We start from the raw sequence: 72,089 nt of genomic DNA, 5'->3' as shown, positions 1-72,089 counted from the left end.
CGTGGAATTGATAGTGAGGAGGATGGCTGTGGACTTCAGAATGATATGAATGGATTAATTCAGTGGGCGGAAAAGTGGCAAATGGAATTCAATCTGGAGAAGTGTGAGGTAATGCATTTGGGGAGGGCAAACAAAGCAAGGGAATACACAATAAACGGGAAGATATTGAGATGGGTAGAAGAAGTGAGAGACTTTGGAGTGCATGTCCACAGGTCCCTGAAAGTGACAGGATAGGTAGATAGTGGTGAAGAAGGCATATGGAATGCTTTCCTTTCTTGGTCGACAAAAGCAGGGATGTAATGCGAGAACTGTTTAAAACGGTGGTTTGGCCACAGCTGGAGTATTGCGTACAGTTCTGGTCATCACATTACAGAAAGGACATAATTGCTGTGTAGAGAGTACAGAGGAGATTTACAAGAATGATACTGTGGGTGGCTCTGAAAAGAACCTTTGGGTATTTGATAAAATCCTGGCAGATTGCCTTGGTTTTTGTGCCCGGAGCGCTGGTTTTCTTGGGCAGCAGCATGGCCTAGATATTAGGCAGCACTCAGCCCTGAGTGATGGACACCCCTCCCAGCAGCTTGGTGAGCTCCTCGTCATTCTGGACAGCCAGCTGTCGGTGTCTGAGGATGTTGCGGGTCTTCCTGTTGTCCTGGGCCGCGTTACTGGCCAACTCGAGGATTTCAGCGGTCAGATACTCGAGCACAGCAGCCAGATAGACCGGGGCTCCGGCACCCACACGCTCAGCATAGTTGCCCTTTCTCAGGAGCCTGTGAACACGGCCCACCGGGAACTGCAGTCCAGCCCGTGAGGAGCGAGACTTGGCCTTGGACCGAGCTTTCCCGCCGGTCTTTCCTCTTCCAGACTTTTCTTTTCCAAAAATATACTTGAGGACATTCCGTGCAGACCACTGCCTGATGGATTGGTGGTCAAAGGTGTTTTTCCACACAAACATTTCCACGAACGCACAGTCCAACTGGATGGAGCGTTCCGTGGCAATGTGACCAGATCCATCCTTCGCAACACCGGGGTCAGATAGAACCTCAGCACATAGTGACAGTTGGTGTTTGCATACTGGGGCTCTACGCACAGCTTGATGCAGCCACATACTAAGGCGGCCATCAGGTTGAGGGCGATGTTGAGTACATTTTTTCGCCTTTATCCAGAGGTTTGAACATCGTGTCCCTCCGGACCCTGTCCATTTTGCGTCTTCAGATAAAGCGGGAAATGGCTCGGGTGATCGCCACAGCACAGGAGTGGGGTATGGGCCAGACCTGTGCCACTTACAGCAACAACGTGAGCACCTTGCACCTGATGACCAGGTTCTTACCCATAATAGAGAGAGATCGCTGCTCCCACTTGCTCAGTTTATGTTGTACCCTGGCTGCTTGCTCCTCCCAGGTTTTGGTGCACGTCCCGGCCCTGACAAAGCATATCCCCAGCACCTTCAGGTAGTCTGACCTGACGGTGAAGGGGACAAAGGATCGGTCAGCCCAGTTTCCAAGGAACATGGCCTCGCTTTTGCCATGGTTAACATTGGCTCCCGAATCCAGTTCGAACTGGTCGCAGATGCTCATCAGTCTGTGAATGGACAGCGGATCCGATCAGAATACTGCAACATCATCTATGTACAGGGAGGCTTTGACCTGAGTGAGTCCACTGCCTGGGATTGTCACCCCTCTTATGCCCGCATCCTTCCAAATAGACTCAGCAAAGGGTTCGATACATCAAACACACAAGGCAGGGGAAAGAGGACAGCCCTGTCTGACTCCAGATTTGATTGGAAACTTTCTGATTCCCACCCAATTGTTTGGACTGTACTACTGATGTTTGTGCAGAGCAGTTTTTCCAATTGCAGATTCCCTCCCCAAACCCCATTTTGGAGAGCACATTCATCATGTATGTGTGCGATATCCTGTCAAAAGCCTTCTCCTGGTCCAGGCTGATGAGGCAGGTGTCCACCCTCCTGACCCATACATAGGCGATCGTATCCCTGAGTAGCACGACACTATCAGAGATCTTCCTGCTGGGTACACTACAGGTCTGATCAGGGTGAATCACCAACTCCAGAGCAGTCTTGACTCGATTGGCGATGACTTTGAACAGAATTTTGTAGTCTACATTAAGCAGTGAGATGGGCCGCCAATTTCTGATTTCTGCCCTCTCCCCCTTCTGCTTGTAGATGAGGGTAATGATGCCTTTCCTCATGGATTCTGACATGCTGCCGGCCAGGAGCGTACTCTCGTACACTTCCAGCAGGTCTGGGCTGACCCAGTACCACAGGGCCGAATACAACTCAACTGGTAAGCCGTCGCTTCCGGGAGTTTTCTTCGTCTCAAATGACTTGATGGCCTTTGTCAGCTTGTCCAGAGTTAGCGGTTTGTCCAGATTCTCCTGCATGCTGTCATCTAAGTCCTCTGTGATAGATGACAGGAAGGACTGGGAGGACGTGCTGTCCATAGACTTCACGTCTTACAGCCCAGCATTCAAGGATTTGCTAATCCTTAGTATGTCGGAGTGTGAGGTTGTGACCGAGCCATCCTCTTCCTTCAGGCTGCTGATCACAGAGCTCTCTCTGTGTACCTTTTGGAAGAAGAAACGCAAGCACGTCTCATCCTGCTCAATGGAGCAGACTCTGGACCGGAAGATGATCTTGGAGGCCTCCGTGGCAAAGAGCGAGGCCTGCTGGCTCTTCACCTCTTGGAGCACCTCCTTGACCTCGACACCCATCGACTGCAGCCGGAGCAGATTTTGCATTCTTTTCTGGAGTGCGGACATTTCCCTCTGTCTCTCTTACCCTCTGAACACCTTTGGAGATAAAGAACCTCTTGATGTTCTCCTTGATCGCTTCCCACCAGTGCACCGGATACTCAAAGAGGTTCTCACTGTTCTCCAACTTTTTCAATCTCTTTTGAGTTCCACAATGTTCTCTGGGGTTAGCAGTGTAGCATTGAGCTTCCATGTCCCCCTGCGAACCCGCTGGTCATCCTGTAAGTGACAGTCAACCAGTAAGATGCAGTGGTCGGAGAAGAACACCGGCTTGACGTCGGTGGATCTGACCGTGAAAGCAGGGGACACATGCAGGAAGTCAATCCTGGAACGGGCAGACCCGTCCGATCTTGACCAGGTGTATCTACGCTGCGCTCCGTCTGCAGGTTTGCTGAAGACATTGTGCAGTTTGGCATTTTATACTGTTTCCTTTAAGAATCTGGGTGTAGCGTCCAGTTTTCTGTCGTCACTGCCAGATCGTCCAGCTGCATCAATGATGCAGTTGAAGTCACCTCCAAGAATGACCGGCCTGGATGTCGCCAGCAGCAGTGGGAGTTGCTGGAGGATGGTCAGCCTCTCGCTGCATTGGACCGGGGCATATACGTTGCTTAACTGGAGCGGAGCATTGTTGTACATTACATCTGCTACGAGAAGGCGACCGCCCACCAGCATCTTAACTTCAGAGATGGTTAAATTGCCTCCCCACAGCAGAATACCCAGGCCGGAGGAACAGGAATCATTTCCTCTGGACCAGATCGATGGCCCGTGAGACCATTGCCTGTAAGTGCTGCGGTGCAGGATTCCACACTCCTGACAAAACAGTACGCTGGCTTTGACCTTTGCGAAGTCATCCAAGGTTGAAACACATCACGTGGTGGATTTAACACAATGCATGTTAATCGAAGCATTCTTTATATCCACTATAAAGTTGGGTGTTGCTTACCACACCAGGTGTCCTTGCTAGTCCCAGTCCTTGAGTATGTTCCTGCATACCCATCGTGTCCGCAAGCTGTTTCACATTCGTTGAGCCCAGAAACCCCTCATGGTTATTCATGAGGCTTTTGTTCCACTGGGGTGACATCGGCAGGTGGGGGACGGGTCTTGTAGGCAGCAAGGCTTGGGTTGTCCTCTGCTGTTGGTGTCTTTCCCCTCGGTCCCTCCTCGAAGACATCACTGTTCCTGACTTCCCGGAGCTGGAGCTGGAGTGCGCAGGACACTTCGCTGCTCTCGGTCTCCCGGAGCTGGGGTGCACTGAGCATCTCCTTGGGTTCCATGCTTTTGGTTTCGGGTGCGCTGGGCGTGTCACAGCTTCCAGTGCCCCGGAGCTGGGGGGCTTTATCTTCCAGCTCCTTTGAGTTCTGCTGCTTCTTTTGGAGGTGCCATCGTTCCGGCCCTTCCTCGTGCAGTGAGGAGGAGCTGCTGTAGTCTGTCTCAGACGGTAGCCTCCTCTTGCCATTGGTTTGGGTGGTGACCTGTTCTTTTTTTGGAGCTTTTTTCTTTGTGTTCTTCCTTTGTACCACCTGCCACTGACCTGTTTGTCCATCTGCTGCCTCCCCCTCCATTAATTCTGTCTGTGGAGGAGGAGTTTCCAGGCACGGAGTAGGTGTTGGGTCACTGGTTGCAGCTGCCTCCCCTTTCTTCTCTTTCTCAGAAAGACTTTCATCGCTGTGGGGAGGATTGCTTGTTTCCCTCCCAGCACCAGACGTGTTCACCGTTCCTTAACCCAGCCTTTCCTTGGTCCTTGCTGCCTGAGCATAACTGAGGCAGCGTTTGGGCAGGTTTTGTCGAGGTGGCCTGCCCCACCTCACAGGTTGCAGCACTTACTCTGTTTACAGTCCTTGGTGTGATGGCCTTCCTTCTTGCAGTTCTTGCAGACGACTGTGCTGCAGTTAGCTGCCACAAGACCAGATTTGCCGCAGGTACGACAAACTCTGGGCTGCTCCGCATAGACCATGAAGCCTCGACTTCCCCCGAAAGTGAAGCTGGAGGGAGGATGGATGATGGCTCCGTTGGCATTGACCTTCAAGGTCACCTTGACCTGCCGCTAACTGGTCCAATTCCCAAATGGGTCCTTGACATCAGTGCTGCTGCCGGCCACCTCGACATACCTGGTGAGGAAGGTGAGTACATCCACGACAGGAACATGGGGGTTGTAGAAGTGGCTTCTCACCACACGGTCACGTGCGATGGCAGTGTGAAGAGCGGCTGCATTGTGAGGATCGACAGCGGCGCCTGGTTTCCCTTCTCCTTGAACACCTTCAGGAACTTGATGCATCCGCCATGTTCTTGGACGTCACGTCAAAATATCCACTGCTGGGGAAGTCCTGCAGGCAGAAGATGTTCGCAGCTTGGAATCCACAGCAATCAATAAGGATTTTCTTAATGAAGAAGGTACGATCAACCGGTGCATCTCCATCATTATCCTTCACTACCACCCGAACGGTGTTACACACTCCCTGGCCTGAAGTTACAGAATTGATTGCAGCCATTTTACTCAAAAACTTACCTGAGACAGGATCATGGTCTCTCCCCTGCTCCTCTTCCAGACATTTCCACAATCTCACAAATACTTTCACAAAGAGTGAAGAATTCCTCCTGCATTTCCCTGCTTTACCTTCTGGAGGAATGCAGTCCGGCTACTTCTGATTGATTACTGTCTGCTGAATCTCATTGGCTGGTTCATGTCACCAATCAGGTAGCTGCTATTTCGCCGATCATCAAAGGGCAATGAGAAAATGGGGTGGAGATTGACAGCGGCAAATTGTCAAAGCTGAAACCCATTCACAAATTTGAAAAGCCCGCCAAAATATTTGTGAAACAAGGAACAGCTGAAATATAATAAATAATATCGTCTGAAGAGTAAAATGTATTTCACTCTCTCCTGATATTGTGTTTCTCCTCATTGTCCGTCACAGATACCAGACTTACTTTCCTTCCGGGGGCGGAGCGGAGAGGAGTGGACCTGTGGGGAGAACACCGAGAGTGGAGCCGATAAATTGAGCCCAAGGATTGCGGCCCAGTCACTCACCTTCCAGGAGAGGAGCGGACCTGTGGGGAGAACACCGAGAGTGGAGCCGATAAATTGAGCCTGAGGATCGCGGCCCAGTCACTCACCTTCCGGGAGAGGAGCGGAGAGCAGTCCAGGCACGCCGGAGTTTGAAAACAAAGTGAGCAGTGATGTCACAGAAAGAATGCAAGGTGATTGGTTGGTGAGTGTCTGCTGTTAGGGAGTTACTCTAAATAGCTGGGTAAGTAACTAAAAGTAAAGGGAAAGGTCTACAGTTTTTTCAATAAAGGAGGTCGTGTTTTTTGGGGGAGAATCAAGGCCCCTAGTGTAAATAATTTAATTTTTGGGTAATTTATGGAGATAAATTAAGGGTAAGTCATGGCAGGGCAGCTCAGCAATGTGGAGTGATCCTCCTGTGCAATGTGGGAAGTCAGGGAGACTTCAAGTATCCAGGGCGAACACGTGTGCAGGATGTGTCTCCAGCTGCAGCTACTCGAAATCCACGTTTCGGATCTGGAGCGGCGGCTGGAAATACTGTGGAGCATCTGCGAGGCTGAGATCATCATGGATAGCACGTATAGGGAGGTGGTCACACCGCAGGTAAAGACTGCTCAGGTAGAAAGGGAATGGGTCACCACCAGGCAGAGTAGAAGAACTAGGCAGGTAGTGAAGGAGTCCCCTGGATCCATCTCCCTTTCTAACCGATTTTCCACTTTGAATACTGTTGGGGGAGATAGCTTCTCAGGGGAATGCAGCAAGAACCAAGTCTGTGGCACCACAGGTGGATCAGCTGCACAGGAGGGGCGGAAAAGGAGTAGAAGAGCTATAGTGATAGGGGATTCTATCGTAAGAGGTACAGATAGGCATTTCTGTGGCTGCAAACGTGACTCCAGGATGATATGTTGCCTCCCTGGTGCTAGGGTCAAGGATGTCACAAAGAGTGGCTGCAGGACAAGGGGGAGGGTGAACAGTCAGAGGTCATGGTACACATTGGCACAAATGATATAGGTAGAAAGAGGGATGAGGTCCTGCAACCAGAATTTAGGGAGCTAGATAGCAGATTAAAAAGCAGGACCTCAAAGGTTGTAATCTCTGGATTACTCCCAATGCCACATGCTAATGAGTATAGGAGTAAGAGGGTAGAGCAGATGAATGCTTGGCTGAGGATATGGTGCAGGAGGGAGGGCCTTAATTTCCTCGACCACTGGGTCTGTTTCTTATTCCTATCACAGAGACATGGTTGAGGGAGGGGCTGGACTGGCAGCTCAGTATTCCAGGGTACAGAATCTACAGGCAAGACAGGTGAAGGGGTAAAAGAGGAGGTGGCATTGCACGGTTGATCAAGGAGTCAATTACTGCAGTAAGGAAGGATGATATCTTAGAAATTCCTCAAATGAGGCCATATGGGTAGAACTTAAAAACAAAAAGGGGACAATCACTTGGCTGGGAGTGTACTACAGGCCTCTAAACAGACAGGAAGAGATAGAGGAGAAAATATGTCGGCAAATCTCAGAGAGGTGTAAGAATCTTCTTCTTTGGCCTCCTTGTCTCGAGAAACAATGGGTAAGCACCTGGAGGTGGTCAGTGGTTTGTGAAGCAGCGCCTGGAGTGGCTATAAAGGCCAATTCTAGAGTGATAGACTCTTCCACAGGTGCTGCAGATAAAATTGGTTGTCAGGGCTGTTACACAGTTGGCTCTACCCTTGCGCTTCTGTCTTTTTTCCTGCCAACTGCGAAGTCTCTTCGACTCGCCACACTTTAGCCCCACCTTTATGGCTGCCCGCCAGCTCTGGCGATCACTGGCAACTGACTCCCACGACTTGTGATCAATGTCACAGGACTTCATATTGCGTTTGCAGACTTCTTTTAAGCGGAGACATGGACTGCCGGTGGGTCTGATACCAGTGATGAGCTCGCTGTACAATGTGTCCTTGGGGATCCTGCCATCTTCCATGCGGCTCACATGGCCAAGCCATCTCAAGTGCCACTGGCTCAGTAGGGTGTATATGCTGGGGTTGTGTTGGAGATATGGTTCTGCCACCTGATGCCAAGGATTCTCCGGAGGCTGCGAAGATGGAACGAATTGAGACGTCGCTCTTGGCTGACATACGTTGTCCAGGCCTCGCTGCCGCAGAGCAAGGTACTGAGGACACAGGCTTGATACACTTGGACTTTTGTGTTCTGTGTCAGTGTGCCATTTTGCCACACTCTCTTGGCCAGTCTGGACATAGCAGTGGAAGCCTTTCCCATGCACTTGTTGATTTCTGCATCGAGAGACAGGTTACTGGTGATAGTTGAGCCTAGGTAGGTGAACTCTTGAACCACTTCCAGAGCGTGGTCACCGATATTAATGGATGGAGCATTTCTGGCATCCTGTCCCATGATGTTCTTTTTCTTGAGGCTGATGGTTAGGCCATATTCGTTGCAGGCAGCCGCAAACCTGTCGATGAGACTCTGCAGCCACTCTTCAGTGTGAGATATTAATGCAGCATCGTCAGCAAAGAGGAGTTCCCTGATGAGGACTTTCCGTACTTTGGTCTTCGCTCTTAGACGGGCAACCTGCCACCTGATCTTGTGTGGAGGAAAATTCCTTCTTCTGAAGGGTTGAATGTATGTGAGAGCAGCAGGGAGAAGAAGATCCCAAACAATGTAGGTGTGAGAACACAGCCCTGTTTCATGCCACTCAGGATAGGAAAGGGGTCTGATGAGGTGCCGTTATGCTAAATTGTGCCTTTCATATTGTCATGGAATGAGGTGATGATACTTAGTAGCTTTGGTGGACATCCAATCTTTTCTAGTAGTCTGAAGAGACCATGTCTGCTGACGAGGTCAAAGGCTTTGGTGAGATCTATGAAAGCAACGTAGAGGGGCATCTGTTGTTCACGGCATTTCTCCTGTAGCTGGTAAAGGGAGAACAGCATGTCAATGTTGGATCTCTCTGCTCGAAAGCTACACTGTGCCTCAGGGTAGACACGCTCAGCCAGCTTCTGGAGCCTGTTTAAAGCGACTCGAGTGAAGACTTTCCCCACTATCCTGAACAGGGAGATTCCACGGTAATTGTTGCAGTCACCACGGTCACCCTTGTTCTTATAGAGGGTGATGATATTGCCATCGCGCATGTCCTGTGGTACTGCTCCCTCGTCCCAGCACAGGCAAAACAGTCCGCAGAGTGCTGGAAGTATAGCAGGCTTGGTACTCTTGATTATTTCAGGGTAATGCTGTGCTTCCCAGGTGCTTTTCTGCTGGCGAGAGAATGAATGGCATCACTGAGTTCCGATTTTGTTGGCTGTACGTCCAGCTCATCCATGACTGGCAGAGACTGGGCTGCATTGAGGGCGGTCTCAGTGTCAACATTTTCCCTGGAGTACAGTTCTAGGTAGTGCTCCACCCAGCAGTCCATTTACTTCCGTTGGTCAGTGATTATGTCCCCTGATTTAGATTTGAGGGGGGCGATCTTATTGATGTTTGGCCCAAAAGCTCTCTTAATGCCATCATACATTCCTCTGATGTTTCCAGTGTCAGAGGCCAGCTGAATATGACTGCATAGGTGTTGCCAGTAGTCATTTGCACAGTGCCTGGCTGTTCTTTGTGCAGCGCTTCTGGCTGCTTTAAGAGCTACGGATGTTAACTCGCTGGGGGCTTTCTTGTATTTCAACAGTGCAATGCGCTTAGCGGCTATGAGAGGTTCCAGCTCTTCAAAGTGTGATTGAAACCAGTCTGCATTCTGCTTCACACGTTTGCCATAGGTGATCATAGCTGAGTCATAGATGGCATCTCTGATGTGGGCCCACTTGGTCTCTGCATCCCCTGTAGGAGTGTTTTGAAGGACTTCATCAAGTGAATTTAGAAACTTAAGTAACAGCTGTGGATAAGAAATTCTGCTAGTGTTGATGCGCAGGCGGCCCTTCCGCTTGGAGTGATGCAGCTTCTTTGGTTTGAGTCTAACCTTGCTGCATACCACACACTGCACACCACACACATCCTTGTCCACTCAACACAGTATTAGACTGGCAGTAAAGTAAGCTTGTATGCAGCTTGCTGTGAAATGGCATGAGACTGACATCTCTTGGTGTGAAATAGAACTGCAAGAGGGAAATCGATTGATAATAAAAAGCAAGGTGGGAGTGTAAGCTGTGAGGGGGATACAAAGGACCGGATTTTATTTGGTTCACTCCCCCCGAGACTCCGGCCCTGCTCCAATTCTGGTCTTTTGAGCATCGCTGATTTTTATCGCTCCACCGCTGGCAGCTGTGACATCAGCTGTCCAGGCCCGAAGCCTGAGATTTCCCTCCCTGAACTCTCTGCCTCTCGACCTCTCTTCCCTCCTTTAAAACACTCATGGAAGCTACTTCTGTGACCAAGCTTTTGGCCATCTGCTCCAATACGGTCTTGTGTGGCTTGGGGTCCAAATTTGCTTTCCGACACTCCTGTGAAGTGCCATGGGACGCTGTATTACGTTAAAGGTGCTCTATAAATTTACACACAAGTTGTTGTTGTTTTTGGTCTGGAATGTATTGCCTGAGAGAATGGTGGAAGGAGACTCAATCGTAAGGTTGAAAAGGGAATTTCGATAAATAGTTGAAAGGAAATGAAAGAGCTGCCACAGGCACGATGGGCCGCCCTGGTTGTAGATGTCGTCGTCGTCATCCTTCCTTCCACGTGAGATGATGGACTTGCAGCAAATCCATTGGTGATGGGATAGTTTCCCATGGTGCACTTTGTCTGATAGCTGAAGAGGTCAATCTGTGAGAGGCAGGTTCTTCCACAAGTGACACATATGAGGTGGGATTATCAGGTGTTGCTGTTTTCCATGTCGGCAACTGCTGTCGAACTGCTGTCGTCACTGATTGTCATGGTGACGCACACACCAGTCCAGGGGTAATATCACCATTTCCCTCTGTTGTTGGCCAGTGTCTCCCATGTGTGAAAATCGATGTTTCGGGCCTTCATGTCCTGCTTGCAGGCATCCTTGAAGTGGGGCTTTGGGCATCCAACTGGTCTTCTGTCTCCGGCTACCTCCCCATACAGAATACCCTTGGGAATGTGTCATCTTCCATCCTGCAAACGTGCCTGAGCCAGCAAAGTCACCTCTGCTTGACGAGTGTGAGCATACTCGGGAGATTTGCTTTTGAAAGCATTGTTACATTTGTGATTTTGTCCAGTGTTTATTTGCGCAGTGTCTCACTGTCTCTTGCACAACTGCATTGGCTAATTTCAAGTCATATAATTTTCTGGCTGCTGGTTTTATGTCGTGCGTCAGGTCGGTTCTGCTTTTTGCTTCAATAACAGATGTCATCTCTGCTGAGTAGGTGGGGAAGAGACAGTTGCCCACCTCCTTCTGGAATGTGTCTTTGCAAAGCAGGTGTGGAAAGAGATGCCGTAGTTTTTGTCGAGGTTCATCCCAAGCAGCTCTGTAACACAGGAGTCTGTGCTCTACGGGCTGTTCCCAGGGATGCACAACGAGATAAACATTAACTGCTGCTGGAGGACCATCAATTCGGTGATAGACACTCTTTGGTCTGCCCTAAACTTGCTGGTCTTCCAGCGCAAAGAGTTGTCCACGACCGAGTTTTGCAGACTGGCACATTCCAAGGTCCAGGGCTACGTGCTGAGGGACGCACTAATGCTTGGGGTAGCCACTGCAAAGGCTCAATGGGGAAAGACCACTGTGTAAGGTCCCCCCGCCATAGTGAACTGGGCAGCTGGACACATTGGAAACCCCTCGTGCTGAAGACACCAGATATGGGTTTGCTGTAAAATGTCCATGTCAGGTAAAATGGAGTGGAAGGGTTGTGAGGCAACTCACTCCTGTATTGAAGAAAACTGATTTCCTTTGCACTTTTTGGAATGTCAACTTGGTGCTGTTTTGAACTGTTGTATAATGCATTTTTTACAGATTTATATGAAGAAAGCATATTTTTAGGAATAAAATCCTGGGGATTCATATGCATAGTTCTTTGACGGTGGCAGGACACATTGAGAAAGTAGTTAGCAAAGGATATGGGATCTTGGGCTTCATAAATAGAGGTACTGAGTACAAAAGTAGGGAAGTTATGCTGAACCTGTATAAATTTCTCGTTGGGCCACAACCAGAGAATTGCATCCAGTTCTAGTCAACACACGTTTGGAGGGATGTGAGTGTCCTTGAGAGGGTGGAGAAGATTTATCAGAATGGTTCCAGACATGAGGGATTTTAGCTGTAAGGTTAGGTTGGAGAAGCTGGGGTTGTTCTCCTTGGAGCAAAGGAGATTGAGGGGAGATTTGATAGACATGTACAAGATTATAATAAATATGACAGGTTTAGATAACTTACAGGGCAATGGGGATAGAGCGGGGGAATGGGACTGAATGGATTGATTTACATGGGCTTGATGGGCAAAATGACTTCCTGTATTGTAGTGACTCCAGGACTCAATGACTCTCTCTCCTTCTCTCTCTCTCTCTCTCTGTCTATCGCTTTACCTCTCTCTGCCTCTCTCTCTCTATCTGTCTTTAGCTGGTCCTCTAACTTTCTATCGCACTCTCTCTCTCTCTTTTTTTCACTCTCTCTCTCTCTCCATTACACACATATTTGTCAATCACATGTCAAAGAAGGAAGCGTAATGAAGGAATGGCTGCGCTCTTGAAAATGTTTCCAGCAGAATAGTTAAATGTTTAAAGTTTCTGTAGGGAGTTTGACCTGAGATGGTGAGACACAAGGATGTGAGGTTATTAAAGTCTTCACCAAATGTAATAGGGAATAATTTTCTTCACTGGTGAACCCAAAGGAACAAATATGGCACAAGAATGAGAAAAGTCAGAGGATTGAGAATCATCCAATGGTTCTTCACATATACAAGTCAGCAGACCCACAGAAAAACACGAGGTTGAGAGTTCAGATCCAGTGATAGACTGGACAAATATCGAGCCAGTGCTTTTTTCTTTATAAACCCAACATCTGTCCACTTGGCTATTGCACCTCGTCTCGATGTATCTGATAATACTGATACTATTTGTATTCCACAGTTGCTTTGAAATCACAGGCAATATTAATGGATTGGGAATGTCAATGGTCAGGAACCATTAATGGATTGGGAAAGTCAATGGACTGGAAAATATCAGTGGATTGGGAAATTCAATAGACTGAGTTACATCAATGTATTGGGACAGTTCAGTACATTGTGAAACATCAATGGATTAGGAAACAGGAATTAAAGGGACAGATGGAGTTCAACCTGGAAAAGTGTGAAGTGATTCATTTTGGAAGGTCGAATTTGAATGCAGAATACAGGCTTAAAGACAGGATGCTTGGTAGTGTTGAGGAACAGAGGGATCTTGGGGTCCATGTCCATAGATCGCTCAAATTTGCCACCCAAGTTGATAGGGTTGTTAAGAAGGCATATGGTGTGTTGGCTTTCATTAACAGGGGGATTGAGTTCAAGAGCCGCGAGGTTATGCTGCAGCTCTGTAAAGCCCTGGTTGGACCACACTTGGAATATTGTGTTCAGTTCTGGTCGCCTCATTATAGGAAGGATGTGGAAGCTTTAGAGAAGGTGCAGAGGAGATTTACCAGGATGCTGCCTGGACTGGAGGGTATGTTTTACGAAGAAAGGTTGAGGGTGCTAGGGCTTTTCTCATTGGAACGAAGAAGGATGAGAGGTGACTTGATAGAGGGGTACAAGATGATGAGAGGCATAGATAGAGTGGATAGCCAGAGACTTTTTCCCAGGGCAGAAAGGGCTATCACCAGGGGACATAATTTTAAGGTGATGGAGGAAGGTTTCGGGGAGATGTCAGAGGTAGGTTCTTTACACAGAGAGTGGTGGGTGCGTGGAATGCACTGCCAGCGGTGGTAGTAGAGGCAGATACATTAGGGACATTTAAGCGACTCTTGGATAGGTACATGGATGATAGTAGAATGAAGGGTATGTAGGTAGTTTGATCTTAGAGTAGGTTAAAGGTTCGGCACAACATCGTGGGCCGAAGGGCCTGTACTGTGCTGTACTGTTCTATGTTCTATGTTCCAGATGAAAGGATTGCATTAATCAATGGATTAGAATGTGGAGAGGCAGGAGAAAATGATGCCATTTTAAGTAGGGGGCCGGGGGTTAGTAGAAACAGACCAGGGCTATTTTACTCTCTATCTCAGTCCTTTCTTCTATCTGGCTCATTATCACATCCTCTCTCTCTCAGAGCGGTGGGAATCACTGGAACCCACACTTGCTGCTCAGATTGTTTGGTTCCTGGAAAATACAACGTCCACATCAGATTGACAGGAAGGATAAATGTGATTCAGAGCCAATCATATTCCTTTTGGTGATGTGTGCTCAGCTTTGTTATTTCAGCAAAGGCAGCAGGAAATGCAAATCCTGAAGAGTTTTGACAGAGTGAAGAAGGAGAAAGTGTTGCCAGTGACAGAAGGGTCAGTAACCAGAGGAAACACATTTAAGTAATTGACAAAAGAATTCGAACTGTGATGAGGAAGTTGTTTTTTCAGCAGTGTGTTGTTCTGGTCTGGAATGCAATCCTGAAAGGTCAGTGGAAGCAGATTCAATGTTAACTCTGAATGGAATTGGATATTTACCTGACATGGAAAATCTAACAGGGCAATGGGGGAAAGGACAGGAGTGCGGGATGTGGGATTAATAGAATAGCTCTGTTAAATATCAAGCAAATGCACAGTAATAAGGTTCAGTGCTTGGACCTCAGTTATTTTCACTCTATCAATGGCAGAGAAGGCTCGAGGAATCATGTGGCTACTCCTCATGTTCTTCCCAGTGTCCAGGAAAAAGTGTAACATCACACTGATTTCCAGATGGCCGAAGCAAATGCAACTGACATCGTTTGTGGAAACATCACATTGACAGTGAGAAACTAATCATAAGGCACAGACGGGGATTGAACCCGTGATCTTCAGTTTACAAGACTGACGCCTTATCACTTGGCCACCATGCCTTTGCTTAGTGGACTCCTGCGGCTCCAGAGGAGGATTTGTGATTCTTTTTCAATTTGGTTGAAACAGCATCGAGAAACATGCACAGAAATAAAGAGGGATTGTGGAATGGGGAACAGATCAGCCTCATTTACATCATCAGCATCATGAAATCTTCATTCAGACGTTCCATTCCCATCCTCAGCTTTTCTCACATCTGTCCAATAATATCAGAGTGGACATTGGGTTGTTACTGGGCAGATTATATAAATAGACTATGTGCATCATCACAGGAAGTGATGTAATATAATCTGTACGGCACCTCATGGAGAGTTGTCGATGAAACCTTCAATGCAAGGTGTGTAGAGTAAACTCAGGTTATTTTAACCGTCAGATTCTTATAAATTCTGTACTAAGCCTTGACAGATATCAGAATATTATATGGGGGCCACAGTAAACCAAAGTGAAGATGGAGAAATCTTTGCCTGCACCTTTGAAAAGGTCACTGGACTGAACCAAGCCGAGGAGTGGCCGAGATGGTTCCAGAGGTTTGAAAGGTATCGTACTGCATCGTGTCTCGTGCAGAAGCCAGACATGGAGCAGGTCAGTATGCTATTGTCTGCAATGGAGGGAGTGTGCAGGCAACATCCTCATGAAGAACAGAAGGCTACATGTGAAGAAGTTATTAAGGCACTCAAGACCTATTTTAATTGAGGAAAAAAATGTCATCGTGGAGCCAAAGTTAAAACGCTGCATTTGCTGACAACGCAACCACCAGGTGACGCTGTACTAGCACATGCGCAAATGCAGCCTCTTCCACTGAAACGTCACTGTCTGTGACATTCAGGCAGCTGCCAGGATTAAAGATGGAGCTACTCAATTTCTCACAGAAAACAACTTCGACCCAAAAATCCCCTCAAAGGTTGCCATCACCGCCTCCGTCCCACCCCAACAGTCCCCCGCTACCTCTTGCGCATTCGCCAGTTATATAGTACCAAGTCATCTTAATTCACCTAAAGTGAATTACTTTAGGAGCAGTGACTGTCGTTTCATAAGCAAATATGGCACATATCTACACAATGGACATGTTTTGGTTGATACTCGGAGAACGTTGCGCTATTTGAAGTCTCATTGGAAGGACAGCATCTCTGACAGTGCTGCACACCCTCTGTAATTCAGTGAGGTTTCATAGAGTCAAAGAGTTATACAGCACAGAAACAGGCCCTTCGGCCATCATGTCCGTGCCGGCCATCAAGTACCTATCTATTCTAATTCCATTTTCCAGCACGTGGCCGTAGCCTTGTATTCTGTGGCGTTTTGAGTGCTCATCTAGATACTTCTTAAATGTTGTGAGGGTTCCTGCCTCCATCACTCCTTCAGGCAATGTGTTCCAGATTCCAACCACCCTCGAGGTGAAACATTTTTTCCTCAAATCCCCTCTAAACAGTGCCATCCCATTCTCCGGACGATCATTCCCCACTTCCCCCCATCCCACTCTCTGACTGCCCACTCTCCACTTCACCCACCACCACCCCCATCCTGCTCTCTGGCTGCTCACACTCCAGGCCATGGGCTCTGCCGCTTCCCTCCTCTCGGCCACTCGCTCCAACATTGCCCCATCACCCCTCGAGGCTCGCCTTGCTTTATCGGGTGGTGCGGTGAAGAATGATCGAATGTTGGAGCGAGAGGCCGAGAGGAGGGAAGCAGCATGGCTTAGAGCTAGTGTCTGGAGGGACGTGGGGGGGGAAGCGGGGCGTGAGTGGACGGAGAGAGGGCAGTGCGGGGGTGGGGGGGTAGCAAGCGGCCGGAGGGCGGGGGAGCGGGGTAGCGAGGAGCGGGCAGCGAGCGGCCTGGAGTGAGTGGCTGAGAGGGGGTAGAGCGTTTTCCTGCGCATGCGCCAGTTAGTCCTGGAAGACGTAGGCTGAGCATGCGCAGCATCTCAGAGCGCAGGAGACTGTTTGTGCATGTGCGAGCTTGCAGCGCTCTGATGACGTCGGCTGGCCGCTGCATTGTCAGGAATCACTTTGAATTTAATAAGCGTACAAAACAGAAAGGGGAGAGTATTCATTCATTTATCAATGACTTGTACAAACTCACGGAAGTTTGTGAATACGGCAACATAAGAGAAGAGCTGAATGGAGACAGGATTGTGTTCGGGGTATTGGACAACACCCTTTCAGATCATCTACAGTCCAGGGCTGATCTCACATTAACGAAAGAGTTTCAATTGAGCAGACAAGCAGAGGTTAGAAAGTTTAACCAATCCGTTGTCCAAGGGGACAGGGAGAGTCTGATCTCGAGAGTAGCAGACTCAATTGAATTTGTTCAGAAAACAAAAGGAAAAATTAGTGGTAAAAGACAAGAAAGACGGGAAGAGCATCTCGTGGTAGCTGCAACCAATTGCAGTAGGTGTGGCCGAGAGAGACACAAGTGGGAAAACTGCCTCGCCAAAGAAGCTGAGTGTTTTTCCTGCAGAAAGTTGGGACACTTTCAGTCAGTGTGTCTCAGTAAAATACCAGCACTGAATATAATTAAAGGGAAATCACCAGAGACCAAAAACATTAATGAAGTACAGGATATCCAAAGTGTGGAAATACATTTTTTAGGTGAAATCCAGGAAATAAAGTGAGAGTTGCTGGACGACAGAAATTCTGAAATATTTTAAGATAGAGGTAGATAGATTCTTGATAAACAAGGGGGTGAAAGGTTATTGGGGGCAGGTGGGAATGTGGAGTTGAGGTGACAATCAGATCAGCCATGATCTTATTGAATGGTGGAGCAGGCTCGAGAGGCCGAGTGGTCTAGTCCTGCTCCTAATTGGTATGTTTGTATGTAAGAAAACATGTTCTAGATACAATGAGAACTATCATTTGTTTGGAAATGGATTTGAACCCCCTTTTATCAAAAGGTGATCGAGCTTTAATTTTTCTACAATTAACAGGCAAATCCTTGAGGAGTTGAGATTGACAGAAACAATGGGCTGGATTCTATAGAGCCCTCGACGTCGAGATCTGTGGTGGGGGTGGGGTGGGGGCCGCCTGAAGATGGCCCCGGATGAGGCCCGCGACGAACCTCAACGCTGGCAGGGCCTGGCTCGATATTGCCGGCGACAGCGAGGCCTTGTGGGGGACCCCCACCGCTCGGCAACGGGACCACAAACCTGCATTAATTATTGTCCCATCACTTCCTGATATCCCGCTGCGATCTTCAGCCCAGTGGCCGGCACTACCGTGCCTTCGGAGCCCCACCCGGGCAAATGAGGTGCAACACTGGTGGGGAGGGGGGGAGAAGGTAAGTTTCTCAGTGTGGGGGTGGGGGGACGGAGTCAAATTAATGTCATGGGTGTAGGGGATGGTGGGAAGGGTTATAGTTTACAGTTTGTGCAGTTTTGGGCGAAAGGTCAGATTGTAAAGGTAGGTTTTGGGAGGGAAGGGCAAATAATTAATTTAACTGTTATTGGGGGGATGGGAGAGAGGCAAAAGCAATGTATTTATTTCATTTCATTTAATCTTCCTTTAAATATTTTCCAATAGGACTAACAGCCCTTTAAAAATGGCTGACACTCCAGTACAGTACTAAGGCAGTGCTGCACTATCAGAAATGCTGTTTTTCAGGTGAGACAGAAAACTGAGGATCCCTCTGCCCTCTCAGGTGGATGTTGAAGGTACCATGGCACTATTTCAGAGAATAGAAGGGGAATTATTTCTGGGGTGCTGGTCATTGTTTAACCCTGAATCAACATCACTTAAAAACAGATTATCTCGTTTTTATCACATTGTTGTTTCTGGGAGCTTGCTGTGCGCACATTGGCCACCATGTTTCCTACATGACTACAGTGACTGCACTTGGAAAGTCCTTCATTGGCTGTAAAAGGCTTTGCAACGTCCTGTGGTTGTGAAATGCAAGTCTTGCTTTTTCCATTGTTATCATTGTCATTGTGATCAAAAGAAAGGATTCGTGAGCACAAAAGTTACTCAATTTTGATTAAAATAATGTAAAAGCATCTATATTCTTGCACTGTACTTAATAATCTCCATCTTCCTATCCTTACAGAGTGCAATGTCATCGACCCTGAAATTGATTCCACAATCTCATGGAATCACAGAGTCAGAGAAAGTTTAAGGCACAGAAAGAGGCCACTTGGCCCATCGTGTCTGTTCAACAAACAATTTCAGCCGAGTTCTGATGAAAGGTCACAGACCAGAAACGTTAACTCTGTTTCTCTCTCCACAAATGCTGCCAGACCTGCTGAGTATTTCCAGCATTTTCTGTTTTTATTTCAGATTTCCAGCATCTGCAGTATTTTGCTTCTGTTTTAATTTGAAAGTTAAAACTGAACCACCTGTTTACAATTCACACTGGGGTCTCCCATGAAATGATTCTGTGTAATGTTGTTAGAATGAATGCAGACTCCGAGCACAGAGCTTCCTGTGGGGAATTGGGGATCTGAAAACCAGCAGACTGCAGGAATTTCCACTGGGAGCACAAATTCAAAAAATCTACCTTTTACATATCGATTCATTTTAATTGTCCTTTTGGAAAATTATTTTGAAGCAATTTAAACATCAACCCACAGCTCCATGACTGGGTCAATTATGAGGTCATCCTCTGACAGGTCATGTGACAGCTGGAGCCACAAGACATCAGAACCAGATTTGTGACTGGATTAAAACCCGGAATCCTGTCCCAATAGCTTTTCAAATAAAGCTGTTCCTGTTTGAAAACACAGCAGTTAAACTTTCTGCCTGACCATGAGGGGAGCCAGGGAGAAATTTACAAAACTCAATCCTTCAACAAAATAGTTCAAAAATCATTCATATCGAAATCATGTGAGGATTCATATGCAGTAGAGAAACAAGCAGAATACAGAAAGTACAGAGGAGAGCTGAAAAAGGAAAAGAGATCAGCAAGAGAATGTATGAGAAAAGATTAGCGGGTCACATAACTGGGAACACTGAAGTCTTTTACCAAACATATGGACAGACAATGAAAGGGTGGGTCAATTAGGAGATCCTGTGGAGGCAGAGGGTGTGGCTGAGGTACTAATTAAGTACATTTCATCTGGCATCATAAAATGAGCGGATGTTGCAAATGTCACAGCAAAGGAGGAGGAAGTGAGAAAATTGGACGGAATGAAAATAGATAAAGCGGAGACAATTACAAGGTTGGCAGCTCTCACAGTAGAAAAGTCACCCAGTTTGGATGGGCTGCATCCTGGGTTGCTGAGGGAGGTAAGGTTGGAAATAGCGGAGGCTCGAACCACAATCTTTCAATCCTCCTTGAATATGGGAATGATGCCAGAGGACTGGAGGAATCTCCTCAAGATTCCACATGAATCAGTGTCCATAATTCAACTTTACATATTTAAAACATGTTTACAAAAACAGTAGAAGTACTCTCATATCATAAAAGCAAAATACTGCAGATGCTGGAAATCTGAAACAAAAACAAAAAATGCTGGAAGTACTCAGCAAGTCTGGCAGCATCTGTGGAGAGAGAAGCAGAGTTAACGTTTCAGGTCAGTGATTCGGCACACTACAACCTTCCGGACTGAACATTAAATTCAATCATTTCAGAGCATGACGGACCCCACCCCCCACACCCCCCCAACACACTTTTTTATGTTTAGTTTTTTTTCTTTTTTCTTTTTTATTTGGTTATTTTATTTCAGTTTTTTTTTTAGTTTGGTTAGTTTGTTTCCACTGTGTCTACCCATTGTTTCTGTTTTTAAAAAAATGTTTAATGTGTGTGCTCGGAGTGCTTTGTGCATTACAGTCAATTCACACCTTCTCTGTAGTAACGCTTTGTCTTTCAGCACACCATTGAGCACTGTTCAGCACTGTTCGCCTTTGTTCCATGCCCTTCTGGTCAGTTATTCTCTGTGACCTTGTCCAATCAACACCTCTTTTGTTATCTCTTGCCCCACCCCCAGCTTTACTTGCTTAAAACCTTTTCATTTATAATATTGTCAGCTGTGATGAAGGGTAACTGACTTGAAATGTTAACTCTGCTTCTCTCTCCACACAGATGCTGCCAAAACCTGCTGAGTATTTCCAGCATTTCCTGCTTTTACTCTCATAGCACAGTTAACCTGTTTTTTCTCTCTCCGTTCATATTCTGTCTCAGTGTTTGGATCTCTCACTGTTTGGATTGAGAATTGAGCTTGTATCAGTCCAGTGATGGACAGATCTGCTGAGTATTACCAGCATTTTCTGTTTTTTCTTCATTTCGGATCAGAATTTCTTATTGAAACACGGGGAATGCTGTTTCAACTGCTCCGGGGATACCTTCATGAGTTGCTGAAACATTCTAATTCCTATTCCCACACGGAACGAAGCCAGGCAGGAGGAGATACCTGTGACTCAATGATCAGACATTGCAGCTCATGAAGTGTGTTTTCTGATGGTCGATGGGTTCCTGTGTGAAGTTGACACGGGTTTGGTTTTTCTCCCTGACACTTTGACCCTTCAGTTAGTTCTTTGTGTTCAGCTGTTTCAGGTGATGTTACTGAGTCAGGAATGTTGGTCAGGACAGTGCGAGAATTCCCTGTGATTCTTTCAATAGCGCTGGGGAATCTTTAACATCCACCAACAGGGCCTCATTTAATTGTCACTTCAAAAACCTGCAGGCAATTATTGCTCAGGATTACAATCAGCTGGGACACTAAGGATATTCAATTAATGAAATCAGTACTTTAAACTGAGAGCAATAGTCCCTCCCACATCCTGATACCTTAGGATTTCTGAACTTTAATTACTGCTTCATTCCTTGGTTTGTGGGCTGGTTCACCACCTGTAGACATTTGAGGCACTCACAGGCACTGGTAATCTCTAGGCTTAGAGTCATAGAATCATAGACAGGTTACAGCACAGAAGGAGGCCATTCAGCCCTTTGTGTCCATGCCAGCTCTCTGCAAGAACAAGCCAGCTAGTCACACTCCCCCGCCTTTGCCTGTAACCCTGCATTTTCCTTTCTTCAGATAATTATTAAATTCTCTTTCAAAAGTCATGATTGAATCTGCCTCCACCACACTGTCAGGCAGTGCAATCCAGATCCTAACCAGTCGCTGCATAAAAAAGTTTTTCCTCATGTTGCCTCTGGTTCTTTAGCCTTTCACCTTAAATCTGTGCACTCTGGTTCTTGACACTTCTGCCAATGAGAATAGTTTCTCCCTATCTACTCTGTCCAAACCCTTCATGATTTTGAACACCTCTATCAAATCTCATCTCAACCTTCTCTTCCCAAAGAAGAACAACTCCAGATTCTCCAAAATAGTAGAAGGGTTTCTATTTCTACTGGAAAATGGGCAGAGAGAAAGAGTATGAGACAGAGTTCACAAGAGAGAGAAAAAATTGGGTATGTGTCTGTGAGAGAGAGCAAGACAGAGGGAGGGAGAGTAACTGTCTGTGTGTGAGAGAGAACACAACCCAGTCCCAATATAATTGCTCTTTCTTGATACTATTCGATAAACTCAGACCCTACCCAGATACCGACAGCTTCTCTCCCTCAATGCTGTTCCCCGCCCTGACTGTACAGAAATCCCCTCTCAAAGCTGCACATTAACACTGGTCTCACTGCTTTTCCCTGCCCTGATGGTGCAGAAATCCCCTCTCATAGCTGCACATTAACACTGGTCTCACTGCTGTTTCATTCCCTGACTGTACAGAAATCCCCTCTCATAGCTGCACATTAACACTGGTCTCACTGCTGTTCCCTGCCCTGACTGTATAGAAATCCCCTCTCAAAGCTGCACATTAACACTGGTTTCACTGCTGTTCCCTGCCCTGACTGTACAAAAGTCCCCTCTCATAGCTGCACATTAACACTGGTCTCACTGCTGTTCCCTGCTCTGACTGTACAAAAGTCCCCTCTCATAGCTGCACATTAACACTGGTCTCACTGCTGTTCCATTCCCTGACTGTACAGAAATACCCTCTCATAGCTGCACATTAACACTGGTCTCACTGCTGTTCCCTGCTCTGACTGTACAAAAGTCCCCTCTCATAGCTGCACATTAACACTGGTCTCACTGCTGTTCCCTGCTCTGACTGTACAAAAGTCCCCTCTCATAGCTGCACATTAACACTGGTCTCACTGCTGTTACCTGCTCTGACTGTACAAAAGTCCCCTCTCATAGCTGCACATTAACACTGGTCTCACTGCTGTTCCCTGCTCTGACTGTACAAAAGTCCCCTCTCATAGCTGCACATTAACACTGGTCTCACTGCTGTTCCATTCTCTGACTGTCCAAAAGTCCCCTCTCATAGCTGCACATTAACGCTGGTCTCACTGCTGTTTCCTGCTCTGACTGTACAAAAAGTCCCCTCTCATAGCTGCACATTAACACTGGTCTCACTGCTGTTCCCTGCCCTGACTGTACAAAAATCCCCTCCCATAGATGCACATTAACACTGGTTTCACTGCTGTTCCCTGCCATGACTGTACAAAAGTCCCCTCTCATAGCTGCACATTAACACTGGTCTCACTGCTGTTCCCTGCCCTGACGGTACATAAATCCCCTCTCATAGCTGCACATTAACACTGGTCTCACTGCTGTTCCCTGCCCTGACGGTACAGAAATCCCCTCTCATAGCTGCACATTAACACTAGTCTCACTGCTGTTCCCTGCCCTGACTGTACAAAAGTCCCCTCTCATAGCTGCACATTAGCACTGGTCTCACTGCTGTTCCCTGCCCTGACGGTACAGAAATCCCCTCTCATAGCTGCGCATTAACACTGGTCTCACTGCTGTTCCCTGCTCTGACTGTACAGAAATCCCCTCTCATAGCTGCACATTAACACTGGTCTCACTGCTGTTCCCTGCTCTGACTGTACAGAAGTCCCCTCTCATAGCTGCACATTAACACTGGTCTCACTGCTGTTCCCTGCTCTGACTGTACAGAAATCCCCTCTCATAGCTGCACATTAACGCTGGTCTCACTGCTGTTCCCTGCTCTGACTGTACAGAAATCCCCTCTCACTTCTGCACATTAACACTGGTCTCACTGCTGTTCCCTGCTCTGACTGTACAGAAATCCCCTCTCACAGCTGCACATTAACACTGGTCTCACTGCTGTTCCCTGCTCTGACTGTACAGAAATCCCCTCTCATAGCTGCACATTAACGCTGGTCTCACTGCTGTTCCCTGCCCTGACTGTACAGAAATCCCCTCTCATAGCTGTACAGTAACACTGGTCTCACTGCTGTTCCCTGCTCTGACTGTACAGAAATCCCCTCTCATAGCTGCACATTAACACTGGTTTCACTGCTGTTCCCTGCCCTGACTGTACAAAAGTCCCCTCTCATAGCTGCACATTAACACTGGTCTCACTGCTGTTCCCTGCCCTGACGGTACATAAATCCCCTCTCATAGCTGCACATTAACACTGGTCTCACTGCTGTTCCCTGCCCTGACGGTACAGAAATCCCCTCTCATAGCTGCACATTAACACTGGTCTCACTGCTGTTCCCTGCCCTGACTGCACAAAAGTCCCCTCTCATAGCTGCACATTAACACTGGTCTCACTGCTGTTCCCTGCCCTGACGGTACAGAAATCCCCTCTCATAGCTGCACATTAACGCTGGTCTCACTGCTGTTCCCTGCCCTGACTGTACAGAAATCCCCTCTCATAGCTGCACATTAACACTGGTCTCACTGCTGTTCCCTGCCCTGACGGTACAGAAATCCCCTCTCATAGCTGCACATTAGCACTGGTCTCACTGCTGTTCCCTGCCCTGACTGTACAAACGTCCCCTCTCATAGCTGCACATTAACACTGGTCTCACTGCTGTTCCCTGCTCTGACTGTACAGAAATCCCCTCTCATAGCTGCACATTAACACTGGTCTCACTGCTGTTCCCTGCTCTGACTGTACAGAAATCCCCTCTCATAGCTGCACATTAACGCTGGTCTCACTGCTGTTCCCTGCTCTGACTGTACAGAAATCCCCTCTCACAGCTGCACATTAACACTGGTCTCACTGCTGTTCCCTGCTCTGACTGTACAGAAATCCCCTCTCACAGCTGCACATTAACACTGGTCTCACTGCTGTTCCCTGCTCTGACTGTACAGAAATCCCCTCTCATAGCTGTACACTAACACTGGTCTCACTGCTGTTCCCTGCTCTGACTGTACAGAAATCCCCTCTCATAGCTGCACATTAACACTGGTCTCACTGCTGTTCCCTGCTCTGACTGTATAGAAATCCCCTCTCATAGCTGCACATTAACACTGGTCTCACTGCTGTTCCCTGCCCTGACTATATAGAAATCCCCTCTCATAGCTGCACATTAACACTGGTCTCACTGCTGTTCCCTGCTCTGACTGTCCAGAAATCCCCTCTCATAGCTGCACATTAACACTGGTCTCACTGCTGTTCCCTGCCCTGACTGTGCAGAAATCCCCTCTCATAGCTGCACACCAACACTGGTCTCAGGTGAGTTTTGAGTGGTCATTAAATGATCCGACAATGGCGTGGCCTCGGTTAATCGCAGTTTGAAGCCGGATATCAGTTTTAAATTCCATCGGCTCATCCCAAAAACCGACCTTTAAACAAGTCAAAACACTGGAAACACACGATGGCTCATTCAACATCGGTGGAGAGAACAAAGACGTTTACTGTTGAGTTTGGACAATGAAGAGAAACATAGGAACTTGACGAGGACATTCAGCCTTTCGAGTCTGTTCCACCATTCAATTAGATATTTGCTGATCTGTATATTAACACCATTTGTCTGCTTGTTTCTGTAACCCTTGGTACCTTACCTAACTCAAATCTATCATTTGTCAGAAATAAATAAGGAAACTGATTCATCGAATTTCTTAAAAGCAAAATACTGCAGATGCTGGAAATCTGAAAAAAAAAACTGAAAGTGCTGACAAGACTCAGCAGGTCTGGCAGCATCTGTGGAGAGAGAAGCAGAGTTAACGTTTCAGGTCAGTGACCCTTCTTCAGAACTGGCAAATATTAGAAATGTAAAAGATTATAAGCAAGTAAAGCGGGGGTGGGGCAAGAGATGACAAAGGAGAAGGTGTAGATAGGACAAGGCCACAGAATAGTTGACCAGAAAAAGGCAAACAATATGTTAATGGCGTGCTGAAAGACAAAGCATTAGTGCAGATAGGGTGTTAATGGACTGAAAAACTAAACAGCCACAATCACAAACATGAAAACAACAGTGGGTAGGCACAGTAGAAACAAACTGAACAAACTAAAATAAAGTTTTCTTTTTTACTTTGCCGATGTCTTTGTATATATTGTGGATCCTTCTTCAGACTGTCTTCTTTCACAATGTAGTTCTGACCTCTGGTGATGTTGATCGTAATCAGCTTCAACTTGCTGATAGTTTTGGAACTGAGCAGATTTTCTTTGCTTGATTCTACAACATGGAACTCAGTCTGACATGTGGACCCCTGGGAGGACTAAAAAGTAACTTGGATGATCCCTAGGACTGGTGGAGGAGTATCTGATCCATGGAAGAAGATTTTAGATATCAGCTTGTTTAATTACAGTTTCTGTTTTCTCTGTTACTTGTGGAATGTCGGAGCATCCATGATGTTGATCATTGCTCCGAGTCAATTACTGCAGATATTGTCGAATTACCTCTGAACACATCACACATGGGCAGGTGTCAGGACTTGTGGTCGCGAGCAACAAAAATCTTCTCTCGTGCTGCAAATATGTAATCTTCCTTCTGGCATTTAAATCTATGAATGTTTCCTGCAGGCTTCGATCAGCATACTGTAGTGAAATATCCCATTTTTCTGCATACTTTACACTTCTTCCCTCTCGAAGGACAAGTTTTGTAATAAGGATCCTCACCACTGCAATGATTGGATGTTTGAATGTGATTGTGACTTCTGTCTTCGTCTTCCTTGACCTTTCTCTGGGTTTCCTCTGTGTCTTTGTGTTTTGTGTGTTTCTCAGGGGAATCTCGTCTTCACGTTATTTGCCTCTTTCTCAGACTTCTGAGTCTCATCATGTAGTGGTCAAGAGTCTCGCACCATATTGTTTTGCTTGCCTGAAACATAAATTTCAGAGTGAGGATTTGCCCTTGCTTGAAAATATCTTGTTAGAAAATGCATCGCAACATCATAATCATTATCGGTTCCAGTGTCTCTGAGTGTATTGAAGGTATTGTCAACTTTTGGTCCAGCAGAGTGTAGGAGTAATGCTCGCTTTCTTCAGGGTGTATTGATAGCGAGTGCCATCATTAGGAGTTCAAGTCTTGTGAGCCATTTGCTCCAGTGTGGCCCTGGGTTGCTGTCTATCTCTGTAAAGGCTGGAAAGACTGGCTGTTGTTGTGCACACATGATGATTGTTGTTTATTTAAATCTGGAATTGTCAATGTAAGTCTTCTGTATGTCCCTGGTTGTCTGTGTGATTACTTCTTTTTAATCCTCAATTTCAGAAAAATATAGTGTTGTGCTGTGTTCTTACGTCTACATTAAATGATGACCCCAGGCTTTATATTCAGATTCAATACAAACAGTATTTATTGTCTTTCTTATCTACATGGCATGATCACAGGTCCCATGTCTTTTTCTCATTGGTGTGTGTGCGCTCTCTAAAAGCCATGTTTAGAATGTGTCTCTCAAAATGGTGTCTCCTCATATATGTATGATGATGTCATCTGTTGCATCAGTGCCTTGGTCTCTTAAAGGTACAGTTTCTTAAAGGTGAAGTCACCATTACACAACATTGCAAGCAATGAGTCAGCCACGCTCGATAGAGTGTCAGGAATGAAGGTCAGAGGAGCAGACCAGGCTGGAAACACATAAAGAACGAGGGGCAGCCAATGTGAAAAACAGGGAATAAACAATATGGCATGGGTGGTGTTTACAATACCTCGAATCTCGGTTTGATTCTCTTCCAGGTCAGAGGGAATTCTAGTAACATGATGTCTATGGAATCACAGAATGACGAACAAAGAGACCATTTGGTCCATCATGCCAGTGTTGTCTCTTTGGTAGAGACAAATTACAATTAGTCCTGCTGCGTGGCTTTTCCCTGTAATCCTGTACATTTTCCCTTCCAGCATCTATCCATATCCCTTTTGAAAGTTACGATTGAATCTGCTTTCATCTCCCAATCAGGCAGTGCATTCCAGATCACAACACATTACTGTACAACAAATGGTTCTTCATGTCACCTCTGGTTCTTTTGCCAATTACCTGATATCTGTGTCCTCTGCTTACTGACCCTTTTGCCACAGGAAACAGTTTCTCCTGATTGAAAGTGTTGAGAACCATCATGATTTTGAACACCTCGGACAAATCTCTTCTGAACTTTCTCTGCTCCAAGAAGAACAACCTCAGCTTCTCCAATCTCTCCACATAACTGAAATCCTTCACCCCGGTATCATTGCAGCAAATCTCTTCTGTTCATTTCTTGCCCCAGAAATAATTGAAATGAAATGTTTCTAAAAAATGCATGAACTAAATAAAAAGGAGAGAGAAATAAATGCTGAGCAAAATGGATATCAATGTTTGGAAGGTAAAAAGAGCAAAGAGATCGAAATTTTATTATCGAGGAGTGAGAGGAATAAATAACACTTTGGAGATTTTGTCAGTGGATTTACTGATAAATTTGGGAATTGAGAGGAAGCTGGTTCATGGAGAAAAAACTGCCAACCCTGGGGTGGAGCCTACAACTGCATCCGTCCAACAAGAGACAGAGTAGAAGTGACAGTTCAGTCAGTGGAACAGGACACTTTTAATCTCAGGATTATGGGTTGGATGATCCACTGTGGGTGCCCGTGCAATTCCACAGGAGCTAATACAACACCTTGCTGTCAGTGGCTCCTTGTTCAATGGGTGTGATTCTTGTTTAAGGAGTGTGATTAATGAAAGTGTGAGCGACCCCAGGTTCAAATCACCAATGAGCTCTTGGCATTTTTAGTTTAATGTTACTGATTGGTGTCAGCCTTACGGAGCTGGCTTCAGGATCAGAGAACTGGATTCAAAGAGCTTGTCGACAAAATTGAAATTTACGCAATGTACACATAGCCAAGTGAGAATATAAAGTTGTCGCAGTAATTGAGACCTGACTCCAAAAACAACAGGACTGGGTTCTGGAATGGACTGGAATGGAATTCTTCAGTGTTTCTGTTGTTTGGCTTGCATTGACTCATCGATTTTCTTGTTGTTCACTTCGTCGATGCCTTTGAATAATTGTGGATCCTTCTTCAGAGTGTCTTCTTTCACCAGGTAGTTCTGACCTCTGATGATGTTGATTGTAATCAGCTTCAATTTGCTGATAGTTTTGGAACTGAGCAGATTTCCTTTGCTTGAGTCAACAACATGGAACTCAGTCTGACATGTGGACCCATGGGAGGATTTGAATGCCACCCCTGCGTTGGAGTTGCATCCATCCAATAAGAGACCGAGTAGAAGTGACAGTTCTGTCAGTCGAATATGAGATTTTTAATGGCAGGGTTGTGAGTTTGAGTGCCATTCTGTTTTTCCCTTCTGTAAGGCTTCATGAGCAGAGAGCACAGGGAGTGTTTGAAATGAGCAAGTCTCGCTTTGATTCAGGACTCTTACCTCTCAGCAGCATCTCACTATGAAAGATTGAATTTGATCTCATTTCATTCTCAGCTCGGGGTCTGTGCGGCTCAGTGGCACTTCTGGCTGTCTCCCGCTTCACAATCCATCAGTACTGAGAAAGCAATGGAGAATATTACTCACATGTTGTGTTCTTCAATTTTTTGGAAAACTTGAATGTATGTATTTTCTTCCAAAACAAGGACACCAAGCAAATGTTAATGTAGGGCTGAAATAGCTCAGTTGGGAGAGCGTTAGACTGAAGATCTAAAAGTCCCTGGTTCAATCCCGGGTTTTAGCAATTCTGCTTCCTTATGCGTCCCTTGCCTTGGTTCTGATTTTCCGGTTGCACAATTTACTTTGAAATTATTTACCAAGCATCAGTGGATTGAATTTGAGAAACAACACAGAGTCATTTGCAGCACAGAAGGTGGTCGTTTGGCCAATCACGTCCATGCTGGCTCTCCCCGGAGCAATCTAGTCAGTTCCACTCACCAGCTCGATCCCTTTCCTCCTGCAAGTTTCTTTCCTTCAAGTATCCATCCAATTTCCTTTTCAAATCATTGATTGTCTCTGCTTCCACCACACTCGTGGGCCAAGTCATTGCCACCCACAACAAAAGAAAGTTCCACCTCATCAAGGATGGGAAATACTTACATCTTCTATATTTGCTTATTCTCTATTTCTATGAGAATAGACTGGCAGTCAACATGAAAGGAAACCCAAAAATCTTCGAGCAGCATGTAAATGATAAATGGTAAGAGGTTGAGTCGGGCCTATTAGGGACAAATAGGATAATATAAGCTTAGAGGTGCAGGGCAATGTTAATCTACTTAGAACATAGAACATAGAACATAGAACATACAGCACAGAACAGGCCCTTCGGCCCACAATGTTGTGCCGATCCTTTGTCCTCTGTCAAGGACAATTTAATCTATACCCCATCATTCTCCTTTATCCATATACCTATCCAAAAGCCTTTTGAAAGTCCCTAAAGTTTCTGACTCAACAACTTCCCCGGGCAAGGCATTCCATGCCTCGACCACTCTCTGGGTAAAGAACCTTCCCCTGACATCCCCCTTATATCTCCCACCCTTCACCTTAAATTTATGACCCCTTGTAACGCTTTGCTCCACCCGGGGAAAAAGTTTCTGACTGTCTACCCTATCTATTCCCCTGATCATCTTATAAACCTCTATCATGTCACCCCTCATCCTTCTCCTTTCTAATGAGAAGAGGCCTAGAATGTTCAGCCTTTCCTCGTAAGACTTATTCTCCATTCCAGGCAACATCCTGGTAAATCTCCTCTGCACCCTCTCCAAGGCTTCCACATCCTTCCTAAAATGAGGCGACCAGAACTGCACACAGTACTCCAAATGAGGCCTTACCAAGGTCCTGTACAGCTGCATCATCACCTCACGGCTCTTAAATTCAATCCCTCTGCTAATGAACGCTAACACCCCATATGCCTTCTTCACAGCCCTATCCACTTGAGTTGCAACTTTCAATGATCTATGCACATAGACCCCAAGGTCTCTCTGCTCCTCCACATGCCCAAGAACCCTACCGTTAACCCAGTATTTTGCATTCATGTTTGTCCTTCCAAAATGGACGACCTCACACTTTTCAGGGTTAAACTCCATCTGCCACTTTTCAGCCCAGCACTGCAACCTATCCAAGTCCCTTTGCAGACGACAATAGCCCTCCTCGGTATCCACAACTCCACCAACCTTTGTATCATCTGCAAATTTACTGACCCACCCTTCGACTTCCTCATCCAAGTCGTTAATAAAAATCACAAACAGGAGAGGACCCAGAACTGATCCCTGCGGCACGCCACTGGTAACTGGGCTCCAGGCTGAGTATTTACCATCTAAGACCACTCTCTGCCTTCTATCAGTTAGCCAATTCTTAATCCAACTGGCCACATTCCCCACTATCCCATGCCTCCTGACTTTCTCCATAAGTCTACCATGGGGGACCTTATCAAATGCCTTACTAAAATCCATGTACACCACATCCACTGGTTTACCCTCATCCACTTGCTTGGTCACCTGCTCAAAGAATTCAATCAGGCTTGTGAGGCAAGACCTACCCCTCACAAAACCGTGCTGACTGTCCCGAATCAAGCAGTGTCTTTCCAGATGCTCAGAAATCCTATCCCTCAGCACCTTTTCCATCAACTTGCCTACCACCGAAGTAAGACTAACTGGCCTGTAATTCCCAGGGTTGTTCCTATTCCCTTTCTTGAACAGGGGCACAACATTTGCCACCCTCCAATCACCTGGGTACTTTGTATCAGTGATCACTAAGGAAGTGGAATTTGACAAAATATCAGTCGAAGTGAAGAGAGTAGAGTCAATGGAGAGGGTACAAATTGAGAGAGGGAGGTACTAAAAAGGCTGGCTGTGCTTAGGGTAGATAAATCACCTGGTCTGGGTGGCTGGCATCCCAGGTTGCGAAAGGAAATGCGGATGCAGATAATGGAAGAGTTTGCCATAATCTTCCAATCTTCCCTGGATACGGGGGAGGTGCCAGGAGTAAACAGTGGCAAATGCGACGCCCTTATTCAAGAAAGGGTGTAAGGACAGTCCGGCTAACTACAGGCTAGTTAGATTAACAGCAGCGGGGGATAAGGTTTTAGAAAGAATAATCATGGTAAAAAATCAACAGTCACTTGGAGAGGTTTGAGTTAATTAAGGAGAGTGAGCATGGATTTATAAATGGGAGTTCATGCTTGACTAATCGAACTGCATTTTTTGATGAGCTAACAGAGCAGCTTGCTAAAGGGAATGCAGTGGATGTTGTTTATATGGATTTTAAGGAAGCGTTTGACAAGGTACCACATAAAAGTGGGGTTTACAAAATTGATGTTCGTGGTATAGGAGGGTCAGTGTCCAATTGGATAGAAAATTGGTTTAAGGACAGAAAACAGGGAGTCTTATTAAATGATTCTTTGTCAGACTGGAGGATAGTCGACAGTGGTGTTCCCCAAGGGTCAGTGCTAGAACCACTGCTTTTTTTGCTAAAGATAAATGACTTGGATCTTGGAATATTGAGTAAAATCTCAAAATATCCCGATGACAACAAACTTTGAGGAGTGGCAAACAGTGAGGATGATATGAACTGCCTGCAACAGGACAATGATAGGCTAGCAGAATGGGCAGACAGGTGGCAGATGGAATTTAATAGTGACAAGTGTGAGGTGATGTATTTTGGCATAAGGAATAGGGAGAGGCAATATTTACTTAATGGCACAGTTCTAAAGTGTGTGTTGGAATAGAGGGACTTGGGGTTCATGTGCATCAATCTTTGAAGGTGGCAAGACATATTGCGAGAGTGGTTAGCAAAGCATATGGGATCTTGGGCTTGAAAAAAAGAGGCATTGAGTACAAAGCAGGGAAGTTATGCTGAACCATTATAAAGCTCTGGTTCGGCCCCAGTTGGAGTGTTGCTTCCAGTTTTGCTTACCACACTTAAGAAAGAATGTGAGCGTCCTTGAGAGGATGCAGAGGAAATTCACCAGAATGGATCCAGGGATGGAGGATTTTAGTTACAAGGTTAGGTTGGAAAAGCTAGGGTTGTTCTACCTGCATCAAAGGAGAGTGAGGGGAGAATTGATAGATGTGTTTTCGGCTATGACAGTTTTAAATAAGTTGGCAAGGAAACATTGTTCCCGTTAACTATTGGTACAAGGACTAGGGGACACAGATTGAAGGTTTTGGACAGGAGGTACAGGGGGAATGTGCGCAAGAACTTTCTTACACTGATTGGTGATGATCTGTAACTCGCTGCCCAAGAGGGCGGTGGAAATGGAGACAATCGAGGATTACAAAAGGAATTTGAAAGGGAACTTGAAGGAAATAATTTTACAGGGCTATGGGGATCGAGCAGACAAGTGATAACTCGTCTCCACTCCTAGTATTTCTAAATCCCACACATTCACTATAATGTGAACAATTCTTTCCTGTTGTGTCTCTCTCAGATTTGTAAACTTCACTGTGTTGGAGTGAAGTGACATCTACTGGCAAGAAACATGAACTGCCACTTCTCGGCCTTTTGGCTCAGATCAAGTGCAGTATCTGTTCTTATCAGTGCTTATTTGATTGAGAAGAGACCATGATCATTGCCTTTTGATCCTTGGGAAGCTTTGAGTAAAATGGCTATAACCAATTTTCGAACTTCGGGCCAGGGAGTGCGCAACACCGTTCGGGTGGTCGTGAAGGACAAGGAAGGAGATGCACCGGTCGATCGCACCTTCTTCATCAAGAAAATTCTCTTCGATTGCTGCGGATTTCAAGCGACGGACGTCTTCTGCCTCCAGGATTTCCCCAGCAGTGGATACTTCGACGTGACGTTCCGGAACGTGGCGGGATGCATCAAGTTCCTGAAGGCGTTCAAGGAGAAAGGGGACCGGGCGCCACTGTCGATCGTCACAGCGGAGCCGCTCTTCACGCTTCCGTCACAACGGGACCGGGTGGTGACGATTCACCTCTACAACCCCCATGTTCCGGTGGTGGATGTACTCACCTTTCTCGCCAGGTACATCGAGGTGGCCGGCAGCAGCACTGATGTCAAGGACCCCTTTGGGATCTGGACCAGCAAGCGGCAGGTCAAGGTGACCTTGAAGGTAGATGCCAGTGGAGCCATCATCCACCCTCCCTCCAGCTTCGCTATCGGGGGAAGTCGAGGCTTCTTGGTCTACGCTGGGCAGCCCAGAGTTTGCCGCACCTGTGGCAAATCTGGTCACATGGCAGCCAACTGCAGCACGGTTGTTTGCAAGAACTGCAAGGAGGAAGGCCATCAGACCAAGGACTGTAAGCAGACTAAGTGTTGCAACTTGTGCGGTGCGGCAGGCCATCTCTACAAGACCTGCCCCAAACGTTGCCTGAGCTATGCTCAGGCGGCAAGGTCCAAGGATAGGCCGGGAGAAGGTTCGACGAAGGCGTCCGCTGTTTGAAAGGAGACCAGCAGCTTTCTCCGCAGTGAGGAACTTCAACCTGAGAAGGAAGGGGAGGCAGCTGAAACCAACGACCCGGCACCTACCCAGCGCCCGGAAACCCATCCTCCACAGACAGAATCGATGGAGGAGGAGGCAGCAGATGGAGAAACAGGTCAGTGGCAAGTGGTCCAAAGGAAAACCACAAAGAAAAAACATCCCAAAGCCACCACCCAAACCAGTGGCAAGAGGAGGCTCTCTTCTGAATCAGACTGCAACAACTCCTCTTCACTGGACGGGGAAATGCTGGAACGACAGCCCCTTCAAAAGAGGCGGCAGAACTCCGAGATGGATGATAAAGCATCCCAGCCCCCGGGCACTGGAAGCTGTGAGGGGCCCGGCGTGCCCCAACCCCAATGCCCCACACGTAACGCAGTGGCCAACGCATCTCAGCTCTGCGACACCGGGAGCAAAGACACGTCTGGCGCACCTGAGCTCCTGGAGACCGGGAGCTGTGATGTTTTCGAGGAGGAACAGATGGAAGCAGCTGAGGACAACCCAATCCTCTCTGCCTACAAGACCCCCCCCCGATGTCACCCGAGCGGGACAAACCCTGCATGAAAAATCAGGAGGGGTTTTTGAGCCCAACCAACGTGAAACTGCTTGCGCATACGATGGGTATGCAGGAACATCCCGAAGGGGAAGGACTGGGACTAGCGAGGACAAATGGTATGGGAAGCAACAACTAATTTTTCGTAAAAAATGGGTGCAAGAATTGCTTCCATTAATGTGCGTAGCATTAAATCGACTGCGCGATGTGTTTCAAACTTGGATTACCTTGCCAAGGTCAAAGCTGACCTACTGTTTCTGCAGGGGTGTGGAATACCACACCTCAGCACCTACAGGCAGTGGTCGCGATGGTGGTCCCACGGGCCATCGATCTGGTCGGGGGGTAATGACTGCCGTTCCTCCGGCCTGGGTATTCTGCTGCGGGGAGGTAGCTTCACCATCTCCGAAGTTAAGGAGGTGGTGGGCGGCCGCCTCCTCGTAGCAGACGTGATGTACAACAACGCTCCGCTCCGGTTGATCAACGTGTTCACCCTGGTACAACGCAGCGAGCGGCTGACCGTCTTCCAGCAGCTCCCATTGCTGCTGGCGACGTCCAGGCCGGTCATCCTAGGCGGTGACTTCAACTGCATCATCGATGCGGCTGGACGATCCGGCAGTGACGACAGCAAACTGGACGCTTCGTCCAGATTCCTAATAGAAACAGTTAAGGATGCCAAACTGCACGACGTCTTCAGCAAACCTGCAGCCGGAGCGCAGCGCAGATACACATGGTCAAGATCGGACGGGTCTGCCCGTTCCAGGATTGACTTCCTGTTTGTGTCCCGTGCTGTCACGGTCGGATCCACCGACGTCAAGCCGGTGTTCTTCTCCGACCACTGCCTCTTACTGGCCGACTGTCACTTGCAGGACGACCAGCGGGTTGGCAGAGGGACGTGGAAGCTGAATGCGACACTGCTGACCCCAGAGAACGTTGAGGAACTCAAAAGGGATTACAAAGGTTGGAGGACCGTGAAACCCCTCTTTGAGTCTCCAGTTCACTGGTGGGAAGCGATTAAGGAGAACATCAAGAGGTTCTTCATCCACAAATGTGTTCAGAAGGCGAGAGAGAGACAGAGGGAACTGTCCCGACTCCAGAAAATTATGCAAAATCTACTCCGGTTGCAGTCAATGGGGGTCGAGGTCAAGGAGGACCTCCAAGAGGTGAAGAGCCAGCAGGCCTCGCTCTTTGCCAAGGAGGCCTCCAAGATCATCTTCCGGTCCAGAGACCGACCCATCGAGCAGGATGAGACGTGCTAGCGTTACTTCTTCCAAAAGGTACACAGAGAGAGCTCTGTTATCAGCAGCCTGAAGGAAGAAGATGGCTCGGTAACGTCTTCGCAGTCCGACATCCTAAGGATCAGCAAATCCTTTTATGCTGGGCTGTATGACGCGAAGCCCACAGACAGCAGAGCCTCCCAGTCCTTCCTGTCATCTATCACAGAGGTCCTAGATGACAGCAGGAGGGAGAGACTGGACAAGCCGCTAACTCTGGACGAGCTGACAAAGGCCGTCGAGTCTTTCGAGACGAGTAAAACCCCCGGGAGCGACGGCTTACCGGTCGAGTTGTACTCGGCCCTGTGGGACTGGGTCGGCCCGGACCTGCTGGAAGTATACGAGAGTATGCTCCTGGCCGGCAGCATGTCAGAATCCATGAGAAAAGGCATCATCACCCACATTTACAAGCAGTACGGGGAGAGGGCAGAAATCAGAAATTGGCGGCCCATCTCACTGCTTAATGTTGATTACAAGATTCTGTCCAAAGTCATAGCCAGTCGAGTCAAGTCTGCTCTGGAGTTGGTGATTCACCCCGATCAGACCTGTACTGTACCCGGCAGGAAGATCTCTGATAGTCTCGCGCTACTCAGGGATACGATCGCCTACGTACGGGACAGGAGGGTGGACACCTGCCTCATCAGCCTGGACCAGGAGAAGGCTTTTGACAGGATATCGCACACCTACATGATGGACGCGCTTTCCAAAATGGGGTTTGGGGAGAGAATCTGCAATTGGATCCTACTGCTCTACACAAACATCAGGAGCGCAGTCTCAATCAACGGGTGGGAATCTGAAAGTTTCCCAATCAAATCTGGAGTCAGACAGGGCTGTCCTCTGTCCCCGGTCTTGTTTGTTTGCTGGATTGAACCCTTTGCTGAGTCTATTAGGAAGGATGCGAGCATAAGAGGGGTGACAATACCAGGCAGCGGAGGAACTCAGGTCAAAACCTCCCTGTACATGGATGACGTCGCCGTCTTCTGCTCGGATCCGCTGTCCGTGCGCAGACTGATGAGCATCTGCGACCAGTTCGAACTGGCCTCGGGAGCCAAAGTTAACCACGGCAAGAGCGAGGCCATGTTCTTTGGGAACTGGGCTGACCGATCCTTTGTCCCCTTCACCATCAGGTCAGATTACCTGAAGGTGCTGGGGATATGGTTCGGAAGTGCCGGTGCGTGCACCAAAACATGGGAGGAGCGAGTAGCCAAGGTACGACAAAAGTTGCGCATGTGGGGGGCAGCGATCTCTCTCCATTGTGGGTAAGAACCTGGTCATCAGGTGCGAGGCACTCAAGTTGTTGCTCTACGTGGCGCAGGTCTGGCCCATACCCCACTCCTGCGCCGTGGCAGTCACCCGAGCCATTTTCAGCTTCGTCTGGGGATCTAAAATGGACCGGGTCCGGAGGGACACGATGTTCAAATCTCTGGACAAGGGCGGGAAAAATGCACCCAACGTGGCCCTCATCCTGATGACCACCTTCGTGTGCGGCTGCATCAAGCTGTGTGTAGATCCCCAGTACGCAAACTCCAAGTGTCACTACGTGCTGAGGTTCTATCTGTCCCTGGTGTTGCGAAGGATGGGCCTGGTCACATTGCCGCGGAACGCTCCTTGCAGTTGGGCCGTGCCGTACCACCTATCCTTCGTGGAGCAGTTTCTGCGGGAAAACACCTTCGACCACCGGTCCATCAGGCAGTGGTCTGCACGGAATGTCCTCAAGGCCCTACGGCTAAAGGAAACGGTGGATCATGTCGGATGGTTCCCCGAGCAGACCGTCAAAGTCATTTGGCGGAATGCCTCATCACCAGAACTTTCAAACAAGCACCAAGATGTAGCTTGGCTGGTGGTGAGAAGGGCCCTCCCCGTCAGATCCTTCATGCACACCCGAAGTCTCGCCCCCTCCGCACAGTGCCCCCGCGTTGGCTGTGGTGGGGAAGAGACGGTCGCACACCTCCTCCTGGAATGTGCCTTTGCAAAGCAGGTGTGGAAAGAGATGCAGTGGGTTTTGTCAAGGTTCATCCCAAGCAGCTCTGTAACACAGGAGTCTGTGCTCTGCGGGCTGTTCCCAGGGACGCACACCGAGACAAACATCAACTGCTGCTGGAGGACTATCAATTCGGTGAAAGACGCCCTTTGGTCTGCCCGAAACTTGCTGGTCTTCCAGCGCAAAGAGTTGTCCACCACCGAATGTTGCAGACTGGCACATTCCAAGGTCCAGGACGACGTGCTGAGGGACGCACTAAAGCTTGGGGCAGCCGCAGCAAAGGCTCAATGGGGAAAGACCACAGTGTAAGGTTCCCCCACCAAGCTGGACTGAGGGGCTGGATCCATGGGAAACCCCTCGAACTGTATCGTTAATATTCTCAATTGCTGTAAATGTAAAACTGTAATTGACATGACAATTGTGAAACAGAAGGGTTGGGAAGAAACTCATGACAGTATTGAAGGAAACTGATCTCCCTTGCAATGTTTGTATTTTTTGGTGCTGTTTGGAAACTGTTTGGCAATGTAATTTTTACAGATTTTTATGAATAAAGTATATTTTGGAAATAAAGAAAAAGAACTGCCGTGATTAGATCAGCCATGATTGTATTGAATGGCAGAGCAGGCTCGAGTGGCTGACTTGCCGACTCCGGCTCCTCGTTCTTATGTTCATAGAATCATACAGCACAGAACGAGGCCATTCCGCCCCATTGTGCCTCTGCTGACTCTCTGACAAAAAGATGCAATTAGTCCAACCCCCTGCCTATTTCCCCATAATCCTGGAGAATTTCACTTTGAAATATTTGTCCAATTCCTTTATGAAAGTTATAATTGAATCTGTTTCCACCACCCTGTCAGACAATTCATTCCAAATCCGAATCAGTTAATGGGTAAAAAGATCTCTCCTCACCACCCCTTGACATCTTTGGCCAATTATTTTAAATCTGTGTCCTCTGGTTACTGACCCCCAGGACAGTGGAAACAGTTTCTCCCTCTCTACCCTATGAAAATCCTTCATGATTCTGAACACCTCTATTAAATCTTCCCTTAACCTTCTCTACTCTGAGGAGAACAATCCCAGCTTCACCAGCCTGTCCAGAGAACTGACACCCCTCATCTCTGGTATCATTCTCGTAAATCTCCTCTGAACTGTCTCAGAAGCTTTGATGTCCTTTCTGAAGCCTGGTGCCCAGAACTGGACACATTACTCGAGCTGAGATCGAGCCAGCGACGCCCACATCCCACGAACGAATAAAAAAACGCTCCCGAACCAGTCCCCAATTCTTAAGCATTTATCGACGCTCCCTGCCCAGTCCCCAAATCTTATTCATTTAGAAACGCTCCCTGCCCAGTCTCCAATTCTTATCCATTTGCAGATGCTCCCTGCCCAGTCCCCAATTCTTATCCATTTACAGACGCTCCCTGACCAGTACCCAAATTTTATTCATTTAGAGATGCTCCCTGCCCAGTCCCCAATTCTTATCCATTTATAGACGCCGTTTCGGGAAGCCTCACCGGGAAAAGCTTCACCACCGCCATCTGCAGGGATACAGATGGGATTGTTCCATCTTCTTGTGGCCCTGAGGCCCTGCTCCAGCTGTGTGAGCCCGCAAAGTCTTCTCGCACTTTGTGAATATCCCGCTCCAACTCCGAACCCGCAGCTCTTGCTGCTGACAAAGTTCTCTACTGCGCCTGCGCGCCCCGCTACTGTCACAGATAGGGCGGATTCTAGGCCGCTGAGCATTCTGGGTATCACACCTGTCATTAATGCTATTCTTTCAGCTGAAAGGTTTTATTACGTACATTTCATGTCCTGGAATCGTCGTGAGTGTTTTCTTTTGCACCTGTCAGTGCCTGGGAGGATAGAGTCAGCTTCACTTTGTAGCCATGAGTTTCTGGTGTGAGAAAGTGGTGTTTAACTCAGTATATTTCAGTTTTTGGTCTGTGACTGTGGGTATTATTCAATACCTGTTTGTTTCTGCTATTGCTCTGTCAATTTCATCACATATCTTTCAACAACTTGTATGTGAGCATCAGCTTTTGTCGAGATCTATCAGTTTCTGAGAAGTGAGAAAGGGTTTGATTCTATCCCTATCAGTTTCTGTTACATGCATGTGTCTTTAATCTGCACCTCCTCTGAGTGTGTCTTCGTCTCTGTACTTGTAGGTGAATATGTGTTTTGCTTTGTATCTCTCAGTCTTTGAAGTGTGAGCCTGGGTTTGTACCTAATTTCCTTTGTACCTTGCAGTTGGGATATGAAAGAAAGAATTTTACACGTTACCTGCCAACTGCTGCTACGTGACTGTGGGTTTCACACTGTATCTGTCAATTTCTTGTCTGGTAATGCGAAGTTTACAGTGTACCTGTCAGTTTCTAGTCCAGGACTGATTGGGTTTACTCTGTCCCTAGCATTCGCTGGTATGTTTGTGTGGGGTTTACATTGTACCTGTCAGTTTCTTGTATGTGAGTGTTGATTTCACTCTGAAAAGAATCATAGATCATAGAATAGTTACAGAACAAAAGGAAGCCATTCAGCTCATTGTGCTTGTGCTGCTTCTCTGCACGAGCAACTCAGCTCATGCCACAGACTCATGTATTCCATGAAAACATGCAATTTTTTTCACTTCAGATAATTATTTTATACCATTTTGAAAACCATGGTTGAATCAGCCTCCATCACACTCTCAAACAGTGAATATCAGATCTTAACCACTCGCTGTGCAAAAGAAGTTTTTCCTCATGTTGCCTTTGGTTCTTTTGCCATTCACCTTAAATTGGTGTCCTCTGGTTACAGAGCCGTGAATAATATTCCCCATTGCTTTCTCAGCTCTGATGGATTGTGAAGCGGGAGATGGCCAGAAGTCCCACTGAGCCGCACTAACCCCGAGCTGGGAATGAAATGAGATGAAGTTCAATCTTTCACAGCGAGATGCTGCAGAGAGATAAGAGTCCTGAATCAAAGTGAGACTTTCTCATACTTTTGCTGAATTTCATTTCAAACACTCCTTGTACTCTCTGCTAATGAATCCTTAAAAAAGGGAAAAACAAAATGGCACTCAAACTCACCACCCTGAAATTAAATGTTTCATGTTTGACTGACTGCACTGTCACTTCTACTCGGTCTCTTATTGGATGGATGCAACTGTATTCTTCAACGCAGGGGTGGCATTCAAATCCTCCCATGGGTCCACATGTCAGACTGAGTTCCATGTTGTAGACTCAAGCAAAGGAAATCTGTTCAGTTCCAAAACTATCAGCGAAATTGAAGCTCATTACAATCATCATCATCAGAGGTCAGAACTACCTGGTGAAAGAAGACAATCTGAAGAAGGATCCACAATTATTCAAAGGCATCGACAAAGTGAAAAACAAGAACATCGATGAGTCAATGCAAGCCAAACAACAGAAACACTGAAGAATTCCATTCCATTCCAGTCCAGAACCCAGTCCTGTTGTTTTTGGAGTCAGGTCACAATTACTGCAACAACTTTATATTCCCACTTGGCTATCTGTACATTTAGTTAATCAAGCTCTTTGAATCCAGCTCTCTGGTCCTCAAGCAGGCTCCATATGGAAATCAATTCCGCCTTCTGCAAGGCTGAAACCAATCAATGACCTTAAACTAAAAATGCCAAAGAAGAAGGGCTTGTCTAGGATTTGAACCCAGGATCTCTCACACATTAATTAATCACTCACCCTAAGCAAGAATCATACCCCTAGATCAACATGCCACTGATATCAGAACTTCCTTTTAGCTCCTGTGGAATTTCACTGGCAGCCAAAGCCGATCATCCATTTTTTTTTCAGAGCAAAGCAACGTCCTGCAAATTCTGAAATAAAAACAGAAAGTGTTGGAAATGTTCAGAAACTCTGGCAGCATCTGTGGAGAGAGAAACAGAGTTCACCTTTCAGGGCGTTTACCGTTTGTTTGAGCCATCCTTTCACACTGCTTCTGTCCACCCAATCTCACTTTCTATTTTATCTGGATTCCACCCACTCACTACCTGAATACATTTATCATGAATTCCTCATATCTTTTAATAATGACAATTTTATATTTCTGGCCTTTGCTTTGGACTCAACCACAAGTGGAATCATGTCTCCATCAACCCAATCAAACCCATTCACTATTTCCTCACATTGCAATGTTTCTTTCACCCTGACAGACGATGGAATTTCTGCTGCTTGATTGCAGTTCTTGCTTCCTGCCAGCAGATGTCACCTCACTCCAGTGCAGTGAAGGTGACAAATCTGAGAGCACACAACAAGAAGTAATTGTTCACGTTGTTCATTGTTCAGTGAACAGGTCCCTCTATTCCTGCACACTCTTTAGAACTGTGCCATTAAGTATATATTGCCTCTCCCTATTCCTTCTGCTAAAATGCATCACCTCACACTAGTCGCTATTAAAATCCATCTGCACCTGTCTGCCCATTCTGCTAGCCTATCACTGTCTTGTTGCAGGTGGTTCATTTCATCCTCACTGTTTGCCACTTCTCCAAGTTTGGTGTTATCGGCATATTTTGAGATTCTACTCAATATTCCAAGATCCAAGTCATTTATCTGTAGCAAATAAAAAGCAGTGGTTCCAGCAGTGACACTTGGGGAACAGCACTGTCGACAACCTTCCAGTCTGAGAATGAACCATTTATTACGACTTGCTGTTTTCTGTCCTTAAGCCAATTTTCTATCCAATTGGACACTGACCCTCCTATTCCATGAACCTCAATGTTGTTAATCATCCTTTTATGTGTCGCTTCTTAAAATCCACATAAACAACATCCACTGCATGCCCTTCATAAACCTTCTCTGTTAGTTCATCAAAACATGCAGTTAGATTAGTCAAGCATGAACTCCCATTTACAAGTCCATGCTCACGCTCCTGAATTAACTCAAACCTCTCCAAGTGACTGTTGATTTTTTCCCTGATTATTCTTTCTAAAACCTTACCCACCACTGCTGTTAATCTAACTGGCCTGTAGTTAGCCGGACTGTCCTTGCACCCTTTCTTGAATAAGGGTGTCACATTTGCCACTGTTTAATCCTCTGACACCTTCCCCGTATCCAGGGAAGATTGGAAGATTATGGAAAGCCTTTCTGTTATCTGCAACCACATTTCCTTTCGCTATCTGGGATGAAAGCCATCCGGACCAGGTAATTTATCTTCCTGAAGCATAACCAGCCTTTTCAGTACCTCCCTCTCTCAATTTGTACCCTCTCCATTGCCTCTACACTCTCCACTTCTACTGATATTTTGTCAAATTCCACTTCCTTAGTGATCATTGATACAAGGTACTCATTAACTAGATTAACATTGCCCTGCAGCTCTAAGTATATATTACCCTTTTTGTCCCTAATGGGGCCCACTTCACCGCTTACTACCTGCTTATTATTTAAAGACTGCTCAAAGATTTTTGGGTTCCCTTTCATGTTGACTGCCATTCTATTCTCGTAGAGATAGAGAATAAGCTAAATATGGAAGATATAAATATTTCCCATCCTTGGGTGAGGTGGAATTTTTTTATGCTGTGAGTGGTAATGTCCTGACCCACGAGTGTGGTGGAAGTATAGACAATCAATGATTTGAAAAGGAAATTGGATGGATACCTGAAGCAAAGGAACTTGCAGGAGGAAAGGGATCGAGCAGGTGAGTGGAACTGAGTAGCTGGCTCCGATAATTGCTGCAGTCACTTCGATCCCCCTTAATTTTGTCCAAGGTGACAATGTTTGTATCACGCATGTTTTGAGCCCTTGTTGAGCTGGACTATGGTGGGCTCACTGTCTAGTTCCTCCATGACAGGGAAGTCTGGAATGGCACTGAGAGCTACTTCAATGACAATGTTCTCCGTTATGTAGAGTTCAAGATAATGCTCCAGTCACCTTTCCATCTGCTTGTTAGGTTCACTGATGATCACCCCTCTCTTTGTCTTCAAAAGGTGCTGATTTAGTTACTACTGGGCCCATTGCTTTCTTAATTCCTTCATACATCCCTCTAGCATCCCCGGATTCAGCCGCAGAGTTTTAACCAGTATTGATTGGTGCAGTGCTGAGCAGTCTGCAGAGACTTGTTTCTGGCAGCTCTGAGAGCATCTAGATGTTGTTTGCTGGGGACTTGTTTGTAGTTCATGTGGGCTCTCCTCTTAGTTCCAGTAACTGACTCCATTTCAGTCCAATAAGCCTCAAACCAGTCAGCATTCCTCCCATCTCTTTTCCTATACACAGTGAGTGCAGAGTTATAGATGGTGGTGTGCAGATGATTCCACTTTGACACTGCACTGAGGCCTTGAGCATTGTTGTCTGAAAGAGCCTGATCGAGGATGTTGAGGAACTCCTGGGTCCTTTCTGGGTCAGTGGTTCGGCAAGTGTTGATCAGGAGACGACCTTTCTTCATGGATGGATGAAGCTTCCTTGGCTGAAGCCTGACCTTGTTACACACCAGGGAGTGGTCAGTGTCACAGTCAGCGCTGTGATAGCTGTGAGTGATGAGGACACTGCTGAGGGTGGTATGTCTGGTGATGATAAGGTCTAGCTGGTGCCAGTGGCGTGATCTCGGATGTCTCCAGGACACCTTGTGGCACAGCTTGACCTGGAAGTAGCTGTTCATCACACAGAATCCATGGTGACAGCATAGCTCCAGCAACCTCTGTACATTTTCGTTCATCTTGCAAATCCCCTGGTGCTCTATGCACATTGGCAAAGCTGTGTAGTCAGTATCCAAGCTTGTGTTGAAGTCTCCTCGAAGGTACAGTCCCTCAGTGCTGGGAATTCTACTGATGGCAGTGTCAAGTGTCACATAGAATTGATCCTTGACATCTGGGGTGGAGGTGAGTGTCGGGACATAGATGCACATGAGATTAACTGGGCCCACGCTTGTTGACAAGTGAAGAGTAAGAAGTCTCTCTGAGCCTACTGTGGGTGGTTCACTCATCTCAAGTAGCGTATTTTTTACTGTGAAACCCACTCCATGCTCACGAGTTGCCTCTTGGGCTTTCCCCTGCCAGAAGAAGGTGTAGTGTTTCTCTTTGAGGGATCCACTTTGAACGAGTCTAGTTTCTTGCAGCTCAGCAATGTCCACATTGAGCCTTGTGAGTTCCTTGTCGATCACAGCTGTCTTGTGTGTGTCATCAACCTGCAGAAGGTTGTCGGTAAGGCCAGGACACATGGTCCTCACATTCCAGCTTGCGATGGGAAGGACTGGTGTCTTCTTTGTTGAGTTTGTTTTTCTTGGTGCATAGATTATCGATCCGCCTGTTGAGAGATGACTCTCCAAGCTCCAAGCACCCATTGAAGCAAGCAGGTCGTGGCTTCACAGCGCCTAACTGACTGGGGGCTGCCCAACATGGAGTGAATGGTAGCTATCCAATAAGACACTAAGAGCTCTCCCACTGTCCGAAGTAACCCCTGGCGCTCATACTCTACACCAATTCAATGAGAGCTTATAATCAGTAACTGTTTATTCCCGGGTTGTGCTAATGTTTAACCAAGAAGCTGGAGTGTCCTCTCCAGGGCACAGGCCTGGGCAAATAGTATGGAGACCCTGAGCATCAGGACCCCCTCTCAGCATTGCTAGTATTGTCCAAAGGAAAGGAAAAACCAGCACTGTTTGTTATCAGCTCTGCTGTTGGAGTTGCTGGAAAACTGCCTGATAAGTAACAGGTAACTGCCTCCAGGACTCCACTCCGGATTTACTCTCCAGGTTTACTCCCTCAGCCTTCTTATTCATTTATTTAGAGATACAGTACTGAAACAGTCCCTTCCAGCCCACCGAGTCTGTGCCGACCATCAACCACCCATTTATACTAATCCTGCATTAATCCCGTATTCCTACCACATCCCCTCAATTCCCCTACCACCTGCCTACACTCGGGGCAATTTACAATGGCCAATTTACCTATCAACCTGCAAGTCTTTGGCTGTGGGAGGAAACCGGAGCACCCGGCAGAAACCCAAGTGGTCACAGGGAGAACTTGTAAACTCTGCACAGGCAGTACCCAGAATCGAACGCGGGTCACTGGAGGTGTGAGGCTGCGGTGCTAACCACTGCGTCTTCTCGAGACACCCATCGAGAAGTGAGACTTTTTGCCCAGAGATGGGGCTCTGCTTCTTGGCATCAGGATGGAACCACACACCAGTGGGCCTGTATGACATGCACAAGGATATCACACACTGCCCCATCCCTGGTACAGATCAGAGTCAGACACTGAACAGATTGCAACCCACAAGGACATCACAACCTTCCCGCTCTCTGGGACAGGTCAGTGTGACACACCAAACAAACAGCACCCCACAGGGACGTCAAAAATGCCACGTCCCTGTGACAGATCAAGGTCAGACACTGCAAATATTGCAACCACAGGAACATCACAAATTGCCCCATCCCTCGGACAGCTCGGGGTCTGACATTGAACATATTGCAACAACAAGGACATTACTGTATAACTCCCTCCATTCTGAAAAACAAGCATTCACCCTACTTTTTACCCTGCAGCCAATTTTGGATCCACACTGCCACTGCCCATTTAATCCCATCTGCTTGAATTTTGTTAACAAGTCATAGAGAGATGCAAAACTGAAACAGGCCATCCGGCCCACTGAGTCTGTGCTGACCAACCACCACCCATTTATAGTAATACTACACCATAATCCCATATTCCCTACCACATCCCCACCATTCTCTTACCTACACTAAGAACAATTTACAACAGCCAATTTACCTATTAACCTGCAGTCTTTGCTTGTGGGAGGAAACCGGAGCACCCAGCAGAAACACACACTGTCACAGGGAGAACTTGCAAACTCTGCACAGGCAGTACCCAGAACTGAACCTGGGTTGCGAGAGCTGTGAGGTTGCAGTGCCAACCACTGTGCCATTGTGCTGCCCCAAGTCTAGTTTATGGTACCTTTTCAAACACAATTTTGATGTCCAGACACGCACCATTAACCTCACCACCCTCGTCAACTCTCTCTGAAACTTCATCAAAGAAATTAATTCATTAATTATTTCAGACACAATCTTCTGTTAACCAATCTGTACTGGCTGTGGTTTATTAGCCCATGTTCTACCAAGTGACAGTTAATTTTCTCCTGGATAATTGTGTCTAAAAGTTTCCCCACCACCGACATTAGACTAATTGGTCTGTAGTTCCTGGGTTTATCTCTCTTTTTAAACAGGGCTGTAATATTCACAACCCTTGCAGACTTATCTTTTAATTCTGGAAAGTCTATTGCAGACAATCACTTTGGGCATGACTTTAACCAATTAAAGCAACAGGATACTTGATTAATAAGTCCAGAACTTTTATTGAGAGTAAAATAGTACTTAATAATTGAAAGTAAAATTATACTTAACAAACTTGGGGAATATAACTTTACAGCTCTGGGGACTGGTCGAGCTTGGTCTCAGAGCGTCACGGTCCTCTTTGTCCAGTCTAGATCCCTCATCAGGTGGAGAACTTGGTTGATGATCTGAGCCTTTACCTCTGAGGCCTTCTAGTGTTCCTGCACACTGAAACCTTACAAGATCCCTACTTTTAACCCTTGGATGGCCATCACACCACCATGTAAAATAATAATTGGTCCGAGCTGTTACTAGGTACATTTAATTAGTTCTTAATAATGTCTTCCACTAACAGTCACCTGTCCTCAGAATCTCAGATATGAGTACAATGGAGTGGTTTCACACTGTCTCCCAATCTGATCTGAAACAAGTTTACTGTTCATTAAATCTAGACTCTTGAAGGTCACGATGTACCACACCATGGGTTTTATCAGGGGTCCGAGAAAGGTCCATTGTTTGAATACATTTAGCTGAAACTGTCCATTCCCACAAAGACACAGAAACTCACAGTAATTAGATTGAACAAACTTTAAATGAAAACCCATTCTCTCTAAAATGTTTATTGATTCATTAATTATAACTCAATCAAGGTTCATTACTTTTACAATCATCTGTTTCAGGATGGGTAGCTACTCATTAATTATACAGGATATAAACGTTAGTACTGAACACAAAATGGTTCCTTTGGTCATGTGTTCATTATAAAATGGCTTTCTTAACGTTGTTAGTTATGACAATGGATACATGATAAAAATGGTCAAGTTGAACTGAGATCGAACTACCCAAGCTTACCTCCATCCTCCAGTCCTCTGGCATCATTCCCATATTCAAGGAGGATTGAAAGATTGTAGTTCGAGTCTCTGCTATTTCCACCTTGACTTCCCTCAGCAACCCAGGATGCAGCCCATCCAGACCGGGTGACCTTTCTACTGTGAGCACTGCTAACCTTGTAATTGTCTCCTCTTTATCTATTTTCATCCCCTCCAAATTCTCCACTTCCTCCTCCTTTACTGTGACATTTGCAGCACCCGTTTGTTTTGTGATGACAGATGAAATGTACTTAATTAGTACCTCAGCCACACCCTCTGCCTCCACAGGACTCCTAATTGACCCACCCTTTCATTGACTGTCCATATGTTGGTAAAAGACTTCAGTGTTCCCAGTTATGTGACCTGCTAATCTTTTCTCATACATTCTCTTGCTGATCTCATTTCCTTTTTCAGCTCTCCTCTGTACTTTCTGTATTCTGCTTGTTTCTCTACTGCATATGAATCCTCACATGATTTTCCAGTGAATGGGTTTTGAACTATTTTGTAAAAGGATTTAGTTTTGTAAATTTCTCCCTAGCTCCCCTCATGGTCAGGCAGAAAGTTTAACTGCTGTGTTTTCAAACAGCAACAGCTTTATTTGAAAAGCCATTGGGACAGGATTCCGGGTTTTAATCCAGTCACAAATCTGGTTCTGATGTCTTGTGGCTCCAGCTGTCATATGACCTGTCAGAGGATGACCTCATAATTGACCCAGTCATGGAGCTGTGGGTTGATGTTTAAATTGTTTCAAAATAATTTTCCAGAAGGACAATCAAAATGAATCGATATATAAAAGGTAGATTTTGTGAATTTGTGCTCCCAGTGGAAATTCCTGCAGAGTCTGCTGGTTTTCATATCCCCAATTCCCCACAGGAAGCTCTGTGCTCGGAGTCTGTATTCATTACATCAACATTATACAGAATCATTTCATGGGAGACCCCAGTGTGAATTGTAGACAGGTGGGTCAGTTTCAACTTTCAAAGTAACACAGAAGCAAAATACTGCTGATACTGGAAATCTGAAATAAAAACAGAAAATGCTGGAAATACTCAGCAGGTCTGGCAGCATCTGTGGAGAGAGAAACAAAGTTAACGTTTCAGATCTGTGACCTTTCATCAGAACTGAGCTGAAATTGTCTGAGGGACTGAGATTGTGGAATCAATTACAGGGTCAAAGACATTGTACTTGGTAAGGATAGGACGATGGAGATTATTAAGTACAGTGCAAAAATATAGATACTTTTACATTATTGTAACCAAAATTGATTTAAACTTTGTGCTCATGAATCCTATCTTTTGATCACAATGACACTGATAACAATGGAAAAAGCAAGACTTGCATTTCACGACCACAGGACATTGCAAAGACTTTTACAGACAATGAAGGAAGGACTTTTCAAGTGTAGTCACTCAACAGTACAATAGAGTACCCGACAATAAATATGTATAAGATTCTCACCACACAACTGCCAGACAATGACCATCCCAAACAAGAGAGAATCTAACCATCTCCCTTTGACATTCAATGGCATTACCATCGCTGAATCCCCCACTCTCAACAACCTGGGGGTTACCATTGAGCAGAAGCTGAACTGCAGTAGCCATATAAATATTATGGCTACAAGAGCAGGTCAGAGACTAGGAATTCTGCGGCACGTAACTCACCTCCTGACTCCCCAAAGCCTGTACACTAGTCAGGGGTATGATGGAATACTCTCCACTTGTCTGGCTGGGTGCAGCTCCAACAATACTCAAGAAACTCAACAGGACAAAGCAGCCCGCTTGATTGGCACCCCATTTACAACATTCATGCCCTCCATCACTGGCACACAGTGGCAGCAGTGTGTACCATCCACAAGATGCACTGCAGCAATGTGCCAAGGCTCCTGAGACAGCCCCTTCCAAACCCGCGACCATTATCACCGAGAAGGACAAGGGCAGCAGATGCATGGGAACACCACAACCTGCAAGTTCCCCTCCAAGCCACACACCATCCTGAATTGTAACTGTATCACCGTTCCTTCACTGTTGCTGGGTCAAAATCCTGGAACTCTCTTCATAACAGCAGCACATGGACTGCAGTGGTTCAAGAAGGCAGCTCAGCACCACCTTCTCAAGGCAATTAGGGATGGATAATAAATGCTGGCCCAGCCAGCGACACCCACCTCCCATGAATGAATAAAAAAAATGATAATATCCTGTAATCCTCCGAAGTAGAAAATACAGATGGAAATGAAAAATAATAAAACACAGTCAGCATGGATTTCATAAAGAAAGACCTGATTAACCTTATCTTTGAAAAATCAAAAGCAAGAGTAATATAGCAGATGTAGAAGAGTTTAAGTTAATAAAGCCTCATCCATTCATGTGCTTGAACCAACAAATTGTGGGTTAACAAACAAACACACTAACTGACAGAGCTGGGTGTTGTTCTTTCTAAATTACCCTAAAGTAGGGTGTTAATGAGTTAAAGCTTCAGGTTGCTGCAACCAGAATAGCCATTGTCCACTATCCGTTTTACTGTTATAAATAAAGGGTGGAACATTCATTGTGAATCTTTAGAAACAGTCTGGTCCTGCACACTGCAGACACATCCACGTCATCACCAACCAGCTCTCCTATAATTGGTGCAGTTATTTGACTTTGCCCCATTCGCTCCATGGAATTACTTTTAAAAGATTTTAAATTACAAGCAGTTTTGTCAATGTTCAGCCTTTGAGAAGAAATCATTCCCTGGCCACAGTGGAGAGAGCATTGAATATAAAACAGTAGACTGCCAGGTAACACAGTGAAAGCTCATCAGCTAATCTATAATTACTTACTTTTCTAATTTTTGCTCTTGCTATTCGGTTTTTCATCATTTTCAGCTCCTGACTGTGGCTATTATTGTGATTAAATGTGAAAAGATGCACTGTGTCTCAGCCCCGGTATATTGACTCTTTCTCTGTACAGTGCTGTAAACACTCAGATACTGACACTGTCTCTCCCTCCCTCAACTTTCCAGCCCTGACATTGCAGAAAGCGCTGCTCAAAGTTACACATTCTGACTGTTTGCAGTTGATTAGTGAGAGATTATTAACGTATCCTCCTGCAGCGCTGCCTCGGTTAATAACAGCAGATCTAAGTCACATTTCAGATACAGAAACAGACGCATCAATTATTCACTCTTTCCCAGAGTGAGTGAGGCCCGGACAAGCAGCAACATTCCAGCCCCACACTCTGCAATAACCCAGCACCAGCGGAAAGCAGTGAATACAGATTCAATCAGTGGGTTCATGTCCATTACAGGGATGCAAGATTCCACGGCCCAGGACAAACATCCCCATACACCGAGAACAAGCTCAGGAAAACCCGGGGGAGTTAATATCCCAATCACTGAGCATTCCAGTAACATTGAACAAGTTCCTGAACTGAGTGAACCTTTCAAAGTACAAAAGTGATGACGAGGTCAAAAAGGTCTGAACAGTTGAGGTGACTGAGCAGTTTCAGCTTCTCTGTTCAGGTTGCAGCTTTCACTGGAGGCATGTGTTTAAATCCCACTTCTGACAACTTGATTTTCAGTTACTTTGCAGAGCTTCCTTGAAGGTTTGAGGTAGAGTAAATACTGAGGAACTGTTTCTAACTGCTGAAAGGTCAATAACCGAAGGTTACAGATTTAAGGTGACTCACAAAACTGGAAAGAACTTGAGGAAAAATTGCTTTCTGCAACATGTGGTTAGGATTTCAGTTATGTGGTTAGATTGGAGAAGCTGGGGTTGTTCTCCTTCGAGAGGAGATTTGATAGAGGTGTTCACAATCATGAGGGGTCGTGACAGACCCGATAGAGAGAAAGTGTTGGTAGAAGGATTGAGACTCAGGTAAAAGCTGTGGCTCAGTTGGTCACATTCACCTCGAAATCACAAGCTTCTGGGTTCAGATTTCACAGCTGACACTCCAGTACAGCACTGAGGGTGTTGAAGGTGCTGCCTTTCAGGTGTGATGTTAAACCAAGACCTGGTCTGCATGTTTGGGTGAATGTAAAAGATCCCGTGCTGCAATTTCAAACAAGTGAAGAGCAATTCTCCCTGGTGTTGTGATCAATATTTGCCCCTCAATCAGATCAGTTGGTCATTATCACATTGCAGTTTGTGAATATCAGCTGCTGCATTTCTGACATTACAACATTGATGACACTTCAAAAGTATTTCATTGTCTACAAAGTGCTTTGATCTGTCCAGTGTCTTGAAAGGTGCTATATAAATGCAAGTCTTTTCTTTCTTTATCACAACACATTACTGTGTAAAAATGGTTCCTCATGTCATCTCTGGTGCTTCTGCCAATCACCTGATATCTGTGTCCTCTGCTTACTGACCCTTTTACCACTGGAAACAGTTTCTCCTTATTTAAACTATTGAAAACCTCCATGATTTTGAACAAATGTGTCAAATCTTTTCTGAATTTTCTCTGCTGCAAGGAGAACAACCCCAGCTTCTCCAATCTCTCCACATAACTGAAATCCCTCACCCTGCTACCATTGTGGTAAATCTCTTTTTTCTTCTTTCCTGGGATGTGGGCACTGCTGACACAATGTGATTCCTGTCAATGCAGCGGCCCGCTGACATCATCGGACTGTGCCAAGCTGCGCATAGGCACAGCTACATCTTGCCAGGATTAAGTGGCACATGCGTAGGATGATGCCATTGCACAGCGCCAACATCATCGCATATCCGCGCCTGGTCCATCTTCGCACATGTGCGCGAAAGCATCATCGGGTATCCAGCCCCTCACTCAGCTGGAGGAAGCGGCTGAATAGGAGACTTTGAGGCTGGAGCTCTCCCCCCTCGGCAACTCGCTCCAGGCCTCGACGCTTCCTCCCCTCAGCCGCTCGCTCCACACCTCGATGCTCCCCTGGACAATTGTTCCCCACTCGCGTCATCCAGCTCGATGGCCGCTTGCTCTCTGACCCCCAACCCCTGCTCCAGCCGCTAGCTCTAGGCCGTGCCACTTCCCTCCTCTAGGCCACTCACTACTCACTCCTACGTCACACTTTGCAGCCCACCTTGCTTCTTCGGGCGGCGCGTGGAGACTGGACAAACGTGGGAGCAAGTGGCCGAGAGAAGGGAAGCAGCACAGCCTAGAGCTAGCGGCTGGAGGGGAGGGGGGTGGGGAGTGAGCGAACGACTGGAGAATGGGGTGACATGATCGGGAGACAATCGGCCAGGGAAGTAGGGGGGGAGCAGCGAGTTCTGGAGCGAGCGACTGTGGAGGGTGGAAGCGGCCGGTGCAAAGCAGGGGGAGAAAGCGAGTTGTGCCACCTAGTGGTTGCGTTGTCAGCAAACGCAGCCTTTATTGTCCATCCTTAATTGCCCTTGAGAAGGTGGTGGTGAGCTGCCTTTTTGGAGCTGCTGCAGTCCATGTGTTGTACGTAAACCCACAGTGCTGTTAGGAAGTGAGTTCCAAGATTTTGATCCAGTGACAGTGAAGGAATGGTGAAATAGTTCCCAGTCAGGACAGTGTGTAACTTGGAGGGGAGCTTGCAGATGGTGGTGTTCCCATTCATCCAATATCCTTCAAGGTGGTCGAGGTTGGGGGTTTGGAAGGTGCTGTCGAAGGAGGCTTGGTGAGTTGCTGCAGTGCATCTTGTAGATGGTACACACTGCTGCCACTGTTCACTGGTGGTGCAGGAAGTGAATATTTAAAGTAGTGGATGGAGTGCTGATCAAGTGATCTGCTTTGTCCTGGATGGTGTTGAGTTTCTTTGGTGTTGTTGGAGCTCCACTCATCCAGGCAAGTGGGGAGTATTGCATCACACTCCTGACTTGTGCCTTGTAGATGGTGGACAGAGGTGAGTTCCTTGCAGCAGAATTCCCAGCCTCTGACCTGCTCTTGTAGCTACGGTATTTATATGACTGATCCAATTCAGTTTCTGCTCATTGGTAACCCCCCGGATGTTGATTGTGAAGGATTCAGCAATGGTAATGTCATTGACTGTCAAGGGGAGATGGTTAGATTCACTCTTGTTGGAAATGGTCATTGCCTGGCATTTTTGTGGCGTGCATGTTACTTGCCACTTATCAGTCCAAGCCCAATCTTGCCCAGGTCTCTCTATATGTGGACACGGACTGCTTCAGTATCTGAGGAGTTACTAATGCAACTGAACATTTTGCAATTATCAGTGAACATTTCCACTTCTGACCTTATGATGGAAGGAAGTTTATTGATGAAGCAACTGAAGACGGTTGGGGCCTAGGACACTACCCTGAGGAACTCCTGAGCGATGTCTGGTACTGAGATGATTGGCCACCAACAACCAGCACCATATTCCTTTGCGCAAGGTATGACTCCAACCAGTGGAGATTTTTCTCCTTGATTGCCATTGACTTCAATTCTGCAAGGGCTCCTTGATGCCCTTGGCAAGAGCAGTCACTGTCACCTCACCTCACCTCCTGAATTCAGCTCTTCTGTCCATATTTGAACCAAGGCCATAATGAGGTCAGGAACCGAGTGGCCTTGGCGGAAACCAAAATGAGCATCGGTGAGCAGGTTCTTGCTGTGTAAGTGCTGCTTGATAGCACTGTCAACGACACCTTCCATCACTTTACTGATGATCAAGAGGAGGCTGATCAGGGAAGTAATTGACCGGGTTGGATTTGTCCTGCTTTTTGTGTACAGGACATACCTGGGCAATTTTCCACATTGCCGGGTAGATGCCAGTGGTGTAGCTTGGCAGGCGGCGTGGCTAGTTCTGGAGCACAATTCTTCAGCACTGCAGCCAGGATGTTTTCAGTATCCAGAGCCTTCAGCCATTTCTTGAATCATGTGGAGTGAAGTGGATTTAGCTGAAGGTTGGCACCTGTGATGCTGGGGATCTCAGGAGGAGGCTGAGATGGATCATCTACTTGGCACTTATGGCTGAAGATGGTTGCAAATGATTCAACCTTGTATTTTGCACTGATATACTGGTCTCCCCTATCATTAAGGATGTGGATATTTGTGGAGCCTCGTCCTCCTGTTAATTGTTTAATTATCCACCACCATTCAGGACTGGATGTGGCAGGACTGCAGACCTTTGATCTGATCTGTTGGTTGTGAGATCACTCAGCTCTGTCTATTGCATGCTGCTTCCGCTATATGACATGCAAGTAATCCTGTGTTGTAGCTTCACTCATTTTTAGGTCTGCTTGGTGCTGCTCCTGACATGCCCTCCTGCACACTTCATTGAAGCACTATTGCTCCCTTGGCTTGATGGTAATGGCAGAGTCAGGGATATGTCAGGCCATGAGGTAACATATTGTGTTTAAATACAATTCTGCTGCTGCTGATGGCCCACAGTGCCTCATGGATGTCCAGTTTTGAGCTGCCAGTTCTGTTCATTTCTTCCCTCAGATATAATTGACTACTCCGCCCCCGCCCAGTGTGGTTGACAGGACTCTCAACCTCTGCCTTCCCCCTTCCCCCTTCCCCTCCCTCCCAGAACTGCGACAGGTTTCAATTGTCCTCACTTTCCACCCCACCTGCCTCCACATCCAAAGGATCATCCTCCACCATTTCCGCCACCTCCAGCGTGATGCCACCACCAAACGCATCCTCCCCTCCCCTGTCAACATTCTGAAGGGATTGTTCCCTCCGCGACACCCTGGTCCACTCCTCCATTAACCCCGATACCTCGTCCCCTTTCCAAGGCACCTTCCCATGCAATCGCAGGAGATATAATACCTGCCCTTTTCCCTTCTCTCTGCTCATTATCCAAAGCCCCAAACACTCCTTTTAGGTGAAGCAGCGATTTACTTGTACTTCTTTCAATTATGTATACTGGATTCACTGCTCACAATGTGGTCTCCTCTAAACTGGGGACACCAAACGCAGATTAGGTGGAACACCTCTGCTCAGGCCGAAATCATAACCCTGAGCTTCTGGTTGCTTGCAATTTCAACACTCCCCCCTGCTCTCATGTCAACATTTCTGTCTTTGGCCTGCTCCAGTGTTCCAGTGAAAATCAACCCAAGCTCGAGGAGCAGCACCCAACCTTTTGATTCGGCACTCGACAGCCTTGTGGATTGAACATTGTGTTCAATAACATCAGAGCATGACTGGTGTCAGGCAACCACAAGCATTAACACACTCTTTGCCTTTATCCCAGGACAGCTTTGTTATTTAATCTCTCCTGCCCTCTGCTCCATCAAACACCTTCCCTTTTGTTCTCTCCCACATGCCCCTCCCCTTCACTTGTTTAAAACCTAATTCTTTTCTAACCTGTGTCAGTTCTGATGAAAGGTCACAGACCAGAAACATTAACTCTGTTTCTCTCTCCACAGGTGCTGCCAGAGCTATTGAGTATTTCCAGCACTTTTTGTTTTTATTTCAGATTTCCAGCATCTGCAGTATTTTGCTTTTATTGTGTCAGAAAGTCTCTCCTTGATTCAGGACTCTTACCTCTCTCCAGAATCTCTCTGCTAAAGATTGAACTTTATCTCATTTCACTCACAGCTCAGGGTCAGTGTGGCACAATGGGACTTCTGGCTGTGTCCCACTTCACAATCCATCAGTACTGAGAAAACAATGGGGAATATTACTCACATGTTGTGTTCTGTAACTTTTTACAAACACTTTAATGTATATATTGTCTTCCAAAGCAGTGACAGAATGGTGGCTTCAGTGTGTTGTTGAAATAGCTTTGTTGAGTTCGTGCTGTACCAACAGTTAAACAGTTCTTGGTTCAATCCCAGGTTTTGGCACTTTCAACCTCTCCTGTGTCTTTTTCTTTGGCTCCAATTGTCAAGCTGCATGATTTACTCTGAAATTAGCACCAGAGAACCAAGGCACCAGCGAGCATGAGGAGCTGAAATTAGCACAGATCAAATCCACTTCATATTTCTGACTGAAGATGGTTGCAAATGCTTCAGCTTCATCTTTTGCACTGACGTGCTCAGCACCACCATCATTGAGGATGTGAATGTTTTTGGAGCCTCCTCATCTTGTTAGTTATTTAATTATCCACCACCATTCACGACTGGATGTGGCAGGACTGTGGAGCTGTGATCTGATCCTGAGGGAGATATCCGTGCGTGGAATGGCGGGATGTATGGAGAGTGATCCTGAAGAGGGTGTCCGAGCCTGGAGTGGAAGCTTTCCGTGGAGGTACAGGAGTAGGTCATTCATCCCCAGTGTTTTATAAAGGTTTAGCATAACTTATTTGCTTTTACTCGATGCCTCTATTCATAAAGCCAAGTGTCCTGTTTGCTCTTAGCAACCTTTTCAAACCTTGATCAAAAAAGATTGGTGTGCATTGTCTCATTCTTCCTCCCAAACTGTATCACTTCACAATTTTCTGTGTAAAATTTTATCTGCTGTGTGAAAGCCCATTTTACCAGTGTGTTGAAGTTCCTCTGAAGTGTGTTACTGTCACTGGCATAGATTAGATTAGATTAGATTAGAGATACAGCACTGAAACAGGCCCTTCGGCCCACCGAGTCTGTGCCGAACATCAACCACCCATTTATACTAATCCTACACTAATCCCATATTCCTACCAAACATCCCCACCTGTCCCTATATTTCCCTACCACCTACCGACACTAGTGACAATTTATAATGGCCAATTTACCTATCAACCTGCAAGTCTTTTGGCTTGTGGGAGGAAACCGGAGCACCCAGAGAAAACCCACGCAGACACAGGGAGAACTTGCAAACTCCACACAGGCAGTACCTGGACGAAATTCACGAGCATTCTTTGATGCTATCTCCGTGGAAAGAGCAATCTTACACACTAGCTCAAATTGGGATTTTGTGTGTTCAGTATCTTTTCTCATCCACCAATATAAGCACAAATCTGTCTCATTATGTACGGTCTAAGAATGTGCCAAAGTTGCAATGTGGTGATAAATTCTTCAGTGTCACAATGTACTCACCAACTGTTTCACTACTTTTCTGATTTCTGGATCCATGTTTGTAGCTTTCCGCGATCTCTAGTGGCTTAGGGTTGAGCCTCACTTCAACGAAGAAACGGAAAATTATGATTTAAAGATTACACTGTCAATCATTCACATCTCTGTCTTCTCCTGAACTTCGAGTTCAAATTTGTTTGTGAAGTTGAGTGACATGTTAAGAAAGCACAGTCTTTGTCTTTGTGAAGGAAGTGATTTGGGAATGACTGTTTGAAACTGTCCCTTCTTGCACAGAAATTCAGTGCAAATACTCGATCACTCACAATTTCCTTGAGAGAAATTTGTTCACAATCGCATTCGACACGGAAACTGCCTCAGCATTAATCTCACTGAAGCAGAATGTGACCGTGTTGTATGTTTCAGAATGTTGGTGTCGTTATTTGTCGCTTTTAACCGAGACTGGGACACAGGGCAAGGTTGATCCGAGGTTGGAATATATTATCATTCAGGAGCAAGAAAAATCAAAAGGAACAAAAAAAGAAAACCCAGTCTCCAGATTTGAGAATCTGTAGATCCGCTTTGGGAAAGTGAATCAGAGCAGAATGAAGGGTGAACTGTCCAGAAGAGATGAAGACACAGCTCAGTCAACACGTTCCCCTGGTTTATGATGCTGGAACATTCCTCACACAGAAATGATTCAACCCAATGACAAACATTCTTACAGCTGATAATTTATGCTACTGATTTAAGGACTGTCTCATGTGGTTACCGAGTGATGACGAGAAGATATTAAACTTTGTTCTATTCAATCGAGCTGTGATGAAGTTTGAATTTTTCTCCCTTTTATAAACAGTATTTGAAGGGTCTCGGTAACAATGTTCAGTGTTGATGAGAGTGGGGTCTGGGTGAGAAGCTGCTGAGTGTGACAGGGTCAGGACTGGATGCAGGAAGTTCTCTGACAGTCTCCCTCTATCTTTCGAATGGGTTTGAGTTGATTTACGACTGGTAGCTTTTATTTTACTTTTCTTATTTAGAGATACAGCACTGAAACAGGCCCTTCGGCCCACCGAGTCTGTGCCAACCAGCAACCACCCATTTATACTAATCCTACATTAATCCCATATTCTCTACCACATCCCCACCATTCTCCAACCACATACCTACACTAGGGACAATTTACAATGGCCAATTTAACTACCAACCTGCAAGTCTTTTGGAGGTGGGAGGAAACCAGAGTACCCGGCGGAAACCCACACAGACACAGGGAGAACTTGCAAGCTCCACACAGGCAGTACCCAGAACTGAATCCTGGTCGCTGGAGCTGTGAGGCTGCGGTGCCAACCATTGCGCCACTGTGCTGCTGTTGGTGCTTTGATAAATGAAGGAAGTTCCCTCCACCCATTTTTTTTGGACAGACAGTGTGGTATAAGGATGTAAAGGGTTAATGCTGAAGATCGTGGGATCAACCCCTCCCACGGTCAGAGTGATGATGTAACAGTCACATGAGATGAAGTTTGGGAGAAGAGAGAGCAGCACCAAGGATGCTAGCTTAGCAGGCTTGATGAGTGTGTATAGAGTATTGTGTAAATTAGAAAAGAGTTCTTCGTTCTTTCAGCAGGAACTGTGTCCAGAAAATATCGAGAAACTCACAATTTTATTATTCAGGAGTCGGAACACAGATATTAATTCCAAGTGACCGTTCTGGGACCAATTAACAAAAAAAGTAGAGAATAATATTGCTGACTGATTGAAATCCCCTAGTGAGGAGACAGTTAAACAGGTGATCTGTTGGAGCATCCTTCGATCCAAGGTTTCAGCAACAGTTAATCTCCCTTTTTGGTGAAATTCTCTGTTATTTGCAACTTTTTTATCAGCTTTGATGGGCGAGTGAAAAAACTGAAAAAGTTGAACAGTTCCATCCTTTCTTTTCTTCCTTCTTCTCTTCTTTCCATCAGTTTATCTTTTCTGTCCCAGATCAATATAATGATGAGAATCCCACTTTAATCTGCTGTTTCTGGTGTTTTATCCATTCAATCAAAATTTCAACATTCCAATCAAATCTATTTGTTATTCCACAGTGTCTCTCCATGTGTTTTATTCTGTTGTATTCTTTCACAGTCTGTTTGATGATCAATGTTACATCTCACTCTCTGTTCTGGTGAAGATCAGAAGCAGTGATATCTGTTTACACCACCCGACAAGTCGGCCTGAGGCTGTGCCTCGCTGATCATGTGGAGTTTAAGCAATTCTTCCAGTCAGTTGGTTCAGTTGTCATTTCATGAGTAATTCGGGCATCTTGACTTCATCAGTGACCTAATGGTTCAGGTGTCTGAGTGATGTTAATCATGATGTGTTGAAATGATTGTATGTTCCAGTCTTTCCGTAGTGGGTTTTCACACTGAGTAGAAATGTGTTGGACATGGTCTGGAAATGTTTCACACTGCTCCATTCCCAACTTCATTAACTTACAGAAGATATATTTCCATCATTCCACAGCTGGCTGCACAGCCAGAAACTGTGCTGAAAGTGACAGCTATGCTTATGCAACTGACAAGGTGGCCGCGAGGTTAATCCATTGTGCTCTGCTCACGTGGGTTTGAATCTCATCCTTGTCGCTAGTTTATGAACTGTTCAGTGTATTGTTTATGTGCAAAGTCAGCCTCGAAACCTGTTCTTGTCAATGTCCGGACAGTGATTCCAGAATTGTTTATACTTCATTAAAATTGAGACAGACAATTGGAATTCTTCACCCAAACTGCACTGGAATGAAGATCAAATAGGGATCACGAAACAGAGCAGGATTTTTCCTCCCCTCCTTCCTTCCATCTTTACTTTCTCTCGATTTGCACCAAGTGAAAGACAAATGGGAAAAGCAAATGGCGAGGGAGCAGATGCAGAAAATTATCCTTCGGCAAGAAATGTATTTTCAAATCTTCTTGATAGATTAAGTGAGTGAGCAATGCTTTGGCAGATGGAGTTTGAAATGAGGGGTCATCTAGTACCTACGATAGATCAGAGTGTTATTTTGTAAGAGGTGAGATGTTAGAAACGGCGGAGGAGCAGAGACCCGAATACTGAATTAATAAAAGCTAGTGGACTGGTAGAAAATAATGTGAAAAGTGAACAGAATATGAAGATTGGAACTGATGTTGCAGTGATATAAAGCTCTGTGCTCCTGAAGTAAATGTCCAAGCCCAGATTGTAGGGAATCTGTGGAGAGTGATTTGGTTTTTATTCATTCTTGGGTGTGAGTATCGCTGATAAGGCTAGCATTTATTACCCATTCCTATTGCCGTTAAGAAGGTGGTGGAGAGCTGCCTTCTTGAACTGATGCAGTCCATATGGTGCAGGAACACCCACAGTGCTATTGGGGAGGGAGTTCCAGGATTGTGACCCAACAACAGTGAAGAAATGGCGATATCGTTCCAAGTCAGGATGGTGAGTGTCTTGGAGAGGAACCTGCAGGTTATGAGTTCCCATGCATCTGCTGCCCTTGTCCTTCGAGGTGGTAGTGGTCACGAGTTTGGAAGGTGCTGTTGAAGGATATTTGGCGAGTTGCTGCAGTGCATATGGAGATGGTACACACTGCAGCCACTGTTTACTGGTTGTGGAGGGATTGAATGTTTAAGGTGGCGGGTGAGGTGCCGATCAAGTGCGCTGCTTTGTCCTGGATGGTGTTGAGCTTCTTGAGTGTTGTTGAGTGGGATGTATTCCATCACACTCCTGACTTGTGCCTTGTAGATGGTGGACAGGATTTGGGGTGTCAGGAGGTGAGATACTTGCTGCAGAATTCGTAATCTCTGACCTGCGCTTATAGCCACAGCATAGATGTGACTGGTCCAGTTACGTTTCTGGTCAAGATGTTGATGGTGGGGGATTTAACGATGATTATGCTTCTGAATATCAAAAGGTAGATTTTTTTTCTCTCTCATTGGAGATGTTCACTGCTTGGCACTTGTGTGGCCAGAAGGTTGCTTGTCACTTATCAGCTCAAGCCTGAATGTTGTTCAGGTCTTGCTGCTTGCAGGCACAGACTGCTTCAGTATCTAAAGAGTTGTGAGTCATCATCTAACATTCCCACTTCTGACTTATGTTGAAGAGAAAGTCGTCAATGAAACAGCTGGGATGTTTGGGTCTAGGACACTACCCTGAGAAACTCCTGAGGCAATGTCCTGGGCTGAGATGATTGGCCTCCACGAACCACAACCATCTTGTTTTGTGCGAGGTACAACTCCAGCAAGTGGAGAGTTTTCCCCCTGATTCCCAGTGACTTCAATTTTGCTAGGAATCCTTGATGCCACACTCACTCAAGGGAAATCACTCTCACCTCTCCTCTGGAATTCCACTCTTTTGTCTCTGTTTGGACCAAGCTGAAATGAGATCATGCAAACATAATATCAGAACAACTAGTAGCAGGAGTAGGCCATTTGGCCCGTCGAGCTTGCTCCGCCATTCAATAGGATCATGGCTGACCTGATCATGACCGCAACCCCACTTTCTTGCCTGCCCACATAACCCTTGGCTCTCTTGTAGATAAAAATCTTGAAGACATTCAATGACCCAGCCTCCACTGCTCTCTGAAGATGAGAATTCCAAAGATTAATGACCCTCTGAGAGAAGAAATTCCTTCTTAAATGAAAAAGCCCTAAATCTGAAACTGTGTCTCCTAGTTCTAGATTCCACCACGAGAGGAAACATCCTCTCAGCATCTACCCTGTCAAGCCCCCTCAGAATCTTATATGTCTCAATACGTTCACCTTTCATTTTTCTCAACTCCAATGAGTATCAGTCCAACCTGCTCAACTTTCCTCATAAGACAACACCTTCATCACAGGAATCAATCCAATGAACCTTCTCTGAACTGCCTCCTATGCAAGTATATCCCTCCTTAAATAAGGAGACCAAAACTGCACACAGTACTCTCGGTGTGGTTTCACCAGCACCATGTACATTTGTAGCAAGACTTCTCTACTTTTATGTTCCATCCCCCTTGCAATAAAGGGTAACATTCCATTTGCCTTCCTAATTATTTGCTGTACCTGCATGGTAACTTTTTGTGATTCATGTACAAGGACACCCAGATCCTTCTACATCGCAGCATTCTGTGATCTCTCACAATTTAAATAATATTTTCCTGTTCTATTCTTCCTACCAAAGTGGATAACCTCACATTTTCCCACATTATACTCTATCTGCCAAATTATTTCCTGGAGCTGAGAGACCCTGGCAGAACCTAAACTGAGCATCGATGATCAGATTATTGCTACATGTGTGGTGCTTGATAGCACTGTTGGTGACATCTTCCATCACTTTGCTGATGATTGATTGTGGACTGATGGGGCGGCAATTGGTCAGATTGGATTTGTCCTGCATTTTTTTATGGAGTGGGCACACTTGGGCAATTTTCCACATTGTCAAGTAGATGCCTGTGTTGTAGCTCTACTGGAACAGTGTGGCTGAGAGCGCAGCTAGTTCTGGAGCACAAGTCTTCAGGACTAGAGCCGGAAATCTTGTTAGGGTCCATAGTCTTTGCTGTATCCAGTGTCTTCAGCTGTTTCTTGCCATTATGTGGAGTGAAGCGTATTGGCTGAAAACTGGAAGCTGTGATGCTGGGGACCTCCAGAGGCCGAGATGAATCATCCACTGAGCAATTTCTGACTGAAGATGGTTTCAAATGCTCCGGCTTCACCTTTTGCACTGACGTGCTCGGCTCCACCAACATTGAGGATAGGGATGTTTTTGGAGCCTCCTCATCTGGTTCGTTATTTAATTGTCCACCACCATTCATGACTGGTTACTTAGTTTCTCAGGGCAGTGTCCTAGGCCCAACCATCCTCAGCTGTTTCATTGATGGCTTTCTCTTCAACATGAGTGAGAAGTGGGAATGTTCACTGATGATTCACAACTCATCAGATACTGAAGCAATCTGTACCTGCAAGCAGCAAGACCTGAACAACATTCAGGCTTGAGCTGATATGTGACAAGCAACATTCTTTGATCTGATCCTGAGGGAGATATCCGTGCGTGGAGTGGCGGGATGTATGGAGAGTGATTCTGAAGAGGGTGTCTAAACCTGGAGGGCAGAATCTGTGGAGAGTGGTCCTCAAAGGATGTCCATGTCTGGAGATTTAGGAATTCTGAAGAGGGTCTCCGAGCCCATAGTGCTGGGATGTATGGAGAGTGATCCTGAAGTGGGTGTCCAAGCCTGGAGTGGCAGGATCTGTGGAGAGTGATCCTGATGAGTGCGTGTAAACCTGGAATGGAAGCTTTCTGTGGAGGTACAGGAGGAGGCCATTCATTCCCAGTATTTTATAAAGGTTTAGCATAACTTATATGCTTTTACTCTGTGCCTCGATTAATAAAGCCAAGTGTCCTGTTTGCTCTTAGCTACCTTTTCAATCCTTCTAACATTGGTGTACATTGTCTCTCTGCTCCTGCACCCAGTTTAGAATTGTAACGGTATATTTATATGGCATTCTTCCTTCCAAATTGTATCATTTCACACTTCTCTGTGTAAAATTTCATCTGTTATGTAAAAGCCCATTTTACCATTTTTTTTTAAGTTCCCCTGAAGTGTGTTACGATCACTGGCATAGGACAAAATTCCTGAGCATTCTTTGATGCTATCTCCATAGACAGAGCAATCTTCTTCGCAAGCTCAAATGTAGGATTTTGTGTGTTTAGTATCTTATTTCACCCACCAATATAAGCACAAATATGTCACGGAAATCTTGTTCACTGCAGTCCCTGCTGCTGTTTGCTGCCTATATTTACAGACTTTAATCTCAACCTCGTCATCATGTTCTCTAATATATTCAGGGGGCATCAGCAGAGAAAATGTTCACCAAGCATGGCAAGTGCAAGGAAATGTTTTTTTATGTCATTATGTCATGAACATAATGTACAAATTTTTACATGTGTGAATCATCAAGATGTGTCCTCATAAATGGAACCCCGTCACAATAAACACTGTCACCTTTCAATGTTTAGCAGACAGGTTTGACGGCCTGATGTGTGTGATTCCCATATTAATGTGTTTGTGCAAAGTTCGGGGAAACATGGAGACATGAATAATTTATAGGGAAATCTTTTAAACATATTACCACATCTCTCACTCACAAAGATCTGCAAACACATGGATTCCAAAAGAACCTGAGTACAAAATCACCTAAAATAAACACAGCCAGAGAAACTTGCAATAACCTGTAGCTCAGGGAAAGTACAGATGGATATTGGGCATCTCCTGGCAGGACAGAGTGCCGAATGCAGAAGTACACCAGCGTGCAGGGATCTGCAGCATGTTTGCCCTCTTGAGTCAGCGGTGACTCTGTTGACTGGGTCATGTGTGCTGAATGGATGACGGTCGCTTTGCCAAAGACATGCTCTTTGGTGAGCTTGCTATCAGCATGAGACCAACAGGTCACCCACGTCTGTGATACAAGGACATCTGCAAAGCGAGATCTCAAGCAGACTGGGATTGGAGTCGATGCATGGGAAGTCCTTCCTGCTGACTGGAATTCCTGGAGAAAGGCATTCAGGAAGACCATGGGAAAAGCAGAGGACAAAAGAAATGACCAGATGGTGGGAAAGAGAGCTCAGAGGAAGGAAAAATTATCAGTCGACCTCGGGCCAATGACATTCATCTATACCAGCTGTGGAAGGGATTGTCACTCACGAGTCATCCTCGACAGCCACAACAAACGATGTTTCATACAGAAGTGACGTACACCCCGGGTGTAGCCCATCGTCTTCCGAGACGGACGGTTGCCTATCACAATTACAACTACAGCGACAACTACAAGAGTGAGTCGGAGGCTTGGAACACTGCCGTGACGAACTCAGCTCTTGACTCGCACAAAGCCTGCCCACTATCTACAAGGCCTTCCTCTGATTTCAATAGCACATGCATTTGTGATTTGGCTCTGTAGCTTAGTTGGTTAAAGCACCTGTCTAGTAAACAGGAGATCCTGGGTTCAATTCCCACCAGAGCCTTATTTCACAGCAGCAACATGCTTGAAAAGTTTCATCATTGACATTGGTGTCTTTTGAACTTTAATTCAAAATACTTGATGAATTTCAATCACATAAAAAAACACCCTTTGTGAAGGATGTGAGTTTGGAATGGCTGTTCCTCCTTGGACAGAATTTCAGTGCTGAGACATCAAAGTTAACTTCTTTGACATAAATTTGTTCACAGTTACATTCAACCTGGAAAACAGCTTGATATTAATCTCACTGAAGGAGAGTGTTTGTGTCATTATGTGTTGCTTTTAACCGAGACTGGGACATGACGCAAGTGGGAGGGTTGATCTGAGGTTTGGAATATTTGTCAGTCAGGAACAAGAAAAATCAAAGGAACCAAATAAGAAAACCTATGTCTCATGTGGTTACCGAGAAACGGTGAGAAGATATTAAACTTTGTTGCATACAGTATTTGTAAACAGTATTTGAAGGGTCTCAATAAAAATGTTCAGTGTTGATGAGAGTGGGGTCTGGATGAGCAGCTGCTTAATGTGACAGGGTCAGGACTGGATGCAGGAAGTTCTCTGACAGTCTCTCTCTGATGGGTTGAGTTGATTTTCAACTGGCAGCTGTTGCTGTTTTGATAATTCAAGTTCCCTCCACTGATTTTTTTGGACAGAAAGTGCAGTATGAGGATGTAAAGGGTTAATGCTGAAGACAGTGGGATTAACCCCTCCCACAATCAGAGTGATGATGTAACAGTCACATGAGATGAGGTTTGGGAGGAGAGAGCAGCACCAAGGATGCCAGTTTCGGAGGCTTGATGAGTGTGTATATAGTATTGTGTAAATTAGAAAAGAGTTCTTAGTTCTTTCAGCAGGGAATGTGTCCAGAAAATATCCCGTAACTCACAATTTTATTATTCAGGAGTTGGAACACAGGGATATTAACTCCAAGTGACAGTAGTGGTTTCATTTAACAAAAGAAAAGGAGAGAATAATATCGCTCATTGATTGAAATCCCCCAGTGAGGAGACAGTTAAACAGGTGATCTGTTGGGGCATCCTTCGATCCAAGGTTTCGGCAGCATCTTTTTTTAATCCAGCTTTGATGGACCAGTGAAAAAACTGAAAAAAGTGAACAGATCCATCCTTTCTTTTCTTCCTTCTTCCCATCAGTTTCTCTTTTCTGTCCCAATTTAATCTGCTGTTTTATCCATTCCAATCATAATTCAACATTCCAATCAAATCTATTTGTTATTCCACAGTGTCTCTCCATGTGTTTTATTCTGTTGTATTCTCTCACTGTCTGTTTGATGATCAATTTTACATCTCACTCTGTGTTCTGGTGAAGATCAGAAGCAGTGTTATCTGTTTGCAACACCCGACAAGTCGGCCTGAGGCTGTCTCATCGATAATGTGGAGTTAGGAACATAGGAACATAGGAGCAGGAGTCGGCCATTCAGCCCATCGAGCCTGCCCCACCATTCAATATGATCATGGCTGATCATCCACTTCAATGCCCTTTTCCCCACACTTTCCTCATATTCCCTTATGTCATTTGTATTTAGAAATCTATCAATCTCTGCTTTAAACATACTCAATGACTGAGCTTCCACAGCCCTCTGGGGTACAGAATTCCAAAGATTCACAACCCTCTGAGTAACAGCTTTTCTCCTCATCTCTGTCCTAAGTGGCTTGCCCCTTATTTTGAAATTGCGTCCCCTGGTTCTCGACTTCCCAACCAGGGGAAACATCTTAGCTGCATCTACCCTGACTGTCCTTTAAATATTTTGCAGGTTTCAATGAGATCACCTCTCATTCTTCAAAACTCTACAGAATAGAGCACCAGTTTCCCCAATCTCTCTACATAGGACAGTCCCACCATCCCAGGAACAAGTCTGATGAACCTTCTTTGCACTCTATCTGTGGCAATAATATCCTTCCGAAGGCAAGGGGACCAAAACTGCACACAGTACTCCAAGTGCAGTCTAACCAAGGTTCTATACAATTGAAGCAAGAATTCACTACTCCTGTACTCAAATCCTCTTACGATAAAGGCTAACATACTATTAGCCTTCCTAATTGCTTGCTGCACCTGCATGTTAGCTGTCAGTGACTTATTGACATGGACACCCAGGTCTCCCTTATACTCTGTACCTCAGTTAATAAAGGAAAGGGCCTGCTGAACCACCTTATTGACCTGTCCTGCTACTTCAGGGATCTGTGGACATTCACTCCGACGTCCCTCACTTCCTCTACACCATTCAGTGTTCTCCCATTAATTGTGTATTCCTTTGCCTTTTTTGACGCCTGCTCTCGCTGTTCCCTGCTCTCCGAGTGAACTCTTGCTCCCTCTCTCTCCTGGGCTCTTTATGCTCCACTCAGCTCTCACTGTTTCCCGCTCTCTTAATGTATCAATATTTGTTTGCCTTGTGTTTAATTTAAAATATGGATTAACTGCATTTTACAGTTGTAGGTTTTATTTGGTAAGCCTGTGCAAGTTGTGGATTGGTATTCAATATTCAGCTCTGTGAAAACGATTGTGAATGAAAATATAACTTTCAATCTTATACATGGGCTGGTCTGCAAGCTCCAAGTCCTTCATTTTGTAGTAATGGCTTGATACTGTATCTTTCAGTCTTAATCTCTGTGGGATTTTTGAACTGGTATGCAATGCATAACTTGGTCTAACGTTCTGATGTACATTATTGGGATTCATAGGATCATAGGAAATAGGGGCATTAGGCCATTCAGCCCATCGAGCCTGCTCCGTCATTCAAACAGATCGTGACTGATCATCTACCTCTCCGCCATTTTTCTCTGCCATCTCCATATCCCTTGATCTTGTTAGTATTTAGAAATCTATCGATTTATGTCTTGAATATGTACAATGATTGATCTTCCACAGCCCTTTGGGATAAAGAATTCCACAGATTTCTCACCCTCTGAGTAAAGAAATTCCTGCTCATCTCAGTCTGCCCTTATTCTGAGACTGTGTCCCCTTGTTCTGGACTCACTAGACAGAGGAAACATCTTATCCATATCTACCTTGTGACACGCTGTAAGAACTTTGCCTGTTTCAATGAGATCACTTCTCACTCTTCAAAACTCTGGAGAATTTAGGCCCAGTTTCTGCAGTCTCCCATCATAAGACAATCCCACCATCCGAGGGGATGAGACCGGTGAATCTCTGTTGCACTCCCTCTGTGACAAGTCTATCCTTCCTTAGATAAGGAAACCAAAATTGTACAGAATACTCCAGGTGTGGTCTCATCTAGACTTCATACATCTTTACTCATGTACTCAAATACGCTTTCAATGAAGCCAACATACCATTTGCCTTCCTAATTGCTTGCTGCACCTGCATACTAGCTTTTAGTGTCTCATGAACAAGGACACCCAGGTGCCTTTGGACATCGACACTTCCCAGCCTCTCACCATTTAAGAAATGCTCTGTCTTTCTGTTTATTCTACCAAAGTGGAGAACTTCACACTTATTCACATTATATTCCATCTGCCATGTTCTTGCCCATTCATTTAACCTGTCCAAATCCCCTTGAAGCCTCCTTGCATTCATTCTGTACCTTTCAATTCTGTAAATTTTGTCTGTTCTATTCCAGATTTTATATTTAAAATGTCACCATGGTGACAGAGTTTATTTAGATCTGATAGTGAGTTTGTTTTTGGACTGTGATTGATGTATCAACCTGTCAGCTGCACTGAATTGGAGTGAAATAGAAACAACTTCTGTCTCTCCTGCTGTTGTTTGACTGTTGGATTGAAAATGTGTCTCTCTCGACTTTGGGATCAGTGTCTGTCTGACTACTTATTTTGTTTGCTCCAGTGGAACTGATGAACTGGCAGTATCTCTGTGCTTTGGGAGTGATCCTGTACCGACTGTGTGTTGGAACGAGATCACTGCATTTTTCCTTGTGTCCAAGAATCACCACATCCAGTCAGGTTCCTTCATGTATTTTCCTGCAGGAATGAAAGAACTGGTGAGGTAGAAGATACAAAAGCGATCAATGTAATCGTCCCAATAATAATCATTATGAACAATCACAAAATGAAAACCAAGAACACAAACGGTGTCAGTGTCTGCCTCCACTGCAGTACTGCAGTATTCAGCTTCTGTTTACCAGGTGTTTGCAGTGGTTTTACAACAAGTTTGTGACATTCAGAAACAACACAAGCCCTGCACTGCTCAATGACTGGGACTGTCCGATAGAGCAGTGACCTTTACACAGTCACATTTCTATTTCAACGGAAAACAAGCAGCCACTATTTAAAATGTGCCTTTCACACTTCTCACCTGGTGTCTGCAATAAATGTTCTTTGTCTAACTGTCCACATCGTTATTTTGCGGCTATTTTCCCCCCACTGTTCACAATCCAACAAACAGTGAGAGACTGGAACGAAAGCAGGAAAATTCCCTCTCGTTTGGGTGGTGAAATTGTCAGTGATTTTCAATAGTGATTTCTTCCCATTGTGTCTCCCTGAGCCTGTACAGACACTGTCTGAGAATGAACTCTCCCTTCCCCGTGTCCCCGGCTCACTCCATGTTCCGGGAGCAGCTCCTGCTCCACAGTGTCTGTTACAAACACTCCCCGACTCCCCCTCAACTTCCCACCACTCAATGCTAATCTCTGAGCACATCTGCGGACACGCTCCCAAAGCAGTGGCTGCAGGAAGCAGATGCTGTTTGTTCCCTTCCCCCGGGCCCGGGAAGTCTCCATTAGAAGCTGATTTAAAGCATCTTCCCCTGATTGAGTGAATGGCCTCACAGACTGGGTTGGGGAAAGTCTGCGCATGCGCCCCACTCCTCATTGTGACGTCCCACTGGGGGCGGCGCTACATCGCGCGTGCGCAGATCTTTGCAGCAATTCAGCACTCAAACATCAATGGGAACTTTCCCCATTTCACCCTCATCAAAGTCCCAAAGAAAGTGAAGAGGGGCTTGGACTGGAGGGAGGGAGGGGCGGGGTAGGGGGAACCTAGAACCCAGAAAGCTGCCCACTTGCCCCATTTAGATGCTCAATTTGCGGTCATTCCCTGCAGGGGGTTTGTTATTATTGAGCCCCTCCTGGTAAAACAATCTGATAGAAAGAGGGGAGAAAGGAGGGAGCCGGTGTGTTTGCTGGGACCTTGCAGAATTCATTTCAGCAGCAAAAGTCCCGGGTTATATTAACCCGAGTGAAACACGCTGTCAGTGAGAGGAAAACCGAACAGCCCTTTTCATCTTTTCATTGGAAACAAAGTAGAGCCGGAAGTGCGGCGAGCAGAGCAGACACACAAGCTCAATGACAGGAGAGCTCGGCCGTCCCTGAGTTTCAGCTCCCAGCTCTTACATTTCCTCATCCACACTGTCTTTACTGTGGATGCTCAGGCGTTCCTTGTCGGATCTGAGGACTGTATCCATTAAACATTCTGAGTCAGGAGATCCACACACTCTCTGTTACCAAGATTTATGGGCAGGAATGCTTCAAAACTTTGTCTATTAAATCATTGTATTATTCACAGAACTAATGAGGCAATCGGTTCATTATTCAGGCCTTGAACTTGGTTTGGGTAGACCGAAAACTGAGAGGTTCAGCACCTTTCCAGTTCTTCACTAATATAACTGATTTTTTTTGATGAAGTAACAGAAAAGGTTGATGAAGGGAAAGCAATGGATGTTGTCTATATGGATTTTAAGAAAGCGTTTGACAAACTACCACATAAAAGGCTGGGTAACAAAACTGAGGCTCCTGGAATAGGAGGGTCAGTATCTGCTTGGATTTAAAAATGGATGAAATATCAAGAAAAGCGAGTTGTGGTATTTGGTTGTTTTTCAGAATGGAAGATGGTGAACAGTGATGTCCACAAGGGTCAGTGTCAGGACCACCATATATATAAATGACTTGAATATTGTAATCACAGAATCACAGAATTGTTACTACACAGAAGGAGGCCATTTGGCCCATCGTCTCTGCACTGACTCTCCAAATGAGCAATTCACCTCATGTCACTTCCCCGTCTTCTCCCCATAATCCTGCACATTATTTTCAGATAACAGTCTAATTCCCCTTTGAATTCTTCAATTGAACC

General features: G+C 45.9%; 3 non-coding genes and 1 pseudogene across 3 annotated transcripts; 3 read left to right on the top strand and 1 right to left on the bottom strand.

Moving 5' to 3' along the window:
• Positions 1-14,637: 14,637 nt before the first annotated feature.
• On the bottom strand, positions 14,638-14,709 carry trnat-ugu (transfer RNA threonine (anticodon UGU)). The gene has a single exon. It is a non-coding gene; the product is annotated as a tRNA-Thr (tRNA).
• A 14,750-nt stretch (positions 14,710-29,459) lies between these two features.
• On the top strand, positions 29,460-29,532 carry trnaf-gaa (transfer RNA phenylalanine (anticodon GAA)). Its single transcript has one exon. It is a non-coding gene; the product is annotated as a tRNA-Phe (tRNA).
• A 3,742-nt stretch (positions 29,533-33,274) lies between these two features.
• Positions 33,275-33,383, top strand: LOC137365035 (U2 spliceosomal RNA; annotated as a pseudogene).
• Positions 33,384-65,957: 32,574 nt separating this feature from the next.
• trnat-agu (transfer RNA threonine (anticodon AGU)) lies at positions 65,958-66,031 on the top strand. The gene has a single exon. It is a non-coding gene; the product is annotated as a tRNA-Thr (tRNA).
• The last annotated feature ends 6,058 nt before the right edge of the window (positions 66,032-72,089 follow it).

This window comes from Heterodontus francisci, unplaced genomic scaffold (assembly GCF_036365525.1).
Source record: "Heterodontus francisci isolate sHetFra1 unplaced genomic scaffold, sHetFra1.hap1 HAP1_SCAFFOLD_43, whole genome shotgun sequence".
NCBI classification, from domain to species: Eukaryota; Metazoa; Chordata; class Chondrichthyes; order Heterodontiformes; family Heterodontidae; genus Heterodontus; species Heterodontus francisci.
Note: the sequence above shows the minus strand (reverse complement) of the source record. Positions and strands in the feature narration are given on the sequence as shown.